Source organism: Crinia signifera, chromosome 8, assembly GCF_055691185.1.
Source record: "Crinia signifera chromosome 8, ASM5569118v1, whole genome shotgun sequence".
NCBI classification, from domain to species: Eukaryota; Metazoa; Chordata; class Amphibia; order Anura; family Myobatrachidae; genus Crinia; species Crinia signifera.
Window position 1 is genome coordinate 62,566,154 of NC_139224.1, and position 72,089 is coordinate 62,638,242.

At 43.2% G+C, this 72,089-nt stretch overlaps 1 protein-coding gene across 3 annotated transcripts; it reads right to left on the minus strand.

Moving 5' to 3' along the window:
- Window positions 1–1,096: 1,096 nt before the first annotated feature.
- EMP1 (epithelial membrane protein 1) lies at window positions 1,097–39,456 on the minus strand. 3 transcript variants are annotated; one of them, XM_083156579.1, is made up of 5 exons: window positions 39,324–39,456; window positions 11,809–11,920; window positions 10,361–10,463; window positions 5,748–5,891; window positions 1,097–2,749 (listed from the first exon to the last, which is right to left on the minus strand). In XM_083156579.1, exons 2-5 carry the CDS (start codon window positions 11,884–11,886, stop codon window positions 2,595–2,597), a joined length of 480 nt encoding a protein of 159 aa, XP_083012705.1. In that variant the 5' UTR covers window positions 11,887–11,920; window positions 39,324–39,456; the 3' UTR covers window positions 1,097–2,594. The 3 variants fall into 3 exon arrangements, with proteins under 3 accessions (XP_083012705.1, XP_083012704.1, XP_083012706.1); XM_083156578.1 differs by lacking the exon at window positions 39,324–39,456 and adding an exon at window positions 36,603–36,658; XM_083156580.1 differs by lacking the exon at window positions 39,324–39,456 and adding an exon at window positions 35,959–36,544.
- Window positions 39,457–72,089: the final 32,633 nt, after the last annotated feature.

The following is a 72,089-nucleotide window of genomic DNA, read 5'->3' on the forward strand; positions in this document are numbered from 1 at the left end:
AAAGCTTAAGCTGGCGGCGGTGGGGGGTCCCTTCAGTGAATAAGAAATCACTAGCACTATGCGGCGGCGCGGGAAGCGCTTCTGTTTTGAAAACACTTAGATTCAGCCAATCAGCGTGCGCCGTGCGGCCAGTGTTTTCTAAACAGAAGCGCTTCCCGCGCCGCCGCATAGCGCTAGTGATTTCTTATTCACTGAAGGGACCCCCCACCGCCGCCAGTTTTATACTCAGCGCCGCAGGAGGTACCCGCGTGGCAAGGACACCACTGCAGGGCTGGCTCCTGTCAGACGCTATCCTGGACCCCCCTGGCGGCTACGCAGATGGTTGCAACAGGTACCCTGGCACCGGGGCGCCCCCACCCCGACTCGCCTGGGGTGCTCCGGTGCCTTGCACCGGCCCTGGTCCTTACTTACTGCATTTCTGCCCCCATTTCTGCCTCTCTAAGCATGAGAAGTCAGAAGATGCTGCTAAATGTTACAAAACAAAAAATGTGATGTGATCCTCGTAGCGCTCAAAAATGTATAAACAGAGAAGGATGGTAAAAAATAGTTATGTGCTTCTATGCTCTGTATGTCCCAGGTGTGGAATATGTACCATCAGATTTTCAAGGGTGCTGAATATGTGTATGTGTGGCTGAAAGCATTTTTCTGTGAACGTGCGTGCAAGTGCAAAAATATTTTCTACAAAAAAGAGAGGCATCTGTCCAACTCTGCTCCAGGCCATTGGGGATGGTAGAAAATCCAGCTAAGAGGTACAAAACTGACAATGGACAAGGCATGTTGTGACATAAGGGGTACAAATCAAATGTATTTGCTTGTTAGTAAGACGCTGCTTGTGTTATCATGTAGCACACATATTGGGGCAGCTGTAGTTGCAAATTGTAATTTAGAGTTTAGAATGGCAAATCTGAAGCTGGGTACACACCAGGCGATACGTCCGGCTGATCAGACTGACATACTGGGTGAAATTTAATATGATGAGCTATTCAGAAAGTGCGAGATTTGGTAAGAAATCTCCATTATGTTTTTTAAAGCGGCAATCATTTACACTGCAATATCTAACTGGTTTTGCAGTGTAAATGATTGCCGATTTAAAAAAACTGGAGATTTCTTACCAAATCTAACACTTTCTGAATCTCTCAACCTATTAAATTTCACCCAGTGTATCAGAAACATCATAGTGTGTACCGGCAATAAAGGATTTCCATGGGTCATTTGAAAGGTGGTCTCATCAGGCTTGCTGCACACCTGATGGGAAAATGCTGGGAATGACCAGATGCCGAGGAATGCACCGTAAACTATATATCATTTGGTGTTTACGGCGCGGTCTATATGTTGTAAGATTGGTCGTGCTGACGGTAGACACATCGTTTATGCCTGTCTTCACATTTATGCCTTGTAACAGAAATGGTTTTGCCACTGTACATGATTGTACCTGATGTAGTTGGATTTCCACTTATATAAATGTAACACTACTTCCTTGTAATACCTTAGGATTTGTTTACTAAGCCATCTTGTTGTAAAACCCAGTGCTTCAGTTTGTGTTCATGCTAAAATTTAGAAGGGCGAGGCTTTTTACTAACAAAACACTTCAAGTAAAAAAATTACCACTTTAAAATCCATCCATAAACACGATCAGAAGAGCTTAATAAATAAGAAAAACTTGATTAATAAACCCCCTGTGACACGAGTTATCACTTCTTCTTGAGATAAAGACTCACATGGAAGAAAGATTTAATTTAATCTAAATTTAAATACATTTTAGTTTTAACTGACACCGTGCTGTGTAAGCTGTATGCAAAAACATTATGTTCTCCTTACTGCTTTTGTATACTATACAGCAGCAACACTTATCTCTTAGTGACTAAATATAATATCAGATAATTGTATAGTATTCCCTACTTTTAAACTAAATACAGGTTTTACCTGTATAAATGGGTTATTTCATATGGTAGCTAAGGAGACTTATTTCTGTACATTTTAACAATATTATCTAAATTTTCCAGATGCTGTTATCACTGTATTATTTTTCATGATTTTATGTATGATATTGATAGTACAACGGATATTTATCCAAAATACAATAAAACATTTTTGTTCAAAGAACTATACAGATCCATTGACAATGATGTGGTGTTGTATTCTGAGCATACAGTACTTAGAACATGCCACTTGGTGTCCCTAAAACACAACCTGACAAAAAACTGTTGCACCTAAAATACCTTTTGAACTACAATTCAAATAAATTAAAACAATAAAAGACTACTTATTTTAACAAGTCACAAGCAAATCCCAATTTTTATCTTTTCAGATGATTTTAGTCATGGATAAAATTCTTTGAAGACAAGGAAATTTGTTTAGATTTTTCTTTCCTTGACTGCTATGCCTTTCCCACTGCCCAATTTTATTTCACATGGGGGCAGCCATGTTAAAAGCACTGCAACTTTTTCTGTGACTTTCATAAAACCTTTCCACAGTGTTTGCCTTGGGTCTGTGACATCACAATGGGACAGTTCTCGTTTGTGTCGGCAAACTGGGAACTTCTGTTGAAATTAAGGTTCACAGGCTGTGGGGTTGGGTACATAAGTGTAGCATGGTTACTTCTTCCGCAGGATCATGTAGAGGATTCCAAGTATCAAACTGAGGCAAAAACAGATCCATGCCAGTATAAAGCAGTAGGCATGATAATATGCGCTGTTGCTATTGGCAAATCTGGCTGTGTAGATTGAAACTCCAATAAGAATACAGAGCCCTGTGAAGGAGAAATAATTGATAATCACTCTCAGATAAGTACATATTGTAGCTCACAAATGCAATCTGTTATCACATTTACGTAAAGCTTCTTTTAAAAATGTTACTAGTAATTACTAGTAATAGATAATTGAGTAACTCATGAGACTTGAAATAGGACTATATCATGGTCCTTTGTCTCCAAAAGACTATTGCTGGGATTTTACAGATGTTGAGTGATTATTTCTGTTATTATAGTTCTTGCTAAGAAAAGTCAATTATTGACAACATAGCTGTAACATAGCAACAGCAGAGTTGTTCTGAGGTTTCAACATGCAATTTCCTGCAGAAATCTAATTTCATGTTTTAAGACATATTGCAGACAATTGTAGTACCCAACAAGGAAGCAAAGTCATTGTAGGCTATAGACAGTTTATATACTTTGCTGACAATTGTAGTACCCAACAAGGAAGCAAAGTCATTGTAGGCTATAGACCAGTGGTAGCCAACCCTAGCCCTCCAGAGCTACCAACAGTGCACATTTTCCAGACAACCTAGCTGCTGCACTCATTAATCACTGGCACATTTTAAAAGATACACAGATGGAGCTAATTAGCTCACTTGTGATTCTGTGAGGAGACCTGCAAAACATGCACTGTTGGTAGCTCTCGAGGACTAGGGTTGGCTACCCCAGCTATAGACAGTTTATATACTTTGCTAACTGCCCTAATGCATTTATAATGTTAGAAAGTTTAAAGGTGCCCATACCGGGTGTGATGAGATGCGCGCTCCCGGGCACATCCCATTGCACAGCACATAAATTATGCACTGCCTGTACTTTTTTTTAACTAGATTGCATTGCATCTAGATCAAAACGCACAGTGCTTTAGCACATTGCATGAGTTTTGAACTAGATGCAATGTGATCTAATTTAAAATGCATGGTGCACATAGCACCATGTATAGGCACCTTAAGACCTTTGACATCCTAAATATATATATCTAAGAAACTTCTCTACTCAAGAAAACACCTGTACCACTCAGATTGCGCTGCAGCAAGCAATGGTACACCCGCCACTGCTGCTTGACTGTGACACACACACACACACACCATATTTATATTATCTTTTTTCTTTAATGGAGGGTGGGATTAGGGGGACGAGGGTACCAAACTCCAACTTGCCTCCGGGCAACTAGGATAAACATACATCACTGAGTGGAGTTAGCATAAAGTGTTAGAGTAGACACAAGTGCAGGAAAAGACACAAGGACAGCTGCAACTGGATCCCACCCCTTCAACAGACCACACCCTCAAAAGACCCCATCTCCATGATTGCTGCTTACAAAAATTTCCCAGGCTGGTTTTCGATCTCAATCCACCCATGCCTGGCAATATGGTGGTTACAGAACAAAACTATTGTTATTACATGGTAAATGATTTAGTAACCAAAAGTCAGTTATGAATACCACTGCTACTGCTACTACTACTACTACCACTACTGCTACTTCTACTACTACTACTACTAATGTTACTACTGCTACTACAGCTGCTGCTGCTGCTGTTACTGCAACTGCTGCTGCTGCCACTACTGCTACTGCAACTACTGCTACTGCAACTACTACTGCTGCTACTACTGCTGCTTCTGCAACTACTACTACTACTGCTGCCGTTGCTGCTACTGCTGCTGCCACCTGCTGCTGCTGCCACTGCTACTACTGTTACTATTGCTGCCACCACTTGTCAGCCTTAGGCATTTGCCTAGGGTGCCAGCCACTGGAGGGCGGCAGTTTGGAGCAGGCCCCCCCTGGATGGAGGTCGGCGGAGTGAGCAGCCCCCCCCCAGCATCACCTCCAGTGGAGTGACTTGGCGGCCTTGGAACAGCAGAGGACCTCAATCCCAGGGTAAGTTTACCGCAGCTCTCTGCGGGTAGAGCAGGGGAATCCCCAGGTCCCTCCCGCGCTGCATCCCCCTGCACCCTGGCACCCCTGCCCCATCGGGTGACACGGCCAACCCAGGTCCCTCCCACCCTGCATCACCCGGCACCCCCCCCCCCCACGTCAAGTCACACCGCATCACCGCATCGCAGGCAGGCAAGCTCCACACCCCCCTCCCTCCGTGTATCAGGTGAGCGCCGGGGCACCCCGCCTGGGGTGCTCCAGTGCCTAGCATCGTCGGCCCTGACTGCTGCTGTTACTACTACTGCTACTGCTGCTCCTACTGTTACTAATACTACTGCTACTACTACTGCTGATGCTACTGCTACTACTTCTACTGCTACTACCACTGCTATTACTACTGTTACTAATACTACTACTACTACTACTGCTCCTACTGCTGCTATTACTACTACTGCAGCTGCTACTGTTACTACTACTACCACTGCTACTGCTGATACTCCTACTACTCCTACTGCTGCTGCTGCTACTACTGTTACTCCTACTACTGCTGCTACTACTACAGTATTACTACTGCTACTACCACTGCTATTACTACTGTTACTAATACTACTACTACTACTGCTCCTACTGCTTCTACTACTACTACTGCAGCTGCTACTGTTACTACTACTACCACTGCTAATGCTACTATTGATGCTACTACTGCTACTGCTGCTACTCCTACTGCTACTACTCCTACTACTACTACTACTGCAGCTGCTGCTACTGTTACTACTACCACTGCTACTACTACTGATACTGCTACTGCTGCTACTACTGTTACTCCTACTACTGCTGCTACTACTACTACTACTACTACTACTATTACTACTGCTACTACTACCACTACTATTTTTTTTTTTTTTTTAAAGAAACAGGATAATCTTTATAATTCAGAACAATAACAGCCCTTACTTTATTTTATTGCTAATATTGAAATAACACTTTAAGGCTAAAAATAAACACTCAATTTTCTGGGCTAAAGCTTTTGTTTAAGCCAATTGCTTAATAATACTATTTTCATTATCATGAGCTTTGGATGTATGCATTATTACATTGTGTGCATAGTCACAGCATACTCACAGCAGAAAAGCATCATAGCTCCCGTGATGTAAAAGCGACATCCTTTCTCCAGCATAAAGAGCTGCCCAATGAATGAAAACAGGGCAAAGCAGCAGAAGATAATGGACAGGATCATGAAAGCTTCCACTGCCCTCATAGCAGAGTCTGAAAGAGAGCATTTATACAAGTGGCAGATTATTATAGGATCACCTGGGGCTATAGACGCTGAGGCATTATACTAACATAACTACCAAACCCACTATACTGCACATGCTAGACACATGCTTGATACCCAGTATACTGTACACATGCTAGACACATGCTTGATACCCAGTATAATGTACACATGCTAGACACATGCTTGATACCCAGTATACTGTACACATGCTAGACACATGCTTGATACCCAGTATACTGTACATATGCTAGACTCATGCTTGATACCCAGTATACTGTACACATGCTAGAGACATGCTTGATACCCAGTATAATGGACACATGCTTGACACATGCTTGATACCCAGTATACTCTACACATGCTAGACACATGCTTGATACCCAGTATACTGTACACATGCTAGAGACATGCTTGATACCCAGTATAATGGACACATGCTTGACACATGTTTGATACCCAGTATATTGTACACATGCTAGACACATGCTTGATACCCAGTATAGACACATGCTTGATACCCAGTATATTGTACACATGCTAGACATGGTTGATACCCAGTATACTGTACACATGTTAGACACATGCTTGATACCCAGTATACTGTACACATGCTAGACACATGCTTGATACCAAGTATACTGTACATATGCTAGACACATGCTTGATACCCAGTATACTGTACACATGCTAAACTCATGCTTGATACCAAGTATACTGTACATATGCTAGACACATGCTTGATACCCAGTATAATGTACACATGCTAGACACATGCTTGATACCCAGTATACTGTACACATGCTAGACACATGTTTGATACCCAGTATATTGCACACATGCTAGACACATGCTTGATACCCAGTATACTGTACACATGCTAGACACATGCTTGATACCCAGTATATTGTACACATGCTAGACACATGGTTGATACCCAGTGTACTGTACACATGCTAGACACATGCTTGATACCCAGTATACTGTACACATGCTAGACACATGCTTGATACCCAGTTTACTGTACATATGCTAGACACATGCTTGATACCCAGTATACTGTGCACATGCTAGACTCATGCTTGATACCCAGTATACTGTACACATGCTAGAGACATGCTTGATACCCAGTATAATGTACACATGCTAGACACATGCTTGATACCCAGTATACTGTACACATACTTGACACATGCTTGATACCCAGTATATTGTACACATGCTAGACACATGCTTGATACCCAGTATACTGTACACATGCTAGACACATGCTTTATACCCAGTATATTGTACACATGCTAGACACATGCTTGATACCCAGTATACTGTACACATGCTAGACACATGCTTGATACCCAGTATACTGTACACATGCTAGACACATGCTTGATACCCAGTATATTGTACACATGCTAGACACATGCTTGATACCCAGTATACTGTACACATGCTAGACACATGCTTTATACCCAGTATATTGTACACATGCTAGACACATGCTTGATACCCAGTATACTGTACACATGCTAGACACATGCTTGATACCCAGTATACTGTACACATGCTAGACACATGCTTGATACCCAGTATACTGTACACATGCTAGAGACATGCTTGATACCCAGTATAATGTACACATGCTAGACACATGTTTGATACCCAGTATACTGTACACATGCTAGACACATGCTTGATACCCAGTATACTGTACACATACTTGACACATGCTTGATACCCAGTATATTGTACACATGCTAGACACATGCTTGATACCCAGTATACTGTACACATGCTAGACACATGCTTTATACCCAGTATATTGTACACATGCTAGACACATGCTTGATACCCAGTATACTGTACACATGCTAGACACATGTTTGATACCCAGTATATTGCACACATGCTAGACACATGCTTGATACCCAGTATACTGTACACATGCTAGACACATGCTTGATACCCAGTATATTGTACACATGCTAGACACATGGTTGATACCCAGTGTACTGTACACATGCTAGACACATGCTTGATACCCAGTATACTGTACACATGCTAGACACATGCTTGATACCCAGTTTACTGTACATATGCTAGACACATGCTTGATACCCAGTATACTGTGCACATGCTAGACTCATGCTTGATACCCAGTATACTGTACACATGCTAGAGACATGCTTGATACCCAGTATAATGTACACATGCTAGAGACATGCTTGATACCCAGTATAATGTACACATGCTAGACACATGCTTGATACCCAGTATACTGTACACATACTTGACACATGCTTGATACCCAGTATATTGTACACATGCTAGACACATGCTTGATACCCAGTTTACTGTACACATGCTAGACACATGCTTTATACCCAGTATATTGTACACATGCTAGACACATGCTTGATACCCAGTATACTGTACACATGCTAGACACATGCTTGATACCCAGTATATTGTACACATGCTAGACACATGCTTGATACCCAGTATACTGTACACATGCTAGACACATGGTTGATACCCAGTATATTGTACACATGCTAGACACATGCTTGATACCCAGTATACTGTACACATGCTAGACACATGCTTGATACCTAGTATACTGTACACATGCAAGACACATGCTTGATACCCACTATACTGTACACATGCTAGACACATGCTTGATACCCAGTATACTGTACACATGCTAGACACATGCTTGATACCCAGTTTACTGTACATATGCTAGACACATGCTTGATACCCAGTATACTGTGCACATGCTAGACTCATGCTTGATACCCAGTATACTGTACACATGCTAGAGACATGCTTGATACCCAGTATAATGTACACATGCTAGAGACATGCTTGATACCCAGTATAATGTACACATGCTAGACACATGCTTGATACCCAGTATACTGTACACATACTTGACACATGCTTGATACCCAGTATATTGTACACATGCTAGACACATGCTTGATACCCAGTTTACTGTACACATGCTAGACACATGCTTTATACCCAGTATATTGTACACATGCTAGACACATGCTTGATACCCAGTATACTGTACACATGCTAGACACATGCTTGATACCCAGTATACTGTACACATGCTAGACACATGCTTGATACCCAGTATATTGTACACATGCTAGACACATGCTTGATACCCAGTATACTGTACACATGCTAGACACATGCTTTATACCCAGTATATTGTACACATGCTAGACACATGCTTGATACCCAGTATACTGTACACATGCTAGACACATGCTTGATACCCAGTATACTGTGCACATGCTAGACTCATGCTTGATACCCAGTATACTGTACACATGCTAGAGACATGCTTGATACCCAGTATAATGTACACATGCTAGACACATGCTTGATACCCAGTATACTGTACACATGCTAGACACATGCTTGATACCCAGTATACTGTACACATGCTAGACACATGCTTGATACCCAGTATACTGTACACATGCTAGACACATGCTTGATACCCAGTATACTGTACACATGCTAGACACATGCTTGATACCCAGTATACTGTACACATGCTAGACACATGCTTGATACCCAGTATACTGTACACATGCTAGACACATGCTTGATACCCAGTATACTGTACACATGCTAGACACATGCTTGATACCCAGTATACTGTACACATGCTAGACACATGCTTGATACCCAGTATATTGTACACATGCTAGACACATGCTTGATACCCAGTATACTGTACACATGCTAGACACATGGTTGATACCCAGTATATTGTACACATGCTAGACACATGCTTGATACCCAGTATACTGTACACATGCTAGACACATGCTTGATACCTAGTATACTGTACACATGCAAGACACATGCTTGATACCCACTATACTGTACACATGCTAGACACATGCTTGATACCCAGTATACTGTACACATGCTAGACACATGCTTTATACCAAGATACTGGTCAGCTACGTTCTCTAGTAAACTACTAAAATCCTAATGTTCAAACTTATGAAAGTAAATATTAGTAAATTCTGAGTGTTACAGTATAATGGATAATCAATCACAGAAAACAATTAATTGCCAGGGGAATATAAGAATCTTGACCTGGATTACACAAATTGGATCATATTTACTTATATATTCTGAAAAATTATTAAAAGCAAAATGTCTCATCTTCAGTTACAAAATGTTATAGATAACAAAGAAAAAACAGCAATGTGTTATTTACTGCATCTTGGATACAATCCCCCCCCCCCGCTCCCCACCAAAATAATAATAATAATAATAATAATAATAATGTGCAGAGTGGTGAAAAGCCTCTATCTCCTTAACAGGGAAAGTCATTATGAGTTATACCATATATAAGCATAAAGGTCCTTATTGATTTGATGAGATTATTATTGCACAAATGAATACAAAAATAATAACTTACGGTCATCCCCATTTATGACATCAAATATACTGGAACATGATCCAATGGTGCACGTTAGCCAGATGCCTTGTGATGAATCCGCATTGGTCATTTTCAACCAAACCTGAAACCAAATAAATGCAATGATTTGTGTACACGTGATTTGTGCATATAATTCAACATACTGCTTATGGGACAGTTAACATTTTAGTCCATTTTGCTGTACTGAATTCTTATTGTAAAGTGATGGTAACCTTTAAATAATAAATACAGTGATATACACCTGTGGGGTGATGTAATAGGGTCTGAGTTTGCAGAGGTCCCAGATTGCCTGTCTTTTTAAAGTGGCCATCATAACCTCTCTGCTGAAATCTCGGACGTCTGCAAACTTGGTCCCTATTACATTTCTCCACTGGGGTCCGAAGCAGGCTGTAATGCATGTAGTCTGTAAATGAATGTATGTCACTAAGGGCCTGATTCAGGCCTGTTAGCAATGCTGCGATTTTAGCAGATGGACAAAACCATGCTGCACTGCAGGTGGGGCAGATGTAACATGGCAGAGAGAGTTAGATTTGGGTGTTATTATGTTTCTACGCAGAGTAAATACTGGCTTCTTTATTCTTACACTGCAGTTTGAACACATTCCGCCCAAATCTAACTCTCCCTGCACATGTTCCATCTGCCTCACCTGCAGTGCAGCATGGTTTGTCCATTTGCAAAAATTGCAGACTTGCTAACAGGTGTGAATCAGGCCCCAAATGCGTATATTCAATCATATGCAGAATTGTACGCATCACATCTGATGAATTTGCCCCATCCATGTGCTTGGTTTCGTAATCACCCTAATTTTCAGTGCATGCTTCCGCTAACCCTAGCCTGTAACATATCAGAAAGTAGGCCTTAATATGCACAATTCCACACAGCCGGCATTTCCATTATGCCCTCTTAAGGTGTCCATACATGGTGCAATAGATTGCATTGTATCTAGTACAAAAAGCATACAATGTGCTACAACAGCATGCTTTTTGTTCTAGATACAATGCAATCTAGTACTAAAAGCATGGGCTGCACCGACTTTCTGTGCTGTGCACGGGAGCGTGCATCATATTGCACCCGAAAAAACACACCGTGTATGGGCACCTTAAGAACTTTTGCCTATGTAAGAACTTCCCACTACCTCCAAGTTGACCTCTTTCAGCTCCCAGTAGCGATACAATTTAGCTACATCACCCGTAACTGCATTGCTTCGGGGCACTCACAGTACAAAGATCCATCTGCAATGCCAACCCTTTTCTGTATATGCCCCTTAATATCAGAACAAGAACAGAACATATACTAATTGTAAACATTTGTAATAATAATTACTACTAAGGTATTAAGACCTCTATTAAAAAGAATTCAATTACTTAAATTACGATATTTAATTCACACCAAAAACAGCAAAAGTAATATACCACTATAATACGTACATTGGAAATGGTTGCAACAAATAGCATTACGGTGGTGGCAATATGAACCACAAAGATGGCTGCCATGACGACCAACATGTTTGCAACTTCTTGGGGATGACTCAAAGAGATCCTAGGAAGAAAAAAGATTGTTGTGATACAAAAGAAGAATTGGAATGCCAATGATTCACAAACACAGAAAGCATGCGGTCTGAGTATATGTCACATACAGTATAGGATCATGCGGCTTGTAGTATTTTGACATAAAATGTATTTAAAAAAAAAAAAAGATTTATTCTATATGTAACAAGATAATAGACATACTGTAAGGGGGTAAATTTACTCAAGCTTCTAAAAGTGAAAAGAGGTATGTTGCCCATACCTACCAATCAGATTCTGTTTATCATTTTTATTGCACCTACAAAATGAGAGACAGAATCTGATTGGTTGTTATAAGCAACATCACCTCTTTTCATTTTTTAGAAGCTTTCCTAAATTTACCATTAGCTCTCTTAATAAGATGGATAATGCAGCAAATAATGACATTGATCACTGTTTGATACAGTCTGCACAATTTAGTCCATATTTATTAAACAGACTAGTACTGTATATGGCATAAAATTAGCGGCAAGTCTAACTGTCTCTTCTAACTCCAATAGCCAATGCTAAAACAAAACCATATTGTTGGTGGCAGTTCTGAGTACTTTAAATGATAGGATCTTTAGAACGTTTTTGCCCAGTTTCTTAATAATATAATTGAAAAGAACCTGTTACAAAGCATTTTTACACAATGTGCTACTTATGAGCGTCTAGCAGTATCCTGTTACAATCACTGTAATAAGTCTGAGGCCGCTGTTCTGCTCGTCTGCTGATTTCAGTTACAAACGCTACGGAACAACTGATTGCTTGATATAATTCAATAAAACCATTATTATTTCTATTTAATTATACATCTGCTCACTGCTCAATAAAAGCATTTAAACTTAATACATTCTTTCTGTAATAATTTGTATACATTGCAATACATATTGGAATATTATAAATGTTTATATGAACTGTACATTATTATTTATTAATCAGGGCTTAAAGCAGGGTTGCCGACTTTTTCTGTCTCCTCTCTGGGAGAAGCCCGGGGAGGAGACTTCCAGCTGCAGGTTGGGGGGCGGGGCTTGAGCTTTACATCATTAAGCCCGCCCCCAGGATGTTAAAAAAACCCCAATTCACGGATCTCCGTGGAGGGGGCGGGGCTAAAACGGCGCGATTGTGGACATTTTAGCTCCGCCCCCCTCCTCTGAGACCCGCGGATTACCTCATTAAATTCCAAAGGTATTTGCAAAGACGCCGCAATCGGGGGGTGGCGTGGGGGTCCCCCGGAATCCGGGAGGGTTGCCCACCTTGCCGGGGGGCCGGGAGGAGGAACCGATTTTCGGGATCCTCCCGGCCATTCCGGGAGGGTCGGCAACCCTGGCTTAAAGTGGTCCTGGAAAGGTTGGGAAACTCAGTTCCCTGTGCCACCTAATTACACCTCTCCCCACCCCCATTAGGCAGAGCCAGGCCTGTGGTAGGGTTTTTGGCACACCCCGGCCAACTTCAGATGGAGCCGATCCCATTAGAATGTCTCCTGTCGATCTGATCGCCATCCGCTGTCCCCTGCCAGTGTGCGCTGCCCAGGGTAGAAAGTGGTCATGCAGAGGTGGGGGAACTTATTTCTCTATGCCACCTAATAACATACCTCCCAACTTCTGTCCGAATGAAATAGGGACACTCGCGCGGCGAGCGCCCGAAAAGGGGGCGGGGCGTATGCAAATGAGGGCGCAGCTTATGCTAATTAGCCGCGACCTCATTTTCATACGAGAATAGATGCTGTGCGCATGCGCACAGCGTCTATTCTACTAGATTGGGGGTCTCCCAACTGTCACCCCCCGCAGCGGGACAATGCCTGCCGCGGGTGGGACAGCGGGACAGGACCCGAAAATCGCCCATTAGGCAGAGACAGGGCCAGTGGTAGGGTTTTTGGCATCCTCCTGCAAATTAGAATGCTTTTCTGTGAGAATTACTGTGCAGGGCCAATGTGGAGGTTGAAATGTTCCACCTCACCATTAGAGGTGGTGGAACTCTGTTCCACCCCGTTCCCCCTCACTTTCACCCCTGTCGCTGCCCACCACAATGGGGCACGCGCATGAGCTGCTCGTGCACCTCATTCTCGCCAATGGTACGCGAGAGCATGTGAGAAGCTTGCCCGTCCCCCTTCTGTCCCGTCCACTGGCCACGCCCCGCGCCAGTGCCCGTCATTGCTATGGATATGTCGTGCTGGTGGGCTGGCTGAGGCTGGCTCCATCTGTATAATGCTTTTCTGTTAAAATGACTGTGCTGGGTTAATGTGGATGTGGAACTAGTTGCACCTCATCATTATTTATTACCAGTTATTTTATAATGCGCACAGCTCTATACAGATGCTCCAAAGACAACAACATTCATCTATGTGCACATGTGCAGAACCAAACACACATTAGCCTTTATCTGCTTAGTGTAATTAGACAATAAATGCCAGTGAGGTAAAGACTAACGCCTCATTTGGGATGATAAAATGTGAAACAGGGTAAAAAACAGAGGTGGATATGAATAAATACATAAAAGCATAAAGGCTAAGGCTTTTATTGACATGCATAACATAAGATAGAGGTGGAATGTTGCTTCAGATCCAGTTTCTCATATTATAAAACTTAACACGTAATCTCAAGGAGTGCTATGGGTGAGGTGGTAGCCCTTCAGCATAGCTAAGTGTGACTTGCAGGCACACCTCCTACCACACTAACATAGATATAGGTGATGTAGATGATATCATCTGTTTTCTCTTCATGGGCGAGATGTGCTAAGCTGTGAAAAGTGGTAAAAATGGAGAGTTATAATGTACCAGCCAATCAACTCCTAACTGCCATGCTACAGGCTGTGTTTGAAAAAGTATAATTAGGGGCTGGTTATCGCCAGCACCAGTTATCATACACAACAATACATTTTAAATAGATAAAACTAATTTATAACTGTGCCCCATAATGTATAGAAACAAATTTTTGGGAATGCGACTTTGGGGATACTTCAGTAAAAGCATATGGTGCAGAGGTTGTGCCATTTTGGAACTGCTTCCACTATTCCCAGCAAGGGAAGCAGAGGGAAGACCAAATAGTATCATCAAGCCACCTGGACTGCTTAGTCTATTTGGGAAGTGGTCCAGCCTCAATGGAGGGTCTCTGGGTGACTTGACTGTTTTGAGCTTCTGAGAACCCAAGGTTCAGCACCATTTAAGAAGTTCCAGGAGGAAAGTTTGATTTGTACCAATCATTATTTAAAAATATTACTTCAATCATAGGTCTTAAGCTGGCCATATATCAGGACGACCAGCTTCAGATCCGAGTCGCCTAATGATATCCCTGTCAGATTCCCAGACACAAGATAGATCTTATGTGTGTAATTTAGCATAAGATCTATCTTTAGATCAGCAACTCCCAGCATACTGGTTGAGCATCCACCACCACCACACACCCTGCACCTCAGAGATCTGTGCAGGCAAATTCTGTATTCCGCCCTCCACAACCACCATTGCTCAGACTATTGTGCCGTTAGCTACAAATGAGGAGGACCAGACAGAGGGGTCTGGCATGGGCAGGGCCGCCAATAGGGGGGTGCTTTGTGTACAGCTGTCCCGGGCCCCGGCCTCTGGAAGGGCCTGGGCAGCTCATTTTGCCCACTGCAAACCCCCCCCCGCCCCCAGAGAGCAGGCTTATTTAACCCAGGATGCCAGCGGCCAATTGAAATGCTGCACTGGCTTTTGAGCCAATCAGAGGTTGCTTAACGGTAGACAATCAGAGCAGCTGCCGATACGTGGGCTCTGAGATTGGCTCACCAGCCGGTGCTGCACTTTAATTGGCCGCCGGCATCCTGAGTTGAAGAAGCCTGCGCTCTGCGGAAGAGGAGATGGGGGCGCAGGAGCCAGTTATTTTAAGTCAAGTGAGGAGGGGGCCCAGAATGGAAATGAGACCCGGGTCCCAAAATTCCTGATGGCAGTCCTGGGCATGGGCCTTCTCAACTGTCAATCCGCTCCTGCTCTGCCTCTGCTCTAACACATTTAGTTTCATTCTGAGATGTAACCATGACCAAGGTGGATACAGTTTAAATAAAAATATATCAGAAGGAAATCAGCCTATGGGGGAGTTATATCATGGGAAGAGATAAAATGGAGAGTGATAAAGTACCAGCCACATTCTAACTGTCATGTTTAGGTTGTGTTTAACAAATGACAGCTGAGAGTTGATTTTCCACTTTATCTCTCTCCAAGTTTTGACACTTCTCCTCCTATATGAGAATTTTGATGTCTAAATTCAGCATAATTGGACCTCATAATACCGTACCTTGCATTAGTTTACAGTATGCTGCTTCCTTTAGAATGATTTTGATCAAGCTTTATCAGCATTTGTTAATTTCCTTATCTTATCTTCCCTCTACGCCCTACCACCATTTTAACAACACTTACAGCAATGCATCTATAATTTGAGTCAATAATACCACTTTCAGACCTGCGACCTGGCAATTACCTTCCATTTTGAGTACCAGGTAATTTTGCCAGGTGCAGTCTGACCCCCTTTCACACTGAGCAGCCTGAAATTCCAAGGTAAAAAATGTCAAATATCAATTTGCTGAATTGCACAGATATTTGTTCAGTGTGAAACATTCAACCCGGGTCCCAGGTCACCGACCCTGGTAAACGGCAGGGTTTTAAGACCTGGGTTGACCCTTTCATACTGAGCAATTTACTGGGTAGAACTGCTTCACTTGGGCCCTTATTCTGATTGACGCGGACTTTACCGCGTACTTACGGATCGCGTCTTTACGGCGTCTGCGCATGCGTGGAGAACGCTACGCGCATGTGCCACGCCTTGACTCGGTACCAGTTCGGGCAAATCCCGTCCAAAACTGTTCACCGCTATCAGTCGGGAAATAGGGGCGTATTATGGGCGTCATGCGGAATGACACATGGGCGTAGTTTCAAAGTGGGCAAAACGGGGCGGAAACATGGGCGGACACGGGGGAGTACACTTATGTTGGGGGGCGTACATTCGGAAACCACTCCGAATGCACGCGATCAAAAAGGGCAGAAATGTGCGGTGTCCACAAGTGTACTATTGCTTTGCGGACACCACTCGTTCATGCGGTAGGCGAACGTACGCCTAATGACTACAAGCATTAACACCTGAACCCAATAGAATCTACTCCTTTACTCATTACTCACTAATAGGACGCTTGTCAGTGCTTTAATTGAAACCATTGCACTTGATTTGCTGTAAGGGTTAATGTGTGCAATGCATGTGTTAGGCATGCTTGTAAGGATATATTGGCATCTAATTGATTCCAATTCCAAAGAAGCATTTTTTTATGAGGATAGGTAATTGAATAAGTGGGTCATGTGATGTATTGCAGAATTGACATAATAGTGGGTTGTTTGGCGTAAATACTCCGCTTACGGGCGGTAGCACCGCTTGGCTCCCGTTCGGATGCGGTATTTCCGAGCATATACTCTGTAATACTCTGTAATACCGTGCAGAATCGGAGTGTTTCTCCCGCACACGCATGGTTTGTATGTCGTCCGTAAACACGCCCTGTTCTTAAAGAGTGAGTCCGTCCGAATGCGGAGGACACGTGGGCGTTTCTACGGACGATGGCCGCACGCGGCAAAACACCGTGGCGTGCGGACCGCACCGTAAGAATGCGGGAATATCCGCACCAACCAGAATAAGGGCCAAGGTAATTTGATGTTCAGTGTGAAAGGGGTAGTACTGTACGTACTACCTAGCCCCAGCCATAATGCTGGAATTATAGTCAGGTTCTAAATGCAATTTTTCATAGTCCATGTCCATACCTCCCAACATTGTCCAGGACCCCTCACACTTTCACAATAGCAGCTGGAGTGCCTTTAAGAATTTGACATTTCCTACATGCTAATGTAACATTATAGAGGCATTAATGATACATTTGTTTTGTGGGCTTGTATTTCCATGAGCAAAAACACTGGAGACCACACCTAAGCCTGAATCTCTTCTGGGTCCTGGCCAGTAGTGTTTGTAATAAGTCACCAGGGCTGTTCCAGAGGGTGGGGACTGGCTGGCACACAGCAAAGCTCACCATTGTTAGAGAAAACCATAGGTACAACACAAATAAAATAAGATTTACATGACTTCTATGAATACATATACTGTACAATAAATTTAGTATTTTTTTGTCTTTTTTAGTCTTATTTTCTATTTTCCCTAGGCATTGTCAGTCTCCCCAGGGCTTTTGGTGAGCGTCAGCGGCTGACTCGCAATACCCCACCCAGGGTGCACCAACAGAGCATCCCCCTGACACACATTAAACTGGGATTAGCATTGTTCCTTCCTCTATGACATACTCTATGCTTTGTGACAGTCTAGTATGTTATTTATAATCTCATTGTATGATACTGGAAGAGCATTATTGTCCCTGTGCCAAACTGTGCTCACAAACCCAAATACTTGACTATACAATGAAATGCTTTGAGAACTTGTTGCTTCACCTGTTACATCAGCCCACTTCCAACAATTATTACTCTATAGTAGGGTTGCCAATCCTGGAGCATTTTTTCAATCCCAGAATTCGGGATTGAAAAATGCCCGATCCTGGGATTCCCGGGATCCCGGATTTGGCTTCCCTAAATAAAAAACCCACCCTGGCCGCCCCGCATATTTACTTACATGTGCGGGATTACTGATGCTGGGAGGCAGGAGGGTGAGTGAGGGCCAGCACTGGATCCAGGAGCCGGGCAGGCAGGTAGGCGGATGGACGATGATGTCATGCTGCGCGCCGGGTCTGCGCAGCTGCTTGGCCTGCGCAGCGTGACCTCTGGCCTCATCACGCTGCGCAGAGCCACGCCGGGGAAGGGAGAAGCCGCAGTCTAATCTCGAAATCCCAGAATTGGAAATTGAAATCCCGGTGTTTTAGGGGCCAAATCCCGAGATCCCGTCGATCCCGATCCCGGGATTGGCCACCCTACTCTATAGCAACAGTGCTTAAATATCTACTTGACTTTGCAGTGCACTAATGCAGTATTTCACAAACCCTAGCAGTGCATGTTTTCTAGATGGAGCTGGACTAATACAACGGGGGAAATTTACTAAGATAAGGAGCTCTATTTCACATGGCATTCTGCTATGGGCAACCAATCAGATACTATCTATTAGCTTAATAAATAAGAAGTAGATTCTGATGTGAACCAGAACTCCCATCTTTCCCCAAATGAATCTTCAGGTGCCACTAATTATTCCTGAGGTTACGTTGACAACCCTCTCTGTTAGGGTTCCATAAGGACCGAGTTTGGGAAACACTGCACTAGTGTAACCTCACTGGATGGTATACTTAGATTTAAGGTGCCCATACACGGTACAATTATTGTATGCAATTTGGACTAGATCTCGTCGCATACGTTTTGCAATGAGATTCAATCTAGCACAAAAAGTATGTGCAGCACATACATTTTGAGCTGTGCGATGGGATGTGTGTGTGGGAGCAATTGTACTGTGTATGGGCACCTTTAGGTGTATTCAGTCATTCATTCATTCATACCATTTTCATTTCTTGTGCAATCTGGGATAGTTTAAATCTCCTGATCGCAAACAGAACGTGTGGTTGTGTGTAATAATATTTCCCCCTCACTTCCCCCATTAATGGGCCCATTTATCAAACAATGTTAGCCACAAATATTAGGTATCCCCTGACTGAATGAAGGAGGGAGGGTAGCAGGCCCAGCACCACAGTCAGCACATCGCAGGGGTGGGCTCTTTTTGGATCCCCTGTCCCTGCCTGTTTCCTTGGTAATACATTTACCCGCTGTGATCACATTCTGCAAAGCGATCTTGGGTGTTAATATTGAGCCCAGCACACATTGCCAGTGCAATCAGGGCAGCCATCGGGCGGGGGTGGGGTTGGGGGAACGACAACGACTGTGGGGACTCCATTCCTGGGCCCAGATAGAAAGGGGGCCCAGGACTGTTGTTTATAAGATATAATTTGTCAAATTTCCCGTCACGCAATGTAGAGGGTGAGTAGTGCACCAGGCATTCCAGGTGTCCGAGAAAGTTAAGGGGGCCCTACCTGTTTTGTCAGCCCCGTCCACACAAATTCTGATGGGAGCCATGAATGCAATTAACTATAAATGGCTCCAAAATAACAGTCACTTTATTGTGGATGTTTACTGCCCTTTGATCCTCTTAGAAATGCTAAACAATGATATGTAATGAATACATGCACTGGTGACTTACTGCACTGCTTACCATTTGCACCAGGTATGAATAAAAACTGTTTTATGCTTTGCAATGGTAAAACCTCATCCAGGTACTATCATATTCTTCTCTCAGTACAACCAATCAAGGTTTGCATTCCCTAATTCCCTTTTGCTCACAGAGCGGCAACATCAGTTCATCCCAGTTGCCTGGAGGCAAGATAAATATTGGTGCTCCCAATCCAGAAAATATTCTATGAAACTTGTTACATTGCACCACATTTATTTACATGATGATTTATTTTAAACAAATACATTGCTTAGCAGTCATAGCCAGGATTAGAACCTGTGACCTGGCTCACTGGAGGCAGACACCTTACTGATTGTTATTCTAGTGGAACAGGTCATTGGTTCTAATACTGTGACACTTACCAAAATTATGTTTAGAAAAAAATGAGTGTGACTTCTATTGTCCTGCTAGGAGCCACAGAAGCTGAATTGACAGCTTTCAATTAACTGATTCAATCTCGCAAGGGAGGAGAGGTGCCCCCTTGGGAGCAGGAGCCTGGGGCAGATGTCTCCATTGCCTCCCAGCGTTACACCTCTGGGCAACATTCCAAGCTACAAATGCACAAATGCAGCTGCATGGTGTACAAACATATCACTATCCATGTTGGAAATTACACTGGTAAAAAGCCATAAATAAATACGCAAACTACATTTGCATAAATATTTTCCCAGCAAAATAGAGTTAAGCACCAGCAGCAAATCATACGATCTATGTGCCAAACATAAATATCCCACATAAATATGTATTAATAATAAGAATGATACATGTAAATGTGCTGTCATGGATCATGCATTAGAAACTGCTCCCCACTGGCACTCCCTGCCACTGTTCTATCTTTGGATTGAGCAATCAGCTTTTGTATAGAATATTGCCAATGCTGTGTGGGAAAACACACTGGACATAGCCTCCCTTATTATTCCAAGTGGCAGGACTGGCTTATCTTCTCGTCTGTTTAACATGCTTGGGCAGGCATCTTACTTGGCGTGTGTCGTAATACAGAAACATGTTACAGCGTTATACAGTTGGCCTCAGGTTACACCTGTCACTGGGATTCACATGTACAGAACACATGTGGCATTATATAATCTACAGTCTAAACTACTGTAGGAATTTATTTTAAATTTAGGTTTGCAGATCTAACAATAAAGTTTAAACATTTTACATTTCGTTGTGAAATGAGAGGTTGGTTTGTTCACAATAGTGTTATCCAATCCCAGTAATGTCACACCAAAAGTATTTATGTAAATTACTAACTGATATTCTTGGAATAAAGTTGCAACTAGATCAAACATGAAAACAGGACAATTAACCTGCTGCCCAAATTCCTGAAGGCTTCAGTGTAGTCCTTCCTCTCTGATGCAGAGAATACATTAGGAAATTCAATGCTGAAGAACTGGATTTTTAGATAATTTGAATTAATGACAAATGACATCGATCATCGCTGAACCTACGTGGAATTGTTGAAACTCTGTGGACGCGATGCTTTAAACCAAAAATGTGGTAAAACCCTGTTATCTGTTTTCACCGCATTTTCGTATACAGTGATACACTATAGAAGCCTATGTGCTATATGGGGCTATGGTGTTATAGGGATCCATCAGGGATCTCTCCCAGCATGCTCTGTGGCCGTCGCCGTCAATCTGTGCATGCGCAGATGGACTCCCGAATCTCACACCTGTAAGTCCAGGAACGGAGCAGCATTGCAAGGACAGTTCTTATAACAAGAGCTGTCCGTTGCATTACTAATCGCATATGTTAGTGCTTACGTGATTAGTATGAAGGCAGTAGCCGGCAGAGAGGGGCAAAGAAGAGTGGCGGATGTTAGATCATCCCGCCCTGTATGTTTAAATCCCCCTCATTTGGTGATCCCAGTCCTTTTGGTCGGGATATGCAAATCGGGGAAATGTTACAGGTTGACTTTTTCCTGATTACCCGATACAGTCATCGAGGGATTGGAGAATTGCAGTTACGGTAGGTTAGAATTGAATCTGAAATAGTATTTTTTTAACTGCTTTGACCACATTAAAGTCACATTCTACATGTTTTATTTAAACAGTGCATATGAAATGGTTTTGTTATCTATGTTTTTTATAGGTAATGTTGCACAGATGAGTTGTTTGAGTTAATAATTACAGCAAGCTCAATTACTACACAAATAGCTATTGCTTTTTGACCCTTTACCTATGCAAACTGACACCAGCGAAGTATGGGGCTCGTACAAATTGTCTCCAGCTTTTGACATATTTGTTCTAAATGGTTATGAATGATGAATCGTGAAGTGAGGTTAAAAAAACCTATGAAGTGGCTGTGAGTCCTTATCCCTACTGATTGCCTCATGCTCTTGACTTTAAGGTCACATGACCACGTATGAGGGAATCAGTAAGCAGGCTTTTAATAATTTACAATATATATACAGTATATTGTCAGCATTACTCCAGTCATCATGAAGCATACAGATGTATAAAACATACTGTTCTTTTTGATGCATTGGATGGTAAGATCAGGCCGGTTCCCTGCCCCCTGCATATGGAATGAGCGGGACCAGCTCATTACATATGCAGGGGGCGGGGACCTGCTCATTAAATATTCACTGCACAGAGCGGGTCCCGCTCATTCCATATGCAGGGGGTGGAGACCCGCTCATTAAATATTCACTGCGCTGGGTCCCGCTCATAAGATATGCACAGATCATATAGAGGGACCAGTGGCATGCAATGTAAATACCGGCTTATAGTGCGGTCTGAAAGGAGCTTGAAAGGGGTATCACCTGCTTTGACCCGTTTTGAGAAATGTTCCAAAAACCGGGTCAAAGCAGGTTTTGAGGTGTTAAAGCAGCATAAGTGAGTTAAAAAGTTGTATATTCATAGTGTGCTCTGTATTATATAATTATTAATATTATAATTGTTATTCCATCTACCAAAACCATAGAAAAGAAGCATTTACATGTTTTAACAAGTAACATTTTTCTAATCTTATTCCCCCCAAAAAAACTGGGGGGGGGATCTTTACCAAGGCCCAGATTGTTTGTTAAATATTTTCCTAGCAGCCTCTCTCTCCATCCCAGCATATGCTGCTCAGTGCTATGTGCTGAGCGGTAGAGAAAGGCAGCTGCAGCGGCAGCCTTCTTAAACACTGCGTGGTGCGTACAAACTATGTCTTCTTTTTTGAGCAGCAGATCTGGCCACACTTCCTCCTATTGGCCACACCCCCTAATTTTACTAGGACCTGTCTGAACTGTTGGCGTCCCCATAGGTGGGTATGGTACCGTAGCCCTAATTCATATGCAGGAGGATTTTTGGACAAAAACTATTAAAAGTGAAACATAAGAGGCCACTAATAGGTCATGCGATCAGCTAGTGTATATACACTAAGGGTTGCTTTACTAAAACTTTTAAAAAATGCTGTGGTGGTGTTGCCTATAGCAACCAAACAGATTTGAATGATTTTTTTTTAGGATTTAATACAGAAATAATAGCTAGGATCTTTTCATTTTTAGTGCATGGACATAAACGACAAGTTTCTGTATACAGGGCGTTCGAAATGCTCATTCTATTGTGAGATTTCCGCCGAACTTGGCCATATCCATACGTTGCAATTGTCCCAAATTTGGGGGACAGTCCCGTTCTTCTTTCCAGCTGGAACAAGTTGGGACTCGGGTAGGCGTATCTGTCTGTCTGTGAAATTGGGCGTTTCAGGGTGAGAACGGAGGGCCGATAATGTAATTGCATGTAACTGGCCTGATTTGTGGGGGTGTCATGGGGTGTTGTGTGCATGTATCTAATGCTCTGTGTGATTCTCAGTCATGTGAAGGGGGAAGAGCAGCTTGTTTCTGTATGATGTGTTGCATTTAATATGGAGCTGGTGTAAGCACTGGCACTCATGATGGCAGTTAGCGGAAAATGTGTGGGCAGCCTGACACCCAAATTATAGTAGTTGGACGGAACCTCACATTATTAAATCTGTCTTCTGCCAATGCTGGCAATTACAGCCACTTTACATCATGATCAGCCCTCAAATCATTGTTACCCCATGTTACAATTACCCCATGGTTGCTGACTTCCTAGCTGTCCTCTCAAAGGAGGGCAGCCAGGTTGGCAGAGCAGACGGAGGTGCAATGCATCAGAGGGGGTGGGGGTGGGGGGGGTGGCACTGCAACGGAGGCGGTACAGTGGCATTGTGGTCGCGATCACATGATTGTGGCCATGCTTTGCTACACAATACTGAGATTACCAGCATTATACAGCATGGTACACGGCTACGTAGGCACCATTCATTTAAAATCTGTCATTGGTGGCTCATACCCATTCATTCCCTAAGTCACTGTTGCATGATTCAGAAGAAATCAGGAGAGTTGCGTATTCTTCCAGGGGGCGGAAGGCCACCAGATTTTGGGTATTCTCCAAGCCGTTACAACAGAGTTGGCAAGTATGAGTTCCCCCGCGTGTCTTCAGTTGTATAGCCCTTAATAAGGTAATTTATTAAAACAGTACTACATACGACCTATCATAAAGTGTCTCAAAAGAGAATAAACTTAAAACATGACTTTCACTTCCTTTCAGCCATCACTCTGAAAATGGCCATTTTGTCATCTGTCCTGATTCAGCTCCGCAGTGGGAGCCTGTAACATTCCCTGTACAGTGGCCTCCGGCATGTAAACCTTCATCTCTGAAATGACAGAAACGCACCTGGGGCTATTGAAGTGAAAGACTAATTTTAGCTAACACCCATATTTAATGCTTATACTGATTTTTGTAAAATAGGCTTTATTTCGGCAGGTATAGGTGCTTGAGGCATGACTTTCATCTCAGTGGTTCCTTGCTGATTTCCACAACTCAACTTGTCGCAGTCATTTGAATTTTATTTTAGGGAAGGGCAGAAAATGACACAGTAACTCGGGAATGGACAATCTCATGGAACATGGATTACTTACAATTAGTCCTCAGGCCAAACTTCAGATTCTGTACAATGGTTGTATAGATACATACAGTACACCATGTTATTAATAACCCCATATTTATGATGTTTCTGTGACCCATAAGGGAGATTCCTGAGTGGGGAGCTCCATGTAGGTTACAAGAAATAGGGGGACATTTATTCAAGTTGAGAGATAAAAAAGAAAGATAAAGTACCAACTAAACAATTCTGTTATTTTATAGACTGTGTTTGAAATATGCCAGTTACAAGCTGATTGGTTGGTACTTTATCGCTTTGATAAATATTTTGCCCAGTATCATTGTGGTAACATCTCCTGATGTGTAAAACCACTTTTTCTGCAATGTGCTGCAGAGGGCAGAAACATGATTACTCAAATGTCTGCAAATTACATAATTCAGGGGGGCGTGGTCCCATGTCCCACCCACGGGCAGTAGTGTCCCACGTTAGGGGAGGGTGCAGTGGCAGTCCGCCTGTCACTTGCTGCTCTTCTTAGCATAGCAGCGGTGAATAGATGCAATTTGCATGCATACAGCATCTATTCACAGGAAAGAGACAGGGACAGGGAGCATGGCCAGCAGCTCTCAGAACACTGGCCATGCCCCCAACAGTTATGGAAAATGGGGACATGGATGGAACATTCCCACAAGGCTACACTAAAAGGATCTACCATTAGTGCATCAGAGGGTAACCTATCTTTTTAGGCCAATCCATACAACAGTCTGCAGTGTGAAATGGCTGTTGGACTCAAATTATCAATAGGCATCTATTATATGTAGGTTTCCCCAATATCAGGCCAGTTTCTGAATAGCCAAAACCTGTGCCAGAATACCTGATATGCATTTACTAGCACAATATCCGTATGTTCTGCAATCCCCATTTTCTCCCCATTACCTAATAACAGCTGACAATGCCTAGCTAAAATGACCTTACAAGAGTACATGTGGCTCAGTAAGCCGTTCTGCTGTAGGCAAGAGAGCTTAGAACAAGTGTGCTATTCTACATATCTGAGTTCTACTGTTCCTTTTACAGAAAATGGCAGTGTGTGTAGGGGCACTACCAGAACTGTGGACCCCATAGCAACATATTAAGCTCCTGTCCCAATTATTCTTGAGAGATACCTCTCTGCACCAGTTACTAATTGTATGCACCCTTATAGTACCCTAGTTCAGTTTCTGAACCAAAGTAGTGCCCTAGTTAACATAATGCTCCATAGTAGTTCCAGAGTTAATATTATACTCCATAGTAGTACCATAATTAATGTTATTCTCCATAGTAGTGCTCTATTTTATTTTAAGAACCGTCATATTTCCTTTGTTTACATGAATCACATTGTAGGGCTAACATTATGCAACACAGTACTCCCAATTCACCTTATAACCTACAATGTTCCCAGTTCATATTATGAAACATTACAGTGCCCCTTGTTCATAATGTGCCATATTAAATTGCCCTCCGGTACATGTTCTGCCACTTTACAGTGCCACAGTTCATATTATGTCCCACTATAGTGCCCCCATTTCATATTGTGCTACATTAAAATGCTATTATAATGAGAAGATCAGATTATGGTAACTTTCAGACAATATTGTGCCACATTACATTGCCCCTTACCATTATAACGTCCAATACACACTCCTCTTACTGAAAATATAATGTCACATGCTTCACTGGGCAATGAATTAGATCCAATTGCTTGGCAGGCAAATTTGGGAAACTGGAATGCAAATGTATAATCTGTGCTCCATAGTAATGGCACTCCTAGCACCCACTATAGTTACACCCATGCAGTGGGTACAGTAGGTGCCAGGTCTGTTGCTTACACAGTTAAAACTCACAATAAAAATTAGTAAAAATAGTGAGATGTGAGGGACAAAATGAAGTAACTGGTTGCTAGTGAACTGAGTTTACTATTACATTATACTAATATATTAATACTAACAAAATGGCCGCTTCTGCTATATGTTTGGTAAATCATGGCACTATTATCTTACTAGTTTTGTTTGTTTGTGTATGGATTCCTAAGGTTTATACATTAGCCAATGCAATATTATTAGATTCCTATGCCAAGCACGCTAACAGGATTATCACATCTCTGTGGTAAAGTCTCTGCAGGTAGACAAAACAAGACAATGTATTACAGTGGAAATGATACACTATAACACAAATACTGTGTAATTATAAATAGACAAGTTGTATTGACTTGCAAAGCAGCAGTGTAATAAAGGGAAGTCGTCATTTTGTTATATAAGCAATGTAATGCAATCTGTAAGAGAATTAATTAATTAATTTATTTATTTACAGTTTCTTATATAGCGCAGCAGATTCCGTTGCGCTTTACAATAGTAGACAGTGATAAGACAAACTGGGTAACAACAGACAGACTGAATTAATGAATATTATTTTTAAAATAAGAGCGTGGGGTTCCTTTAAGCATGGGAGCAAACACTGTAATGCTCTGTTTGAATGGATAAAACACTGGATTGGATATCTCTACAATTAGACTGTAAGGCATGTCTCCCTATTTGATTTTGCTTCTCTAAGGCTAGTTGTTCTCTGTGAATCCAAACGGAAGCATGGCGAGGACGCATAACAATGTATTCTTTCATATTGAAATGTTTGGAATATTTTATTGTTTATTATTCACAGGCAGTTGATATGTTCAGTTTGTCATGGAATTTATCCTTAACTACATCCCATTCAGGACAATTCAGTGTCTGTACTGCTGAAAAGCTCATAGTGCTTAATAAACATAATAGAAAAGAGCGGTCCCCAAGCAATAGTGTAACCCATGTAATACAGCAGTGTGTCTAATGCACACATGATATGAATCTGATGGGCACCTAGAGAGGAATAAGCATGCCCACAAGTATGCACTGCATTGTCTCCAATGGGCACCCTATGGGGTGTGGCTGTACCTCCACATCTGCTCACACCCCCAGTTCTTGGGCCCAATCTCTTTATAGTATTAGTTTATTAGAATCATATTACTAAAATGCTTATTTGGTCTCACATGCCTTACATTGTAGACATAGAGTTGATTACTATCTATAGAGTGCACCAGAGGCAGAACTCTTAGAGGCAATGGAGTCACCTGCCGCCGGGCTTCTGCTACCAAGGGGGCACCTCTCCTACCCTGCATGTTTGAATCAGTCAATTGAAAGCTGTTGATTATGATTCTGTTGCTGACTCCCCCTCCTAGCAGAATCATCAACATATATATATATATGTTTATTTTAAAAATAATATACATAACATACACACATGCATATATATATATATATATATATATATATATATATATATTTATATAAGGTGGTGTGTGTGTGTGTGTGTGTGGAGGGGGGGCGCACCAATATTTATCTTGACTCCAGGCAACAGGGATGAACTGACGCCACTGGAGTGCACCTCTTACCCACTAAACAATACACCTTTGTTGGTGTCTATAAATGTGCCTAAATGTAGTATCATCCGAGTTGCTAGAGGTTCGGGATTATGTGTGATTATCAATGTTTTTTTTTTTTAAAGCATCATTCTGCTTTTAGGATGCACATGGCTGTCCTAGATCATCAATAGCTTTTTCTGTTCCAGCGTAGAAATGTGGACTCTTCTGTTTCAGGTCTAGCTACCTTGTATATGCTGACACTACCTTTTAGAGACAGTAACATTAATATTTAATGTTACGTTTGACAGATACTTTTTTTATCTTTAAATTGACCATCTTCTTAAAAACAGAATTTTTTTTCTATGGCTGCCGTTTATACCTTTTAGTAATAGCATTGCAACTTTTTTATTAATGTTAATATTCTATGGATAATGCTGACATTACCCAACAACGAGCATTTCTTTTTGTAGAGCCTTCTTATCTATGATGCACTATATTAATCTTGAAAGTCTCTTCTATCGCTGCACATAAAATTCAATAGATTTTCCAGTTTTTTCTCGCTTATCTTCTTGCCATCAACAGCAAAACTAGTAATATACTGTAAAATCTATTGGTGCTTGTGTTCAGCCAGTAAAAGTCTTATGGGTCATACACACGGGGCGATTTCTGACTAGAATTGGAGCACTGACCACTTCCTGTGTATACCCTGCAGCGATGGCGATGCACCTCTATTACCAATAGGGAAAGCCAGTGCTTGCCATACTGCCACCATCCCCCCCCCCCCATTTTTTTTATCACACATCTCACAGGGGGTAGGGGTTGCTGCTTGTGCAGTGCATGTGCAGGGTCCTTGCAGCAAATACAGTGGCCTGCTTTATAATGAATGGAGGGCTCTAGGGGCAAGCATGAATATCTTTGTCTAACAGCAAACTGTGATATTTGGTGGGCTCCAGGGGCGCTGTATTAAATTTACAGTGAGTGACAAACCTTGCTACAGTATGTCACCGGTTGTAAACACCCTTCTGTGCTGTTACTGGTACATTAGTAACTGTAAGTGATTGTGTGCGCTCCAGCTATAGGCAGCATTTCCTAGAGCACCCTGCAGCCCCATCATTCATTTGTAAGGCATCTTACTGCGACCCACCACTGCTGAATATGACATTCTTTACACTGCGACAGAATATGTCAACCTGCTACTGAAAACATCACATTGCGGGCAGACACAGATATACGTAATGCAACTAGTATTTCCTACCCCATACTGACACTACATAGGCTACACATCTGTAGTTATACAAGCGCAGGAGTAATACATGTAATATAGGTTTTAGAAAATAAATTATAGGGAAGTATCACCTGCCCAGAGTTTTTCTAATGTTTAATACAGAACCAATCTCCCTGCAAAAGTGTAAGCTGCGTCATCTACTGCTAAGCAGATGGAACTGCTAAACTGACCTCACCTGTGTGTTTTAAAAACAGATTCTCCCGGCACCTTGAGTGACATCTGTCATCTGTCAGTTATGCACGCTGCAGTGCTCAGAATTTGGAAAGTGCGCCAATCACCAACAGTCCAGGTGATGCTTGCTGTTGCAGTGTTACCGCCCGCATCCCTGGAGCAGGAGGGGAAGGGCACATAACATACAGCTCCCTGTGCTGTCCCTCCTCTTTCTCCCAGCGCACCGCGGTGGCTGGCTGAGGCGGAGAGGCTGACAGGCTGTTAGCGAATCAGAGCCTGCGGGTGGCTCATGTGGGGGTCCACGCCGGTAAGGGTGACATTTGTGCTTGGGCTGCACGGCCAGTCAGTTCAGGGTACATACTGTAGGAGTCCGTACACAAGTAAAGCTGCAGTGCCACCCCTAGGCATAGGCCGACGCCCTAGGCAATTGCCTAGTATGCCTATGCCTAGGGCCGGCTCTGTCTGTGAACAAGGCACTAGTGGTATATCATTCATTGGTTGTATGAGTGCTATATTGCATAGTGTGTGCTAAATTCAAGATGGCAGTCACTGTGCTGGGAGAATAAAGATTCACTGGGGCCTTACTTACATGTGCTGAGGTTTACTTGGAAACCTAAAAGTTTATAGATAATGATTTCAAATATTTGTCTGTTTCTATGGGATGAATAATGTTGAAGCAAATTGGAGTCACCACATGGAAAACTGACAGAAATGTCTAGGATACATGTACTGGCAGATATCCACTCTGTACAGTATCTCAACGCCCTTAATGTGTTCCACAGAACACTTCCTAATATTTATAGGTCTCAACCAACACCCGTCTGCAAAGGGTGTGGTAACACGTCTTCCAAATTCTCTGCTTCTCTTACATAGAGTTCCTTCAAATGCTGCAATGCATTCCACTTTTATTAAATTCACTAACTAAATTCAGTATGTAATAAATTCAGTATGAAAACTGCATATTTGTTGATTAGCTAGATAGAATGATAGACAGACAGATGGGTCTTTCAGAAATATGCTATGGCCGGTATTCAATTACCCTTGAAGAAACATGGGCTGTGAAAAAAAGAAGTTTTTGTGATTTATCCCAATGTTTCTCTGATATTTTTGGGGGGATATCTAATTTGGTTGCCTGAAAAACACACAAGTTCAGTGAAACCTCTGTGGTTTTGCTAGAAACAGCCCTGTTTTCAGACAAAAATGGGTCTGTTTTGGGGGATTCTGCTTGCCTGAGGCATGTGAACTAAATCCCCCATAAACCGCAGCTCATGCTGGTTTACAGGATACAATTATCAATGATCGCAAGTATTTGAAGACGGGCCTATATGAGGATGTGGTCCATATATCAGCAGTCAGGATCCCACAAGTTAGAACATAGAGGGTTACCAGCAGCCAGAATCTCGACACATCGCAGTTAAGTACTCGGATTAGGCACAGGGATCCCACTGTCAGTCTTCTGACTGTTGGGATCACAACCATAGGTGCCGATTTATGTGTTTGCTGGTGGGTGCTCAAGCCAAAAATATAGAGGAGTGGCTTCATGGGGAAGGGGTGTGGCCACAAAATAATGCTGATTTATATTATGGAGCACAGTTGTCTCCAATAATCAAATTACGGCAACAGAGTTCCACATACATAAATGCCCCCACAGTGCAGGTACATAAATGCCCCCACAGTGCAGGTACATAAATGCCCTCACAGTGCAGGTACTCCGCGGACAGAATACACTCTTCCCGGCATACTGTTTCTCAGGTGGCGGGTCCGGCAATGTTGATATGGCAGTCCAGCAGCAGGACTGGGGCCCGTGGGTGCTCATCAATTTCCGTGGGTGTTCGGGCCCTTGGACCCACAGAATCGGCACCTATGATCACAAGTGCCGGTATTTTATACCCAACACAATATATGTTATATATGTTAAACTGCTTTATCATTATAAATTACAATGTTAACCCCCGCCCATTTATGGACTCTGGATAATGTATAATTTACAGACATATATATCTACTCTTCTCCTACCTAATAAACCAGTCTGCTCTTCAATATAACGGATTGTCATAGCTTCAGATCATTGATAATCTGAATACAAGCCATTACACTAATTTCTCCGACATCGGAATCCTGACTACTAAATCAGGGACGTAACTAACTATTTTGCACCCCCCCGTCGCACGTTTTTTTGGCGCCCGCCCCACCCCCGCACACACCTAACCTGCCCCCCCCCCCCTTCTTACCCGTACCTGCACCCGCGGTCTGCGTCTCGCCCGGCTCTCTGCTGGGACCTGCCTGACCATCACGGCCCCGGCCGGCTCCTGCTGCTACAATGAAAACTGACTCTTAGAAAATGGCTGCCCCCATACTGCAGACAGAAAACTGTCTGCAGTATGGGGGCAGCCATTTTCTAATTGTCAGTTTTCATTGCAGCAGGAGCCGGCCGGGACCGTGACGGCAGGTCCCGGCAGAGAGCCGGGCGAGACGCAGACCGCGGGTAACTATAGCCCCGCAGACCCCCGGCGGCACCCCCAATTTCTCTGCGCCCCCCGCCACTTCGGGGGCTGCGGAGCTATAGTTACACCACTGTACTAAATGTCCGACAGTCGGGATACCGACTGACAGAGGCTATTTTCCCTCGTGGGGGTCCACTACCCCCATAGAGGGAAAATTGAACCTGTGGCAAGTATAGCGAGCCACCAAGCCCGCAAAGGGCTCTGATGCGCTCGACCCTCGCCGGACTACTGGCAGTTGAGATTCCGATGATGGAAAAATGACCATTGGAATCGCAACAGTCGGGGTGCACACCACACCCATACTGGGTCACTGAGAGCTTATCATATTCCGGAACCTCCACATAACCTCCAGCAGTATTCATATCTTCTTGCATCCTATCAGGACTGTCTTGCAATCTGGTGGGACTGCCATACTATAGATTCCAATCCTTATGTATCCCTCCTATTATACCTATGGATTGTAAACCTGCAAGCAGGGCCCTCTATGTCTGTGTGTTATTACCCAGTTTGTTTTATCACTGTTTCCATTTGTAAAGCGCAACGGAATCTGCTGCGCTATATAAGAAACTGTAAATAATAATGTACGTCTCCTAAATTGCCTTGTACAGTAATTCGTTATTTTCTATGTTTTGCTCATTTTTGTATTGTTAGGCGCTGCGGAACCCTTGTTGCGCCATATAAATAAACAATAATAATAATAGTTACACTTACTAATGTGACCAATAATGCTGATACTGTACAGATTTTGTTAAATCATTATCACATTAGTTCAGTGTGTGTGCGGTCAGGATAGCAGATGCATGACTAATTTTGCTGCATAGTACAGATTTAAGACAATAAAAGACTATAAGTATATAAAAGTGTTTAGCACTGAAATAGTGCATATGTCATACTGCGAAGGTCTTTCCCAAACCCATGAATGAGCTTTCCGTGTGCATGATACTTGCTTGGGAAAAGATGAAGCACCATGACCCATAATTAATGGAAAGTATACATCTCACCTTCTAAACTGTAAACTCTGCAATTTTCCCCACTGGAATAATTTGCTGTCAGCAAAATAGCACAGCGGACACTTGATCTCCTAATACACCAGCCTAGTAGTGTATCTGATAACAATCTCGCTCACCGCAGTTGTCATATTTAAGTCCACTCCTTTGTTTCCTGGTGCTTGTCAAAGCATGGTTCATGATTATAATGAATAGATACTATAAATCTGAGCAAGGAGCGTGATATAAACATATACAGTAGAGGTGTCTTCCTCTAGCCAGAGTCTTTCATTTTAAGTTTTGTAACCACAAAATCAATAAAACAAAGAACTTCCCTGCACTGAATAATGTTCCTTGATGAACAGCTATAGGGAACGAAATAGGAAAAAAATTGTCATTGTATTTATCATGCAACGACTATGTAAGTTATTGCCAAAAATAGTCTTCATAGGGCGTTGGGACCTGTGAGTCACAAATGCAGCTACAATGTTATACAGTACCTTAGCAACTATACTACAAGCATATGGACGCATCAGACATTGCTCCGCAGTTTCACATACCTAATGAGTGACTGGAATGGTCATAGTATCTGCTGTACATTGTGTTCATGTTAATTAAAGTTTTGAACTAGATTGCATCGCATGCGATCAAATCGAAGCAATCCGAAGCTAGTTCAAAAAGCATGGGCTGCACAGACTTTGGGGGTTATTCTAATCCATTCGGTCCTCTGTGCATTCGCAAGGTGGACCGATGGTGCGCGTCTGCGCATGCGTGTTTCAGCGCATGAACAGATGTAGGGTGTGTGCACCCACGGCAAACTTTCGGTTCCCCGGGTGCACGCACCCATGACGGCGTGCGGAGGCCGGAGATGGGCGGGAGGCACCGGGCTGCCCCATTATCATATGGGAACGCCCAGCGTCCCATTGGCGTTCCCATGAGAATGCTGGGCGTTCTAATGGTAATGAGACAGTAACGCGGGTGGCGGGCAGCTGACATCACCGGATGTCAGCTGCCCGCCCATATCTGTGCCAGTGTGCACGCATATGTAAGTGCCTTAAAAGTCACTTTTATATGCATGCACGCACCACATCTTACGATGGTTGGCGACCATCGAAAGATGTGGGCGGTTACCCGAGGCATACGAATGGATTATATGCAAAACATCCATTAATAGCCTGTGCGGGCGAACCCGAACTTCAAGGGGGGGGGGGGTCGTTCACCGGGCGGGGTTTGGTGGACTCGCAAGGCTGCGAATTCGCAGCCTTGCGAATGAACCAGAATAACCCCCATTATGTGCTGTACAATGGGATGCCCACGGGAGCGCACATCGCATCGCATGGCACCCTCACACCTTCAGTCAAGCTATTCAGTGTCTACTGTATAATCCCCTTTATATACATGTATTGTCATTGTGTCCGTTTTACAATATCTCCCTATATTAGGTTGATTTTAATATGTAAATGACTGCTGCTTTTAAAAAAAAAAAGGAAAAAACTCTCCCAAAATCTATATCATTCTGATTCTCACACCCTATTACATTTGGCCTATTGATTAAACACACATCATATTGCAGTTATTTTTGTATTTTAGTTTTTTATAATAGTTCTTTGTTTCATTTATTAATTGTAACTACTTTAAAAGCAGCAATCACATAACAATTTCTTTCTTAACAATAATCACTGTAGCAGGCTGTAAGAAGAATCTTTGTCATTCTGATTGTTTATTTTTATAGTTCGGCATAGCAACAACTGTGACATGGCATTTGACTAGGGAGCAGGGAAGCTTTGGGAAACCTCTCTGAGCTCTGCCTGTCCTATAGAATACTCTCGTCTTAGTAAAATTCCCCCTATATGTTTTAGAACTGTTAATGGTTGCAATTTAAGTGAAACAAATGTCACTTAAATTGCAACCATTAACAGTTCTAAAACATATAGGGGGAATTTTACTAAGACGAGAGTATTCTATAGGACAGACAGAGCTCAGAGAGTATGGCGTAAATGTCAATGTTCATATTGTTCTAAACCGATGTCGGATTCGAAAAAAAAAAATCTTGTCATGCAAACATCTTGTTGCTATTGTGTGATGGAAAATGTCAAATATCACACCAGCAACCTGCCCCACCCAGCTGGAAGATTCTCTTATTACTCATTCTGCATTGCAAAACAAAATCTTACACTGCCCAACCTATTTTGTGGGACATTTACCGCCAGACACTGGCAGACAGAAACCATATATGACTGTACTGTACATACTTAGTGTTTAAAAGGCATTGTCACAACCACTGGAAAACATTTCCCATACATGACCTTGTATGGATTACTAGGATTTTCTTTTTACAGAAAAATGAAACAGGTGACAGATAGAACATATGCTAAAATGGAAGTTGTTCTGCATTAAGGGCTGCATATGAATCTCCCTATAAATCCTTATAAACTAATAAACCACTCAGCTGCCTGTTCTTGCCTGCTGGTATAATACAGGTATATACACAATGAGATCTCCATAGCACTACAGTTATCAGGAATCACTGCACATGTAAATCTTTTTCACATACCTACTTAATGCCTGTGCATGTATAGCTAATAAGGAAAGTGTGTATTATGCATGTAAGCAAGGACAGTGGGCCCGATTCAGGTTAGTCCTCAGGTTTGCGAATTCGCAGCCCTGCCAATTATCGAATGACTGTGCATGCGCATGCTACGGAGTGCTGGGACCCTGCATGGCTAGCCATCGCAGGCTGCCTGCTGGTAATTGAAACCCTGCGGGGGTTTGGGGGCGGTAGAGCTGCATTTTCCGGGAGTGTCTTGGAAAATGCAGGCATTCCCCAGTCGTTGGGAGGGAGGGCGGCTGACGCCATCTTCCCACGGCCATCACGTGTGTAAGTTAAGAATTACTTGGCAATGTAGGCAGGGAGAAAATCACTCGGTGGTGAGTGATTGTCCCCCTGTATGCACGGCTGAACGCGGAATCCTCTCTCCCAGGGCGAGATGTACTAAAGGGAAAATGCGGTAAAACCCCCGTTTTACCGCATTTTCCTATGTACTAAAACCCGTTCGTCACGTCACCGCAGGGCAGGGTATCGCCACCTTTGGGTGGCGATACCCTATAGAAGCCTATGGGCTTCTTTTCGCCACCCGCCGCGTCGCCGCAACCCCGCCGCCTCGCCGACCCCCCCTCTCCCCCCTCCCTTGGGCTTACCTTCTTGCAGGTCCTCCTGGACCCCGGAAGGTAAGCCCTTCCTCCCCCTAGCAACGCAGCCGGACGTCCTTCCGGCTGCAGGGGGAGGAGGAAGCGCCGGGGACAGCTTGCTTAGCTGTCCCCGGCGTGAAAGCAACAAAAGCCGGCTGGGAGGTGACGGAGCCCCCCCGCAGACCACAGTACAGGTATCGCGGGGGGGCTCCGTCACCGCATCGCGATGCCAGCCGCATATGTTAGTACATATGCGGCGGCATCGCGGCGGGGGGGGCGCGAAGGGCGGCGATGTATTTTAATACATCCCGCCCCCAGGGTTATACTAATAATGCTGCTCTCTGAGTGCACAGTGTATGTCTAGCAGGACTGGAGTCCCTGCAGTCCCCCTTTGAGGACTGCTCTGCTGTACTCTGAGGTTTGAGCCACACCAATTCTAATGTCTGTACTTATTGCAATCATCATGCTGCTCTCTGAGTGCACAGTGTATGTCTCAGGACTGGAGTCACCACAGTCCTCCTCTGATGGCTGCACTGCTGTACTCTGAGCCACACCATTTCTAATGTCTGTACTTATTGCAATCATCATGCTGCTCTCTGAGTGCACAGTGTATGTCTAGCAGGACTGCAGTCCCCGCAGTCCTCCTCTGATAGCTGCACTGCTGTACTCTGAGCCACACCATTTCTAATGTCTGTACTTATTGCGCTCTGAGTGCATAGTGCATGTCTAGCAGAACTGGTATACAGTATATTGAGCAGATGCAAATCTTGTTAAACGTTATGTACAATATATCCAATATTAAGGCTGCTAGTAATCAAGTGTTTTGCGGCGTATGGGTGAAAACCGGAACTGGACAGGACCCCGGAACTCCAGACCAGATAGGCTCCATTCACCAATTTCTGTCTTTCCAGAGCTTGTAGTGTCCGGTTCGGGGAGTGCCTGTCCGTGGGGGCTGTCTGGGGAGAGGAGGAGGGAGAGAGTAAAGCCTCCCTGTATGGTCCGGGCATAAAGCAAATACCGTAATGGTCCGGACCACACAGGGAGGCTGTAATCTTCTCTTCCCCATGTCCCTGTTGAAAGCTATCACAGGTATCCCTCCGGACAAGACACCCCCCGGACAGGACACCCCCTGAACCGGACACTCCAAGCTCCGAAATAAGTTTGATGTCCGGTCTGGTGTTGTGGGGTCTTGTCCGTGTCTGGTTTTTACGTAGTCTCTGTTTTGCGCACTTTAAATGATCTAATAGTAAACAGATGCATATATATCTGTATCTATATATCTGCTGGTGCCAGCTGTGAGCCATGTCTGCCTCGTGCTTCTTTAAGCATCATGAATACTGCATGGCAGCACGGAGCATTCTCACCTGGCATTAACAATCTGCCCAAGGAAAATACAGTAAAATACACTTGAAGTAATGGAAAATATGTTTCCTGGCGTTGACGGTGATGGAATACAAATGGCTTCAATGTGTGGTCCTGTACTAACTATCAGTAGTACATTTAAGATAGGTCAAACATTTTGCCTCTTTGCAGTCCTGTAATATATATCCATCACAATGACCAGAACCATCATTAGCACAACATTCTTCTTGGTTCTGCATTTTGAGAGACCACAACCCAGAAGGTCTGACTCATCATTTTCTGAAATCAGCTTAGAAAATGTCATAGATGTACATGAGAATGCTCTACTCCATTCCCTGTTGTGTGTGATGGCGCATATAAAAGATGATTGCAAACTCTACTACATTGTTTTAATTAGCATAGAATTATACTATTGGAGAATGTACTGAAGGAGTTGCATTAGGTTACATGAATGTCACCTGCAAAACTATCTAATGTCCAAGAATCATAGTTACGGCAACATTAGGAATGTGTATAGCTACATTAAGGCCCTTATTCTGGATCGCACGCAAAGGCAAATTCTTTCTGAAATGGACAAAACCATGTGCACTGCAGAGAGAATTAGATTTGGGTGAGGTATTTTGTTTCTGTGCAGGGTAAATACTGACTGCTTTATTTTACACTGCAATATAGGTCTCACTTTGAAGTAAAACCCCACCCAAATCTAATTCTCTCTGCACATGTTACATCTGCCCCACCTGCAGTGAACATGGTTTTGTCCATTTGAGAGGAATTTGCCTTTGGGAGTAAACCAGAACAAGGGCCAATGTTATGTGTCACGTGTTTTAGCTATCCCCATATTTAACTGCAAATAAAAAGCATTCCCATGAAAAAATATAATTAATAATTTTAGATTATACAGTCACAACATTTGCATAATATCACTGCTATACCATAAGCTGCTAGTTCCCGAACAAATGAATCAATAAAATCATTGTAACAGGATATTTTATATTATGCCATTGTAATAAATTGATATTTTTCTATTACTAATTAAATTCCCTGTATAAACTTGTATTGCCTGTCATAAAACAATGCAGAATCAAATGATATGTAACATTTCTTGTCTCCGCAAGATCTATTCTACAACAGGTCCTGCAGAATTCCTTTGCCACCAGGGGGCCTAGAATATATTGTACCACAAGTTGATTTAAGATGTGATGAACTGATTTGGATTTTTAATATGTAGCTCCTATAAAATGTAAAAACTCCCATTATAATGAATATACAGCACTGTTAGCTGTACATTCAACCATACATCTGCCCTGCGCCAACATTCACAAAGTTTTGTAAGCTGTAATGTGTTTCTCCATATCCTGCAGAACTCACCTTGTATAACCAGCTCAGAGTCTGGACGTCCTCTCTCACTTGCAGTGTGAATGGCAATACTTGTGTAGTGATATTTCACAGTTATAAGTTTTCTGTGATGCAATTAGGGAGGTGCCTGTTTTATAGGAACCTATTTGCAAAGAAATAGCAGGGAAAAAATGCAGCTACACCCTTATTTTTGGCAGCTGTACAGTTGCAAGAAGTGGGAGGAGGCTGAGAGCTATCCCAGGTTCTGTACAGCCTGAGTCACTTTTTTTTTTTTTTTTTGGTGGTGGTGGTTAAAACATGAATGACTAAACCATGCGTGATGAGGCACAGGGAAACGGATTTGTTTTCAACAACACAGATTTACAACCAGAAAAAAATAAGGTGTAGACAGTCTTGTGGTTGTGGATTGAGAAATGGGTCGGGGAATCCTTACAAGAACCATCCCATTTCTTTAAATAGAATGTATAAAAAAATGATTTCATATGACCGATTTTCTAGCATGAGAATAGAAGACGCTTTTCCTCCAATATATGCATTAACATCTCACAAAACAACATCTCCCTATTCTGCAGTCTGCAAGCTTTTGATTTAATGACATTATCATGGAGATCAAAATGTAATAAAAAGAAACCAAAAGATTTGGATATTCACTTGCATTTACAACATTGTGACTAGCTTTAATACATATTGGGGGAAATTTACTAAGATGGGATTTGTATTTCACATGGGATGTTGTGTTGCTATGGGCAAACAATCAGAAACTACTTCTCTTTTTTTTAGCACCTTCTAAAAGATAATAGATAGTATCTGTTTGGTTGCCCATAGCAACAACCCATGTGAAATACAACTCCCATCTTCGTAAATTTCCCCCACTGAACATGGTGTTGTATGTTGTAGCTGTCTGGGCCCCTTTTGCTATCAGAGTAGTATTTAATAACGGTACTTATGTAATATCTGGGCTCCCGTTTTTCTTATGAGACCGCGTCCCCTCGCCACACTTCGGGCACGGTGGCTCGCTGTGCTCGCCACACTATATAAAATCAACTCCATGCGTAGTTGGATAGTAGGGGTATGAAAAAATGGGGTGCATTTAACATGGGAGCCCAGATAATACATAAGTACCTTAATAACATACAAAAGCAAGGGGTGTGAAACCGCGCTAAGACTGTGAACATGCAACAGGTGTAAAAATTATTTTCAAACCAATTTAATAAAAATACATAAAGCACATAAAATATTATGCTCGTTGCGCCTGGGATTTATATGGAGGTGCTTTGTTGAAATATAATAGTTATGGGGGTATGGATACAAAGCGCTGATAATAAGGATGGGAGGGAGGGTAAGACAAACGAGGGAGAATGAGGAAGAGTTTGGGTAAAAGGTAAAATTAAAGGTAAAAAAATAATAATAATAAATAAAAATGAATAAAATTAAAATAAAAATTAGTAAAAATGAAAATAAACAAAAAATATATGGAAAATAAATAAAAATAGAAAAATGAATAAAATACAATGAGCAAGTGCCTAGGAGCCGGAAGCCGGGCAGGAGACACTGCTGCAGAAGCTGCCTGTGTCGGGAACAGCCGCAGCGAGGCGTGAGCTAAGCAGGAGGCAAAAGGCAGAACTGTGAGTACAGTGACTCAACCATGGCAAGAATAGCACCTTCCTTGCCACCTTGAAATTTCTATAGGGGGTGAGGCCCGGGGTTGACACTTTGGGGACATGAATATATACTGTATACCTCCATAGTGGATAACAGAAAAGGAATCACAGGGATTTTTTTTAAACAATAATAATGTTTTTTTCTACAATGTTTTGGGGAGCGCCATCCGCATCATCAGCTCCCCCTGCCCCTGTGCATGGCTGTGGATGCGCTCGGTGGAAATTGTCACACCATCAAATGATTTTCCTCCTGCTAGCATGCGCAGAGTAAGTCTAGAGTTACTCAGCGTTCTAAAGGCCACGGGGATAAGGAGGCTGATTATGATGTCAGCGGACCTCCCACCCATCGCCGGGGAATGCCTGTGTTTTATGGGGCACTCCCCGAAAATGGTGGATTACTGCCCCGAAACGCCCGCAGGGTGTCAATCACATTATTTGCTGGCTGCCTTCTTTCAGATTTCTCATGCATGTGCACAGCGTACCATGCTCTTGCGCGGTTGTCTGATAGTGCTTGTGCAGTGAATTTGCAGCACAGCAAACAGGTCTGAATCAGGCCCCGATTGCGATTAAGTAAATAAAATAAGGACAACAACGCTTGGAGTGGTCCTTGGTAATTGTATTGCTTAACTTAAATAGGTGGAAACATGATCTGAAAGGTTTCTTTGGCCTTCTTGCGTTCATTTCATATTCAGGGCCGGTGCAAGGCACCGGAGCGCCCCAGGCGAGTCGGGGCGGGGGCGCCCCGGTGCCGGGGGGAGGGAGGGGGTGGTACCTGTGTAAAAAAATTGCTGCCCCGGCGTCCCTGCAGTGCTGGGGCGGTCAGGGGTGTCCGTGCCGTAGGGGTACCTACTGCCCCAGCACTGCAGGGACGCCGGGGCAGCAATTTTTTTACACAGATCGCTGGGGGTGAGGGGCGAACTGCCGTCCTCCAGGTGCCGGCGCCCTAGGCAAATGCCTAGAGCTGCCTAGTGGTGGCGCCGGCCCTGCTCGTTTTGGTAATCACCCTTTCTATATATCTAAAAATAAGAGTAAAATGCTCCTCATAATGTTTCAAAGTTTCACAATTTATTCACAGGAGACAATACATTTACGGTAATTAAAACTCCCACATAAATCACTTGACCAGAAATGAATAATACTCAAAAACATGGGTCTTCAAACTGTGGCCCTCCAGATGTTGTGAAACTACAAATCCCAGCATGCCTTGCCAGAGATTTAACATTCCCTTATAGCAAAACTGTGGCAAGGCATGCTGGGATTTGTAGTTTCACAACATCTGGAAGGCCACAGTTTGAAGACCCGTGCTCAAAAAGTTTATTATTATAGTGGATTATACTCACTCTGGACGGCCAGATCCATTTAATGAATAAAACATCTAGAGTTTTTTGAGAATGATACACCCTGTCACTCGTTTTTCTTAATAAAGCATTATAATTTGTTAGCTATTTATAATTTTACGTATTTTATTGTGTGATGAATATCTAAGTGACATATAGGACTGATTTAATCTAAGGTTTATATAGTTTAAATTAGAGATGTGCGGGCTCGGATTCCCCAGATCCGAGCCAGCACGGACGTCATCAATCCGGGCCCGGATACGAGCAGTGCTCGGCGCTTCCCGCCTGACTGGAATCCGGGCGCACGGGCAAAACGTCATCGCCCGGCGTCGGATTCTTGCGAGATCACGGAACCCTTAAATTCTGCAACCTCGCGCCGCCATCTTCACTCCAATCTCGGAGAAGGGTAGGGAAGGGTGTGCTGCTGCTGTGTGTGGTCTCTGCTGGGGCCCGTGCTGCTGTGTACTGCTCAGTGATCAAGACATCACCATTGCAAGGATGACTGGTGCTGTGTTCTGTCTCTCCTTTGTGCTGGGGCCTGCCTCTGCTGAGTCTGCTCCTGTATAGTCAGTCACAGTGTGATAGTCCACTGGTGCTGCTAGTGCCACTGCCTGCCCTGCACTGCCTAGTGTCTGCTGCAGTCTGCTCTCTGCTGTTGCCACTGGCTAGTGCCTACCAGTACCTATTGCAGTATATAATTCCAGTGTGCTGTTGCCCTTGGCTACCAGTACCTATCACAGTATATAATTCCAGTTTGCTGTTGCCACTGGCAGTGGCTACCAGTATTTTATTTATTGCAGTATATAATTCTAGTCTGCTGTTGCCACTGGCTACCAGTATTTATCGCAGTATATAATTCCAGTCTGCTGTTGCCGCTGGCTACCAGTATTATTTATCACAGTATATAAATCCAGTCTGCTGTTTCCACTGGCTACCAGTATTTATCGCAGTATATAATTCCAGTCTGCTGTTGCCGCTGGCTACCAGTATTATTTATCACAGTATATAAAAATCCAGTCTGCTGTTTCCACTGGCTACCAGTATTTATTGCAGTATATAATTCCAGTCTGTTGCCACTGGCTACCAGTATTTATCGCAGTATATAATTCCAGTCTGCTGTTGCCGCTGGCTACCAGTATTATTTATCACAGTATATAAAAATCCAGTCTGCTGTTTCCACTGGCTACCAGTATTTATCGCAGTATATAATTCCAGTCTGCTGTTGCCGCTGGCTACCAGTATTATTTATCACAGTATATAAAAATCCAGTCTGCTGTTTCCACTGGCTACCAGTATTTATCGCAGTATATAATTCCAGTCTGTTGCCACTGGCTACCAGTATTTATTGCAGTATATAATTCCAATCTGCTGTTTCCACTGGCTACCAGTACTATCAGTCCAGGGGTGCCCACATGTGTGCTGTATCCATCCAGGGGTGCCCACATGTGTGCTGTATTTGTCCAGGGGTGCCCCCATGTGTCCTGTATCAGTCCTGGGGTGCCCGCATGTGTGCCGTATAATTCCAGGGGTGCCCCATGTGTCCCATATCAGACCAGGGGAGCTGCCCTTTTTTTAATGAAAATAAAATTAAGGTGTTTTTTTTTTTTTACTGCAAGGGCTGTTAAATGCGCTGTAGTTCAGGGGTGAGCCAAGAGTGCTGTATAATTCATGGGGTGTTGCTAAGGGCGGGATGTATCAATATTCGTGGGTGTTACCTGTTTTTTTTCGTGCCTGTATCGCATCCGTTTTGCGGGACTTTCCGCTTTATGTATTATTTTTTTCTGGGCTGCGTATACTGTGCCCTCCTCCGATATTTTTTCGAGTTTTTTTTTTTTGTGTCTGTTCTCCCTCGGAGGGGGGAGGAGTGCAGGACTGCTGCCGGGAGCCTGAACGGGTAGTGAGGCGGCATGTTGCGAGTGGTAGGGAGTGTGGGACCGGCGCCGGGTGACAAGACAAGGGTCAGAGCAATCTCCTGCCGGCTGGAGGGAGGGAGGAGTGCAGGAGATTGCTCCGACCCCTGTCTTGTCACCCGGCGCCGGTCCCACACTCCCTACCTCTCGCAGCATGCCGCCTCACTACCCGCTCAGGCTCCCAGCAGCAGAGGTCTTTCATCCTGACCTCCTGCCCCTGGTCAGACACCCACATGTCAAAGAAGCTGTCCCTTGGCTCAGGCACCCGGGGGATGTGTTTTCCCCTCCACACCTCCAACTTACACCCAGGTCACGCCTCCTCTCCAGACCAATACCGCCAGTCAAACTTGGCGAAACAACAAAGGGCATCACGAATATTAATACATATCACAGGACGTCAACTTACTGTACATTCAGACCAATGTAAGTATACTTCGCTGCAGGAACACTGCGAGACTTTCAAAATGCGGAAATGAAAAATGTGAAACATTATTGATACATCAGGAGGAAGGACAAAAGCCTCGAAAACGGGATGTCAGCGCAGCGGTAAGCGTTGATACATCCCGGCCTAAGTAAGGTGTGCTGCTCTTTTTTATAATTAAAAGAATACACATTTTTATTTTTACTGCAGGAATTTGTCTGCCGTATAATTCCATGCCTGCCGCCATGTGTGCCGTAACAGTCCAGGGGTGCCGCCATCTGTGCCGTATAATTCCATGTGTGCCATATCAGGTCAGGGGTGCCACCATCTGTGCCGTATAATTCCTGGGGTAAGCCAAGTCTGCCGTATAATTCATGGGGTGCTGCCAAGTGTGCTGTATTAGTCCAGGGGGGATGCTAAGCGTGCCATATCAGTCCAGGGGAGATGCTAGGCGTGCCGTATCAGTCCAGGGGTGATGCTAAGCGTGCCATATCAGTCCAGGGGTGATGCTAGGTGTGCCGTATCAGACTAGGGGGGATGCGAAGTGTGCCATATCAGTCCTGGGGTGATGCTAAATGTGCCGTATCAGTCCAGGGGTGATGCTACCTGTGCCATATCAGTCCAGGGGGGATGCTAAGTGTGCCATATCAGTCCAGGGGTGATGCTAAATGTGCTGTATCAGTCCAGGGGTGATGCTACCTGTGCCATATCAGTCCAGGGGTGATGCTAGGTGTGCCGTATCAGACTAGGGGGGATGCTAAGTGTGCCATATCAGTCCAGGGGTGATGCTAAATGTGCCGTATCAGTCCAGGGGTGATGCTACCTGTGCCATATCAGTCCAGGGGTAATTCTAGGTGTGCAGTATCAGCCTAGAGGGTATGCTAAGTGTGCCATATCAGTCTAGTGTTTGTGCCGCACACTTGTGTGGCTTATCATAGTTATCCAGCTACCTCGGTGCAACCTTTTGCCCTAAAAACAATATTGTAAGGTGTGAGCTGTTCAGAATAGACTGTAAATGAGTGGAAATGAATGTTATTGAGGTTAATATAGCGTAGGAGCAAAACAAATAAAAAATTCTGGGATTTTAGCAGTTTTTATGCTTTTTTAACAAAAAAATCAGAACCCAAAACCCAAGAAATCCAAACACAAAACACTTAGGACGTGTTTTGGCAAAACCCATTAGAACCCAAAACCTCAAGGTAATCAGAACCCAAAATCCAAAACCCGAAAAGTGGCCGGTGCACATCGTTTAAATGATGGTTCTCTTATACCATAGATAGGTACTGTAAATCTACACACAGATGTAATTCTTACCTAATTAGATATATATAGGGCTACAATATTACCATTTTTATAATTGCTCCCGATTAAACTCTAATTAATCCAGACAAATGCATTGATCCTTTTATTTGACCACTGGGACATTTGGAATACAATATTATTGGACAAGTCCATTGAAGATTGCCTTGGAATTTGACTAGTATACCATTCATCCATACTGTATATTGGCTTCACCTGAATAAATCTGCTGTGCAACTTGCCTGGGACTACAGCCCTGTTCCTAAAAGTGCCAAAGGTTGGAACAAGCCGAGTAATCCAAAGGACTGGTAACATCACAATTGCATCACCATTCTATTTATACTCTGGCCCCATTCACGGAAACCTTCTCATGCCAATCATCATGACTACAGCTCTGTTCCTAAAAGGCACTGCAGAGACGGATTGTCACCCATCGCCAGGAACTGGTAATATCTGAGCTGCAGATACATTTATTGAAAAAGTTAGCTTGCTCTCGGACAGTTATTCACCAAATGACCAGTGGTTATTTTAACCCTTGATATTTTTATTGTTTTTATTTTATTTAGTATAATATATATATATATATATATATATATATATATATATATATATATATATATATATATATATATATATCTATAACAAAAAGAATGGGCGCTCCATAGTGTAATTATCATAAGTTAAAAAGAAGTTTTTATTATTAAGAACAATCAACCACAATGGTCAAGGTGACGTACAGTACCACAAGTGGCGGTCTACAAACACCGCAAAGAATAAAGCATAAAACAAAGATTACCACCATAACAATTTTGGATTTTGCTGGGCTTAACCAAATCTTTTGGAAAAAAAAAATGTCCTGATAATTTTGGTTCTAGCCAGCACTGGAGAGGTAGAATGAATGAAATGAAATGAGTAATTACATTTTATGCATTCTGTAGGATTCCCTTAGAAAGTGTTACATTAATGTGGGGAGACTGTTGCTGTCACAATTAGTGCATTTAGGGGCAGATTTATCAAGCTCGGTGAAGTGATAAGGTGTCTGTTTTTTATCACCAGCTCCTAACTGTGAAGTTACAGGCTTGGGTTGAAAAATGACAGGTAGGAGCTGATTGGCCGGTGATAAAAACCAGACACTTTATCACTTCACGAGCTTGATAAATCTGCCCCTTAGTTACCTGAAACATAGAAGAACAAGAGAAGGATTTGGGTGCACAGATTTCTCAATACAACTTAACCGAATTAATGAGTCACAGGGATTTAGCAGGTAAGAGGACTGGCCCTGTATTGTATATTTTATCTCAGTCATGAATAATATTGGGTGGGGTGAGAGCAGAGATGAGCTTAACTACAAGTAGTCAAACAAGGATTACATAACCTTTTTAGGAGGATAGGACGAAGACAGGGTAGGCCTTGTGGTGCATTATACGAATCACAATTGTGCAACATTTACATCATGCTGAGGAATTAGTATTGTTTAAATGGATTCTATTATTTTCTGGTCCTATTTACTTAACACCATATTCATTTATTATTCTGTGCATAGATAAAATGGAAATGAAAGTGCAGAAAATAAATTGTAACCAGGGAAATAGAGCCCGAAAATTACCAACCAATTAGCTCTTAACTATCATTTTCAAACACAGCCTGTAAAATGACAGGAGCTGATTTAAGTAAGGAAAGATAAAGGCCCTTATTCAGATCAGATCACAGTACAAATTTGTTCTCAAAATGGGAAAAACCATGTGCTCTGCAGGTGGGGCAGATGTAACATGTGTAGAGAGAGTTAGATTTCTGGGAGTTATTTTGTTTCTGTGCAGGGTAAATACTGGCTGCATTATTTTTACACTACAATTTAGATTTCAGTTTCAACACACCCTGCCCCAAATTTAACTCTCTCTGCACATGTTGGGTGACATTTAATAGGATGCAAATTTGGATTTTTTGGAAAATTAGGCAACAAAATGTCGTTATCGCATTTTTTCCTGAAATCGCCAATTTAATAGGGTGCGCTAAGTCCTTTGTGCGATAACTCGCACTTTCTCACTTGCCAGTAAAAATGTGCATTTTTATCGCATCCAGATGTTTACCCATTCTAAAGTATACAAATCGCATATATTTAATGGTATGCGCAAACAGAATTCGCATTTTTGATGTGTCTAAAAATCTCATTGTGCATTGTTCTGGTGTAATAAAAAAAATGAAAAAAAAAATAAATAAAAAAAAATGACATGGGGGTCCCTCCTCCTGAGCATAACCAGCCCCGGGCTCAAAGAGCCGGTCCTGGTTTCATAAAATCACAGGGAAAAGAAATAGGGGTCCCCAGGATTTTATAAAACCAGCACCAGGCTCAAGGGCCATTACTGGTTCCCAAAATACAGGGAACAAAATGAGTAGGGGTCCCCCGTATTTCAAGAACCAGCACCGGGCCCAACCAGCCAGCAGGGTAATGCCACAACTGGGGGGGGGACGACGACTATTTATACAAGTCCCCCCGGCCAAAGCATTTTGCCACCTGACCTGTCAGCATGGGCAGGGGTCCTGGGGAAGTGGGGACCCCCCAAAGAAGGCCCCCCCTCCAGAACTTACCTGCCCATGCTGAAGCCCGGGGCTGTCCTCGATGCCCCTGGGCGGTGGGCATTGAGCTGATAATTGGGTAAAAAAAATAGAAAAACTATTGGGTACTTGTGTATTATCACGGCGCCTATCACATTGCATACCATAAGGCTTAATATGGTATGCAATGAGATGAGATGCGATGCGATGGGACCCGATCTTATACAATTTAAAATTGTATACTATTGTATATGGCATACAATGAGATGAGATGAGATACGATTTTAAATTGTATAAGCACACTAATGGGTGCTTTCAATGTTAATTGGCCCCCCTATAAGATTTTTAAATGTATAAGCACCCTAATGGGTGCTTACAATGTTAAATGCACCCCCACGCCACCCCCACTATCAACGCCAACCCGAAGCGTGGCGAGCACAGCGAGCCCGCGTGGGGCAGCGGTACGCGTCCTCCGACCTTTTCATACCCCCACTATCCATGTCAGCGCGGAGTTGATTTTATATAGTGTGGCGAGCGCAGCGAGCCACCGAGCCCGAAGCGCTCTAGGCACTCCCAAAGATGGATACAGCTGCATACAGGGCTATATTAACAATGGGCCTGATGGAGCTTCAGCTCCAGACCCACTCTCTAAATAGGCCCATTTCGTAGCTGAGGGCCAGGGCTTTCCAACGAGCCTGGCCCCGCTTTGCTAGCCTCCCGGGAACCGGAGATACCGCCAGGCAAACCTGGAACGTTTTCCCCATAGGATAACATGGAACCCGCTAATTCCAACCCCACCCGGTTCCAATGGCTGCCAGTTCCCCATCCGGCATCACAGAAGCTTGAGGTTGATCTCAAATCGCTTGGCCTTCAATCTGATATAAGGCTGGTCCATATGGGTTCATTGGTTCTAGAGATATTGCGGGTAAACCGATTTTTTTCATTTCTGAAATGTAATTTCACGGCTGTTCATGTTGTTTGAGGGCAGATTTCTCTGGAACCAAATGGCCCAGATTCACGGGACCAAAATCATTTGAATCCCGCATGAAAATGGGTCAGTTGGTTCCGAAGATATAGCTGGTTGTTTAAAGGGGGGGGGGGTTATCTCCCCCTCACACTAGAAAATGCAGGGACTAGGCTGGCTGGTATAAAAGGGACCAGCCTGGGAATGACCCTGCATGATCGTGGGACCATATTACTGGGTAAGTCCCTGCTTTTTATGGTGTGAAAGGGGTATTATTTCAAATAGCCGGGACCTGCAGTGCTCTGAATACAGCCGGGCAGCCCCCTGTTCTCTGCCCAGCTGTCCTTTCTGCCCAGCGACCGCTGTCCCCCAGTTACCGCGAACATGTATTCCCCTTTGGTAATGAGCATGTAATCCCACATGGCAATGAGCATGGAACCCCTGGCAATGTGCATGGAACCCCTGGCAATGAGCATGTAGGTAAGCAGCACTTATGTAGCATAATTTGTAATAGGCATTATGGTGTTTGGCATAATACGTAATGGACATTATGGTGTGTGGCTTTAACATGTAATGGGCATTATGGTGTAAATTTTTAATGCGTGCCTTCGGCGCGCAATGCCCCTGTGCATTATTGCTCAATCTCTTTGGTATAGTGTTTATTTTGGGTCTTTGCCTTAATCTGTGTGACATAACGTGAATTATGACTCAATCCATGTGCCATAGTGTGAATTTTGGCTCAGTCCGTGTGATTTTTGGCTCATTCCATGTGGCATATTGTGTAAGAGGCAAGTACAGTATAAGGGGGTTACTATTGTGCTGCATGATTTGTATAAGGGGTATATGGTGTGGTAAACAGAGGTGACCACATAAAAGGTGCTGAAATGTTGTCTACCAAGTTTCGGCTTTCAGTATTTTTTTTATGACTGGAGTGCCGCCTCACCCCGCAAGTATTTTAGGACATTGGCATCCTGCGGGTGCACCTGTGGAGGGCACTCCCCAATATATCTCCCTGCATTTTTCCTATGCCAGCCCCCTGCCTTTTCCAGGCATATATAATTAGTTGAAAGTATTTAGACAAATACAGACACACCCATGAGCAGACCACCCAACCAGAACACTGGTCACGCCCCCTACATTATTAGGTGCTGGCCACAACCCCTATCATTGCGCATAATAGGCCCTTGATCATTTTCAGCTCCAGGTCCATTTAGACCTTAATCTGGCTCTGGCTGCATATATATATATCTATTTCTCTATTAGTCTTTCCTTACTTTCAAACATCCATAGACCAGTATTTTCAATTATAAAACATTTATTAAAAAATTTTTTTTTTCACTTTATAAAACAAATTTATACTGTTGTTCCTTGTCACAGGATTTTCTTACAGAGTGGATGTGAATAAAAGCCCGGCGCGTTTCGTCTCACAACGAGACTTCATCAGGGGTGCTTTACAAAAAATCTACAAAAGTAGAACAAATTGGTAAACATTCCATATGATAATAGGAAAGACATAACAATATTGACAATTATGATTTAACAGGTTATTCTTAAAGGACAGAAAAAAATTATTTTCGAACGAATTCTTTTGGTAAATTGAGGATTAAGTAGTTATTTATTCCACCACAAGATTGAAGGAACAGATTTGTCTTTATTACCAAATTAGGAGTGAATGAGGGGGGGGGGGGGGGAGGAGGAGAGAAGAAACCCCCACCAAGAGAGCTAAATTTGATACAATTGTATATCTAATCAATGAAACATACCTTCTTAGGTTTTTATAGGATTTAAACTATTTCCTGATTGGTTTAATTTCAATTTTTAATGTAGAGTAATTTCTTCACCAGGTATACTTCCACTATTATTATAAAAACTATGCTATTAGATATCTACCCTGTAAGAGGGGAGAAGTATCCATCTATAAGAGGATCCAGAACCACTGATATAAAAAGTAAAAGTGAAAGTCGAAGCAGATATATGGCTTAATAAGAGCACCATATTTTAAAGGTAATATGAATTGAAATCACTTATATGTGTGTGTAAACATACAAGACCGTAATACCATGAGTCTCATACATGTTCATTTATAATAGTGGAAGTATACCTGGTGAAGAAATTACTCTACATTAAAAATTGAAATTAAACCAATCAGGAAATAGTTTAAATCCTATAAAAACCTAAGAAGGTATGTTTTATTCTAAGAATAAAAAGAGGATAAATATATTCAAGGTGGAAAAAATAAAATAAAAGTGCTTATCTTAAGATGAGGCAGGAGGGCTAGATTGGACCAACGCGTTTCGTCCTTCTGACTTTATCAAGGGATGCAAGTAGACTGAGGCCAGACCTGTATTTATACCTGTATAGCTCCTGCTTCAATTATGACATCACTTCCTGTCATTAATTACTAATTTATATCTATAAAGGTTTAGGACCATATGAATAAAGATACAAGCAGCCTGTGCTGTTAATCGCTAGAGTAGCTTATCAAAAATAGTTACAACTTATCAAAAAACATTATAGAAGTCCACAAACGATAATACATATTATGTGTGCGGTACTTCCGCCACACATCCGGTGTCCGTTTAGCGCTACTGCGCATGCGTCCGCTTCTTTCGGTGTATAGCCGTCCAGGTTCTCTAGCACTCTGACGGAGGTCTTATGTCAGGGAATAGCACTGTCTTTCCCAACTGCTTTCACATTGCGGTGGCCATTTTAACGGAGACTGTAGGTCCATTACAGGTTTAGAAGTAGCGGTGGCCATATTTTATGAGATTTTTCTTATGGCAACATAAAACACAAAAAACAACACGTAAATGAACTTATAAGGCTCATTGTATTATAGTTAACATTATAACAGATAGCGCTGTCATATTTAATATATAATACATCCCATTTATATGAATACATGATTAAATGATTACACGCAAATCTCAGGATGAGAGATATCCTTATAGTTGCTGGATTGACCACAAAAAAGTGACAAGTGCAGTAAGGTGACAAGTGCAGTAATAGCGGTAGTGTTTAATTAGTGCTATATTAATAGTTTTATATTAACAATGGCTAGTGTTAATGACGTGCATTTAAGAATGAAGAGATGATACACATTAATTACATCATATTGCTTTATTAGTGACGTATTATTCTTATCATTTATATTAATTAATAAATGAGCTAAACCTCTCTTAGAGACCACAATTAAATAAAGTTTATGAAAATACATTGACCAACATTTCACAAGCATATGCTACAGCACTGATTTTACCTCCAGTGAGTTCATTGCATGGGCAGCTCCCTAATGGAATGATAAGTACATCATGTTACCTGCTTTATTTACATTGATGTTTACCAGTTGGATATAAGCTTTTCTTCAATACATGGCAAGATGCTTTAAATGGTGGAGTGCTGGTCTTTTTATCCTGGACACATGAGTGGATAGGAGTTGGTATATATATATATATATATATATATATATATATATATATATATATATATATATATATATATATATATATATATATATATATATATATATATATATATATATATATATATATACACACACACACACACACTGGAAAAAAAGATGCAATACGTTTATACAGTACGTTACAGTAAACCCCTTCGTCGCCCGTGAAAAAAAGCACCCCAACAAATTCAGGTGTGCCGTTAATAGTGGTCTCCAACCACTATGTTATGAGCTTGATCATATAAAGACCTCGGCTTTCAGGAATACTTGCTTCCCTCTAGATCATCCAGAGTATTTCTCAACAGAGTCACCAGCATATAAAGGGAAATACAGGAATATACTAGTGTGATATTGTTATAACATTTATTCTTACAGCAAAAAAAAGACAAAAGTTGCCTGAACAATGTATTAAAAAAACAATTGCTTATCTGGTGAGTCTTGATACAGTCCGTCATATATCACCATGGTGTAGCATAGAGTCCCCTCAACGCGTTTCGTCCGTGGCCCCTTGGCAGGACTTCCTCAGGAGTGTGACTCTCCACAGGCCCTGTGTCCTGTATTTATACCCTGACTGATTAAACACTTACCGGAGTGGGAATCCCGCCATCGCGGCTTCCCACTTCCGATTTAGTGGAACGCAAACAGCATTCAGGAGGTTCGCGTGACCCGCATGTAACTTCCGGTTCCGGTTACAAGAGCCGCAAATTGTCATTTCCGGAAGTGCGGCGGTATCGGCGGACTCCGGAATCCATTGATTCCCTAGCTATCTTCAAAGTCTCCAGTCTGATTTGTCCTTCCTGTTTGTACCCCGGTTGCCTTGGTGACCACTCTCACTAGTCATCCCAGGTACCGGGATAACTTCTATTAACCCTGTATTTTCCATACTCGAATGGGCAAATACACTTCTTTGCTCTAGAGAGGACACTCCTCTTTTATTTGATGACTTTATAACTGGAACAAATGTCCCCAAGAAAAGGTCAATCGGTTCTCACTCCCGCTGGGGTTTTTTAGGTCACAGTGCCCTGCCAAAGGTTGTTTGAACTCCTTGGCCATTTTGACATATCGCTGCACTTAGAACCAAACCACAAAAGGACATTTAGCTAAAATAATCTGGATGCTAATAAGCATTGAACTCCAGTATTAGTAAAAAGCATATAAAAATTATATAAAAATATACAGAGACACACATGAACCGATATAGTAAATAAAACAGCAGATTGCAATATGATCCCCCCTATATAGAGATATATATATATATAGATATATATATATATATCTATATATATAGATAATGGGGGTAGTGCGCCGGCACTCGAATCCTTGTCTATTCTTAGACGCCCGGTGCCTTCGAGACTGGAGCCGCCGCGGCAAGTCCAGATAACCTAGTATGGAGGAGCGCGCCACTCGGGACTAGGATAAATAAATACACGTAGCTGAAATCCTCGGTTAACGTTTCAGCCCTTTAATGGGCTTTTCTCAAAACAGCTTACATAATGAAACTGCAAACACTCACCTCAATAAATAAGGCTGTATCACCAATCTGTGTAGGGACAGCGGCCATTCGTAGACGCCCACTCTGGGCGAATTCTGATGATCTCACTGTCGGAGCCATGGTTGCCTAGGCAACTTGTCAACTGTGTTTCTGCATATGTGTAGTCAATAAAGTTTGACTTTAAGAAAAAAATACAAGAATAACGTGAATTGCTATGTTGTTCAAAAATGTACATTATAAAAAAGGAAAAAAGAAGAAGGTTTGTGCCGCTGTCTCTACAAGACAAGTGATAAAACTACATTTAAAGCAATACCAAATACAACAAAATACAGTGCTATAATCAAACTGACAGCGGATTAAACTTGTGTAATATGCTTCTAAATCAAATATACTAATTATACTGTGCTCTTGGCGGATAGTGCCTATGCTCTCTCTATTTAATCTACATATGTTACATCTTTGCAGTATGGTTTATTATGTTATTATAATTAATTTTAGGATGTCTCCTGTTCTATCGTCTTCATTATTTAAGTACAAATACCCAGGGGAATGTAACCAGCTTTTGTTGCTTGCTTTATCTGGTCCATTGATTGAATTTATTTTTAAAGGAAACAGTGGAGGCCTAGCTGTTCGTTTAACCCTTTTGGAGCTAGGGTGTCCAATTTAAAAATCCACCTCGTTTCCAGTTGTAAAAGTTTTTTGCCCCGGTCACCCCCTCTGGTAAGAGGGGGACCTGGTCGATCACCATGTATCTGACAGAGGCTAGGGGGTGTTTGGCTTTCGTGAAATGTCGGGCTAGGGGCTGTTCGCTCGTGCCTTTTTTGATGGCAGCCCGTATTGCGGAGCGGTGGTTCGCCATCCTCTCCTTAAACTGTGTTTCCGTTTTTCCCACATATACTAACGAGCATGGGCAGTAAATGACGTATACTATGAATTGTGAGGTACACGTGAGGTGGAACTTAATGGGGAACCTGCGACCTGTATGGGGATAAGGAATGGATGAACCCACTTGCATATAACTGCAAGCGGTGCAGCTGGGGCATCGGTAACATCCTTTCTTTGCTTTGCCCAGGAACGTAGTCACTCCTGGTCTACCCATTCCTGAGATGTCTCTTTTAACCAAATGGTCATTAAGGTTTCTCCCCCTCTTGTATGCTGGCATTAATGACATGTTCTGTAGGTTTAGGTCAGGGTCGGACCTTACTAATGGCCAGTATTTTTTTACCTTTTTAATTCTGATGTTTGCTTCATTGGTGTATTTGTTGACCCAGATTAGTTTATTTTTCTGATCTTCGGGTCTATGGGTGGGCCGTAGGAGTTCTTCTCTCCTTTTTAGAGTGGCCTTGGCACACTGTTTTTGTAAGTCTACCCTGTCATAACCTCTCTCCAAAAATGTATTGGTCATGGCCTCTAGTTCTTTTTTTACTTCCAAGGGGTCACTGACTATTCGGATCACACGGAGGAATTGGCTATATGGTAGGGATGCTTTACTGTGTGCTGGATGAGCACTACTTGCCAATACCATATTATTGCAATCCGTTGGTTTTCTAAATAAACTGGTATGTATTTTATCTGGATGTTTGGTGATTTTAACGTCAAGGAAGTTGATTGTTTCAGGGTCAATCAAATAGGTAAATTTAACTGGGCTTTCTGTGCCATTATGAGTGTCAATTAGCTCTCTAAATGCCATCTCTGTTCCCATCCAAAAAATCAAAACATTGTCAATAAATCTAAAATATCGTAATACATTCTGCTCGGTATTTTTATCTGTGAAAAAAAGATCTCTTTCTACCTCCAACATGAAGGCGTTGGCTAGCATTCGACCCCATCGCCACACCCTCTGTTTGGAGGTAGTAAGCCCCATCACAATAAAAGTAATTCTTGCTGAGGACTAACTCCAAGAGTTCTAGGAAGAACCCCAAATCGGGGCCATTGTAGTTTAAGTTGTTAGTTAATAGTCTTCTCACTGATTGCAGTCCTGCTTGATGGGGAATGCAGGTTTATAAACTGCAGACGTCTACTGTAATTAGTACACATGATGCTGGTAATTGACCCAATTCTTCCAAGGCGACCAGTAGGGCCGTAGTATCTTTCAGCACTGTGGGTGCTGCCTGAATTATTGGTTGTAAAAAGCCATCCAGGTAGACCGATATCGGCTGAAATATCGAACCTCTTGCCGATATTATCGGTCTACCTGGTGGTCATGTTGCGTGTTTATGCACCTTTGGAATTGTGTATAGTAAGGGTCTTATGGGGAAGTCCACTGTGAGAAGACACTTACATGCTTCTGAGATTAGTCCTTCCTGTACTCCACGTGTTAAAGTTTTGTCAAGTTGTTTTTTGAAAGGGGTACTGGGGTCTCTGGACAGTTTTAAATATTTCTTTGTGTCCGACAATTGCCGTTGTATTTCCTCCCTGTAATCTGTCAGGTTCTGTATCACTATAGATCCTCCTTTGTCCGATTGACGTATCGTAATGTCCTCATAGGAGGCCAGGTTTTTCAATGCTTGTCGCTCACTTTGGGACATATTCCACCGAACCTTGGTGGGCTGTAATTTTAAATCTCTGAGGTCTTTGTCAATGATGCGTGAAAAGGTTTTTAGGGATGCATTTGAGCTGGGGGGATCAAACAGTGAACGGGGTTTGAATCTGGCAAGATGTGCAGGCACTGTGGGCACACTGGGATCCTGTTTGTTGTCTTTAAAATGTTCTCTTAACCGCAATTTGCGGTTTAATTGAAAAAGCTCCACTGCGTTCTGTAGGGGATCTGCTGTGGATGTAGGAATGAAGACTAAGCCTCTCTGTAGAACTTCTGTCTCCTCCTTCGTCAGTGTACGGTTTGAGAGATTGAAAACTAAGTTCTCGGACGTCTCGGGGGTCTTTTTGAGCTTTGCCTTGCTCTCCTGGACGTTTTGTTTACCCCTCCTCGTCCGTGAGGATTTTCGCCAGAGATTTGAGCCCGGGTGCGAACCCCTAAAGGTAATGAACCCGGGTCATCACTTCTCCCACCAACGTCGCTTTCGTTGCCTGTGGTGGCTGAATCATTATTGGCCCTCTGTCTGCGTCTGTATGGTCTTCGTCTCACGGTGCTGTATGACTCCTCAATTTGCTGGGATCCTGTAAGCCAGACGTAGACTCTTTGACACTCATAGTCTTGGTCTACTTTAGACCGTTTGTTCTTTTTAAATTGGATGAGGTCCTCTATATATTTGTCTACGTCTTTATTGAGTTTATTCAACCAATCGCAAGTCAGTTCTGCTGTCATGATGGGCATATGAGAAGCTTCATAGGCCTTATAGTTAGTTTTAGCTTTGTCATACTCCTTCTTTGATTCTGAATATTACTAGTAATAGTAAATCAAACGAACACTTGTTCAGTATCGATGTCCATTTGATACAAAACTCTGTATTATAACGGCCTATGGTGGGCGTGTTTATAATTCTAAAACCCCTGGGGATTTTTTTGTCCCTATAATAATTGGATAGCGTCAGCCCATGATAAAAAAAGTCTAGTTCACGTTTCTTTAATTTAAATAGGTTTTGCTGGATATCCTTGGGGTTCTCCTTGCCCTCTAGCAGGTTGGTCTCATCAGTAAATAGGATACCTTCAACCTCTGAGTCAGAGAAGGTGAACATAGATCCCGGTGTTAGAGTAACGCGCTGGTGGATTGTTTCTCCAGTAGCCATGTTTGTCTTGATACTGGAGAACTACAGGTCCCAGATATAAAGTGCTTGTGCTTCAATCCTCTGTGCAATGGACGCTGTGCAATAAACGCTGGGTTCAATCCAATAGATGGATGAAGTGACTAAATGCTGTGCAAAAATTGGCAGTCTCCGCAAAGTGCTCTGTGCAACATAAAGTGTCAGTGCTCCCATGCAAAACAGACGATGTCACTGTACTTGCTGAGATGGTCCAATAAAATAGTCGGACGGTGCCTTGCCGTGGAGTCAGGGATCACACTTTGCAGTTTCGTTATGTAAGCTGTTTTGAGAAAAGCCCATTGAAGGGCTGAAACGTTAACCGAGGATTTCGGCTACGTGTATTTATTTATCCTAGTCCCGAGTGCCGCGCTCCTCCATATTATATATATATAGATATATATATAATATATATCTATATATGGAAAAAAGGGGGAGATTCAGGGTGCGCTAAACCTTAACTTATTTACCAGAATCATACAAGTCGTAGTAAAATTAATTTTTAAGATTTAATAAATCTGCCCACAGGGCATAGCAGTATACAACAAAGGTAGGTGTGATTTAGCTTACAGTGAATCGCTAAACACAACGTGTCCACTGGTACAGTATATAGTCAAGCTGGATATTACAGTAAGCCCATAGACCCAACGCATTTAGTCATCAACATGACTTTATCAGGGGTACGCGTTTCGTCATCAACATGACTTCATCAGGGGATTTGGGTAAATAAGTTAAGGTTTAGCGCACTCTGAATATCCCTCTTTTTTCCATCTCTCAAACCGGGTCCCTTCTAACAGGGGACCCAATCAGGGTAGCAGCTTTTCCATCCACTTTATTGTGCGCAGTGTGTGTTTTCTCGATATATATATATATATATATATATATATATATATATATATAATCCAGATATAGAGTAGCACTCCTCACAATAAATAACGGTCCGGTGCGCTAAGCAAGTAAAGATACTGACAGCGTGGAGGTGGCACACGATCAACAGAAATGACACTCACAGACCCCCAAGGTCAGGTCAACGTTTCGAAGCTTTATTCGCGCTTCTTCCTCAGGACCAACATTTAAAAAAACCACAGTCAATATATATATATACATAGAGAGGAGTCCGGTCAATATGCGCAAATAATCCCTTATAATGGAGAACTGTCCATATGTAGGTTGATCATGCAGTGCAGCTGTATTCTGGCGAGAGGTAACACCAAATCCTCAATAAGGAGTACATGCAGAAGAAAAAACCAGAGAGCACACAATGTGATTATAAATGTAAAGAGTACTTTTACTGTAATAATATAGTCACATACATGTAAAGTTTAAAACGGCAGGCATGCAAAGGTATATTAACCCGGAGAAGCAGGTCAGGCATCCACACGCTCACACGGATAGCGCGGTAGCAGCTGAGAACTCCAAGCAGGGACCAAGAAAGATCAGTAGACGATCACAGCGTCAACACGTCATCAAGGACCGCACCAATGCGTTTCGTCATTAGATGACTATCTATATATAGATAGAAAACATCTCTACTTCTAAAAACAGTAAATTTTTGTAAATTTTAAATAGTATATTGGACCACTAAAGTTATATCCTTGAATGGTTTCATTAAATGCTGTTCAGTTACTAGAAATGCTTGCTTTGAACAGGTGCATCATAGAGCAGATCCGGAACCAATGGACAGGATGAAGTCATGGTTTTGGAGAATTGGAGAATTATGTATAGAAATTTTGGGAGTGGTTGAGTAAAGTTGAACATCACATGCACAGATGGCATAGTTGATAGCTGAATACATAAGCTCATAGATTAATTCGTAGAACTAATGAATTCATACAAAGAGAACATATGGAAATCGGAACAATTACTGGAACTCAAACTGAACCTTGTAGTTTAATTCACCTTCATTGCATGTGAATCACAAGCTGATATAATATTAAAGGAAGCAGCATAATCAATTTTGCAATATGGTGATAATGGGAATTATGTGGGGGGCTGGACCGGAGGCTGGGAGACTGGAAAAGCCTCCGGAAGGGTTGCCACCAAAAACAGGAGATTCACGGAAATCCGGGAAAGGTGGCAACCCTAGGTACAGTATGCATTACCAGATTTTTATTCCCACCACCAGCTTAAGTCAAGAGACTGGCTCAGGGTCATGCTGAATAAAATGCCTAATGTGCACAATAGATATTTCACTGCCGTCTGACAGTTGAGCAGTGCACTGCTTTGACCTAAAGAGGAATGATCACAATGAGACTTCATTAGTTACACAATGTAATTAAAGGAGATCTCATTACAGGAACCAGGTGGCATTTATCTTTTATTGTCTTAAGGGCCCTACATACGCAGAGATTTGTGCCAGAGATTCATAACGGGAGATTCAGCATGCGAGATTTCCCTTAAACTGAATCGCTCAGATAATGGGCCACACACAGAGAGACTTGTGCCAGAGATTCATAATAAAAGATTCAACATGAGAGATTTCCCTCAATTTAAATAATGGGTTGTAATAAAGCCGGGGGGAGGGGGTCATGTAACACATGTCACTGTCATTGTAAATATTGGTGCAATAGTGTCGTCGTTCTCTCCCCCCCCAAATCAATAAAAGTTGGTCAAATAGTGTGGTCCCCCCCCCCAAACCTTGAAAAGTGATAAAGTTGGGATTGATAAACGATCAACCCATCAGCTGCCAACTGCCATTTTTCAAATCTAGTCTGTAACTTGGTAGTTAGGAACTGATTGGCTGTTCCTTTATTACTCTTGACTATATCACTTTTCAAGGTTTAGTACATCTGGTCTACTATTTGGATGTCCCCTGTCACCCAGCATAATTGACCCTTTTTCACCTGTGTATATCCTCCTGTCTCTCCGCATCTATGACCTTCTTTCACCGCCGCATCTATGACCCTCAGTCACCCCATGCATATGTGCCACTGTCACCCTGTGCATGTTCCTCTGTCACCCTGCATGTTCCTCTGTCACCCTGTCACCTCTGTCACCCTGTCACCTCTGTCATGTGTGTATATCCCATTGTCATCTCTTGTGTATGTCCCACTATCACCCATGTGTATGTCCTATTGTCACCCCACGTGTGTTTTCCCCAATGTCCCCTCATGTGTATGTTCCTCTGTCACTCTGCTTTCCCATCAGCACTTTTCACACAGCTCCTATGTTCTTGAGACATTAAAAAAAACTTGTGATACTTGTCCTATGGTAGCACACCCCCATGGAGCTCATATAAATACCCAAGCTCTATCCAACTTCTCTCCAAATAATTAAATACACACTATTGTCCTGTGCGACTGACCTACCAGAACCCCATTTGACATAAAAAAAAGCCACAAAATCATTATTTTAATGATGGACTATGTAACGTATGCCTTAGCCAAGGTGCACAGATTGTGGAGAGGAGTCAGGCATCATGTGGAACAACCACCAGTTCCAAATGAGGATGAGACCCACTGCATGGAAAACAGGTAAGCTAGTAGTATTTACTTTACATGTACCAAGCATCCTAATGAAATCGGGGAAAGTATCCTGTGAGTCCATGTGCCCTAGTAGTCAGGCCATGCCCCCCTTTTTCCCTGGTACCGCTACCCTCCTTCCTTTACCTTTCAGGGTGCCCCTCCCAGTCTTTTTCTTCTGGACCCACCTCTGTGCTTTATAAACTACAACACTCACTCTGGGGTAGATGTATGAAAGGACGATCAGGGTATATGTGCTATCCCCACACAATTTCAGGGGATAGCACTTCCCCATATGTGTTACTCCTGCCATGCCAGAACCTCGGGAAGGGCGATACGGGCATACGTCACATGAGTGCAGGTATTACCTCTAATGCAGGGATCCTCAAACTATTTTGCTCTGGTACTCCATCAGACAATAAAAATAATAATTACAGGAGCAAGTGACTGCAGAAGGTCATCACGTCACATGTGTAGTCAGCAGACAGCACATACATGGCAGCATTATGGAGGCACAACATGACTGGAGGAGTCTAAAATAACAGACATTTCAACAGATTTTTCAGACTCCTTGAATCACTGACTGAGATTAGAATAGTCATCAGCCTGATGGTCAGCAACATGGAGTCGCGACCCCATGCTAAGCAGGTCGGGAAGCACTTTGGGGTCCGGACCCACAGTTTGAGAACCGCTTCTCTAATGAATGAACCGCTAATGTGCACGCCAGTATCGCTGTTGTCTTCGCAATCTTGATGTGGAGCTGTGGGACTCCGGCCTCCTAATGCTCTGCGGCACTTGCTGGTCTTCAGCGTCTTGAAATTAATACAGCAGATTGTGCCCGGTATACAGCACCATCCATTTCCCAGCATCTCATGCAAACATTACCCAGTGCATGCGCTGTTTTAATTTGAATACGCCGATAACCAGCAAGCACCACAGAGCATTAGAAGGCTGGAGACACAGCACACATCCGGTATGGGAGGGCGCATATCCCCGTTGGGGAAGGATAACGCACTCCCATAACGAATGCCGCTGTAATAATACATGCAGCTGATGTCAGCACCCGCTTCACCATGATAACATGGTGAAGCAGGCCTGGTCACTTAAAGAATGATAAATTACTTTTAATACATCTACCCCTATGTTCCTGCCGGCTGATGTCTGACACAGCCCCTTCAATAAGTAGCAGTAGCAGCATGTGAGCCACATATGCTGCATCTAAAACTGGGCCACTTGTGAATGTGGTCATTGGGGCCTAATCGCATTACAAATGTGTTCTCAAAATGGGCAAACCCATGTGCACTGCAGGTCAGGGAAATGTAACATGTGCAGAGCTATTTATATTTGGATTATGTTTTTTCAGTGCAGGGCAAATACTGGCTGCTTTAATTTTACACTGCAATTTAAATTTCAACACCCCCCTCCACTCAAATCAAAAGATGCTTTACACAGAATGATTTGAAGGACAATGGGCATTCCTGATCGATCAGAACGACCAATCGTTTAAATCGTTCAGTGCATCGTTAATTATAAGCATACCCGCCGATCGTTAACGATGGTCTATGATCTTCCTTGCATGCAGGAAGATCATAGACCAATCTTTTGCGACGTGTATCAAAACATTCCCTGTGTATGCACAATGAATGATTTTATACACTCGTGAACTATGTCGGATCGCTTCCGGCATTGTTCTGTGTGTATGCACCTCAATTCTCTCTGCACAATACATTTGCCCTACCTGCAGTCCACATTGTTTTGCCCATTTTGAGAACAAATTCATCCTGCAAACAGGTCTGAATCAGGCCCTTAGACTATAGACAGGCACTATGGGGTAATTTAAGGCTAAAAATAAAAGAGGTGATGTTGCCCTTGACAACCAATCAGATTCTGTCTTTTCATTTTCGAGGCTGAAATAGAGAAATTATAGACATAATCAGATTGGTTGCTATGGGCAACATCACCTTTTCATTTTTAGATGCTTTGGTAAATTTATCCCTCAGAGACCTGCTTGCTGAAAGCTAGCCCTTCTGAGTTAATTGTGGTCACCTGCTGTCTGTTTCATCTATAAGTTTCCTACCACTCAGAAGCCCCAGGACCCGAAATGCCCTTGCTGCCAGCTATGTGGCTCCTGTGGATATCTGCATGTAGTAGAGGGAGCCAGGGGTGTAGCCTACTTGTGGCAGCAACAGTAGCAGCAGCATGAGACATGAGAAGTAGAGCATTGGGGTGGGGGCGGTGCTGCCTGGTGACTCCTCAGCCAGTGATCTGAGGAATGTGAAGTAACATACAATTCAACTGATTTTGCAGACGGGTTGAGATCATTGGGTCGACCACAGGACATGCTTGCCTACCTGACCCTCTCCTTCAGGGAGAAAATGCTCTGTTCCTGGACTTCCCTGGTAATGTAGGATTGCCAGCACCTGTTGTGAAACACCTTTCTTATTAATTACCTAGCTCCCCACAGGTGATGACAATCATACATTACCAGGGAAGTCCAGGAACATAGCATTTTCTCCCTGAAGGAGAGGGTCAGGTAGGCAAGTATGCCACAGGAAGGTTAACATTCATTAGGCCAGGCACTGAAGGTAGACAGGCCTTAGGTCAACACTCTTAAAAACTTAGGGTCATTAGGTCAACACAAGCATTAGGTCGACAGTCATGGGGAAGGTAAACAATCAAATGGTTGACCTACCTTTGCAGACTCCTTGGATCACTGTTTGAGAGATCAGAGAAGTCATCAGCCTGATGGTCAGCACCATGAAGATGTGACCCATACTGGGGTCATGACCCACAGTTTGAGAACTGCTGTATTAGAATATTAACAACTACATCATTCAGTGCATGGCCTGCCCGGTCAGCTGTTATTACACAGCTATGTGACATTTACTCAGTGAGCTGCTCACATGAGCTCTGGAGGCTAGTACACAATACACAGTACAGTTCTTCGTCATAGCAACCAACTTGTGCATCTTGGTAATTGGGACTTGCTGCACCGAAGGTATGGCCTAGTGCTGCAACCCTTGCTTTTTGTCAGTATGGGGGCATGCACTGCGCTCCCAGAGCAGCTGGGCAGCCCCATCTAAAGAGATTCTTCTACATCTACAGTATACTATAGGCCAATCACCGGCCACATTGCAGAGCAGATCAGCTGTGATCTCCGGCTTCCCCCAACTGCCCCTACCCCCCACAATTGGGACTCACAGGAGGGACAGTCTCCAATTAGCGCGGACTGTCCTGCTGTAATTGGGACAGTTGGGAGATATGCCGCTTCAGTGGTTTTGGTAGATGGGTTTAAAGGGGATGCGGTCAAAATACCGACAACCATTGACCGAGGATAAAAATCCTGACAAGGTCAAAATACCGACATTTAAAATCCCGACAAGGTCAAAATACCGATATATAGAATGTAGACAGGTGAAAAAGTCAACATGACTTTCGGTCGACAGGTCATGAGGTCGACATGGTTTTTTTCACAGTTTTTTTGACCCGACAAGTGCTGACAGGCGGTATTTCATGCCCTACCATCCACTAGTGCGTGGTGGGAGAATAAAATAGTGTGCCAGGTGCAGCAAGGCACCGTGACCGAAGCATCGCGGGTGAAGCGAGAGATGCGAGGGGCTGCAGTTGACGTCCAACGGTGTCCATGTCGACGGTGACGACATTTGGGTAAAAAAACAGTGAAAAAACCCATGTCGACCTGTCGTCCGAAAGTCATGTTGACTTTTTCACCTGTCTACATTCTATGTGTCAGTATTTTGACCTTGTCGGGATTTTAAATGTCGGTATTTTGACCTTATCTGGATTTTGACCTTGTTGGGATTTTAAATGTCGGTATTTTGACCTTTTCGGGATTTTGACCTTGTCGGGATTTTAACCGTCGGTCAATTGTTGTCGGTATTTGACCGTCTGGAATTTGACTGTCTGGATTTTGGCGTCGGTATTTCATGCCGAAAGTAGTAGTTTTGTATATTACATACAGAAGACACTGCAGCTTTGAAAGCATTGTATATTAAAATTTTGCCTTTAGTATTTATGGAAAAAACATGTAGCCCTCCAGCTGCTATGGAACTACACACCATAAATTTACTGTTGGAGCATACTACAGTATCATACTAAAACTAGAGATGTGCGGGCTCGGATATCAGAGATCCGAGCCCCCACGGACGTCATCATTCCGAGCCCGATTCCGAGCAGCGCTCGGAGATTCCCGCCTGACTCGGTCCGTCCGCGTGATTAGAACGTCATCTCCCGGCGTCGGATTTCGCGAGGCTTTATAAGCAGCTGCCGCGCCCCCGCCATCTTCACTCCAGTTAAGTAGTGGGTTGGGAGAGGGTGTGTTGGTGCTGCTGCTGGGGCTTAAACTTGAGCTTGTCCTTGAGCTTTTGCAATCGCTGGTGCTGTCTCTCAGTGCTGCTGTGTAGTAGTCTAACTGTGTACTTGTAGTACTACTGTCTCCTCTGTGCGGTCTACCTCTGGTGTGCTGTGCTGCCTGTAATTGATTATTTTATTTGCTGGGGCTGTCTCCCTCAGTGCTGCTGTGTACTCTGTTCTCAGCTTAGGACAACAGTCTAACTGTGTACTTGTAGTACTACTGTCTCCTCTGTGCGGTCTACCTCTGGTGAACTGTGCTGTAATTAATTATTTTATTTGCTAGGGCTGTCTCCCTCAGTGCTGCTGTGTACTATGTTCTCCTCTGCTTAGGAGAACAGTCTAACTGTGTACCTGCCTGTAGTACTGTCTCCTCTGTGCTGGGGCATACCTCTGGTGCTGTGCTGTGCCATTTATTATATATATAATTATTAATTAATTATATTAAATATAAATATATATATAGTCCACTGGTGCTGCACTGCTGCCTGCACTGAATCTGCCAGTCTGGCGGTCTGTGGTCTGGGGCTCACTGGCTAATAAATAATTAAATACTGCCTGCCTAATAAATAATTAAATACTGCCGTATATCTCTACCTTTGTGGTCTGGGGCTCACTGCCTATACTGCCGTATGTACCGTCTGGTCTGGGGCTCACTGGCTAATAAATAATTAAATACTGCTGTATATCTCTACCTTTGTGGTCTGGGGCTCACTGGCTATACTGCCGTATGTACCGTCTGGTCTGGGGCTCACTGGCTAATAAATAATTAAATACTGCCTGCCTAATAAATAATTAAATACTGCCGTATATCTCTACCTTTGTGGTCTGGGGGTCACTGGCTATACTGCCGTATGTACCGTCTGGTCTGGGGCTCACTGGTTAATAAATAATTAAATACTGCCTGCCTAATAAATAATTAAATACTGCCGTATATCTCTACCTTTGTGGTCTGGGGCTCACTGCCTATACTGCCGTATGTACCGTCTGGTCTGGGGCTCACTGGCTAATAAATAATTAAATACTGCCGTATATCTCTACCTTTGTGGTCTGGGGCTCACTGGCTATACTGCCGTATGTACCGTCTGGTCTGGGGCTCACTGGCTAATAAATAATTAAATACTGCCTGCCTAATAAATAATTAAATACTGCCGTATATCTCTACCTTTGTGGTCTGGGGGTCACTGGCTATACTGCCGTATGTACCGTCTGGTCTGGGGCTCACTGGTTAATAAATAATTAAATACTGCCTGCCTAATAAATAATTAAATACTGCCGTATATCTCTACCTTTGTGGTCTGGGGCTCACTGCCTATACTGCCGTATGTACCGTCTGGTCTGGGGCTCACTGGCTAATAAATAATTAAATACTGCCGTATATCTCTACCTTTGTGGTCTGGGGCTCACTGGCTATACTGCCGTATGTACCGTCTGGTCTGGGGCTCACTGGCTAATAAATAATTAAATACTACCGTATATCTCTACCTTTGTGGTCTGGGGCTCACTGGCTATACTGCCGTATGTACCGTCTGGTCTGTGGCTCACCGGCTAATAAATAATTAAATACTGCCTGCCTAATAAATAATTAAATACTGCCGTATATCTCTACCTTTGTGGTCTGGGGCTCACTGGCTATACTGCCGTATGTACCGTCTGGTCTGGGGCTCACTGGCTAATAAATAATTAAATACTGCCATATATCTCTACCTTTGTGGTCTGGGGCTCACTGGCTATACTGCCGTATGTACCGTCTGGTCTGGGGCTCGCCGGCTAAAAAATAATTAAATACTGCCTGCCTAATAAATAATTAAATACTGCCATATATCTCTACCTTTGTGGTCTGGGGCTGACTGGCTATACTGCCGTATGTACCGTCTGGTCTGGGGCTCACTGGCTAATAAATAATTAAATACTGCCGTATATCTCTACCTTTGTGGTCTGGGGCTCACTGGCTATACTGCCGTATGTACCGTCTGGTCTGGGGCTCACCGGCTAATAAATAATTAAATACTGCCTGCCTAATAAATAATTAAATACTGCCGTATATCTCTACCTTTGTGGTCTGGGGCTCACTGGCTATACTGCCGTATGTACCGTCTGGTCTGGGGCTCACTGGCTAATAAATAATTAAATACTGCCATATATCTCTACCTTTGTGGTCTGGGGCTCACTGGCTATACTGCCGTATGTACCGTCTGGTCTGGGGCTCACCGGCTAAAAAATAATTAAATACTGCCTGCCTAATAAATAATTAAATACTGCCATATATCTCTACCTTTGTGGTCTGGGGCTGACTGGCTATACTGCCGTATGTACCGTCTGGTCTGGGGCTCACTGGCTAATAAATAATTAAATACTGCCGTATATCTCTACCTTTGTGGTCTGGGGCTCACTGGCTATACTGCCGTATGTACCGTCTGGTCTGGGGCTCACCGGCTAATAAATAATTAAATACTGCCTGCCTAATAAATAATTAAATACTGCCGTATATCTCTACCTTTGTGGTCTGGGGCTCACTGCCTAAATACTGCCGTATATCATTATCTACCTGTCTGGTCTGGGGCTCTCTGCCTAATACTGACGTACCTGTCTGGTGTGTGGCTCACTGCCTAATACTGCTGTATCTGTATAACTGCCTGCTGGTGCATACTCACTGACATATATAATTGCACACCAGTGGCGCTGTTCTGTGACATAACTCCACAATAATAATGGAGATCCAAAATATGGAGGTTAACAAACAAAGGAAAGATGAAGATGCACTTCCTCATAGTTCTGAAGCTGCTGCCACTAGTCATGACATAGGCGATGAAATGCCAACAACGTCGTCTGCCACGGCCGATGCCCAGTGTGAAGGCAGAGGGCATGTACAATTGAAACCAAACTTCCGTAAAAGGAATAAAACTATGAAATGTAAATCGTTGGAAGAGAAACTTAAACTTGGCAATATGCCATTTACGACACGGAGTGGCAAGGAACGTCTAAGGCCATGGCCTAACTTCATGACTAGTGGTGCAGCTTCAGATGACGAGGAAAGTCCTCCTCCTCCTCTCTCCCCGCCCAATAGGAAATCAAAGAGAGTTAGGCTGACACCGACTCAAAAAAGTCTGACAAAATTTCTGAAAAAGAAACAGAAAAAAATTCAGAAAATAAATCTGGAAATAACTCATCCTTCTAAAGACATATCCCAAATCCCCACAGAGAGTCCGAGGGTGGCGGTGGTTGTGATGCCGGACCTTCCTATCACTGTACGTGAAGAGGTGGCTCCTTCCACCATTTGCAGTATGCCCTCTGCATATGCTGGAAGGATGACCCACAGTCTAGTTCCAGATTTTATTAGTGAAGATGATGTTGTACACCAGGAGGAGGATATTGATGTAGCTGTCACTGAGGAGGAAGTTGTCGAGGAGGATGGAGACTTGGTTTGCTTAAATGACGCACCAGGGGGGAATGAGGCACCTGTGGTGGAAAAAGTTGTTGTCCATGGGATGAAAAAGCCCATCGTCATGCCTGGACAAAGGACCAATAAATCCACCTCTGCGGTCTGGAATTTTTTTTATCCGCATCCGGACAACAAAAGTATTGCCATTTGTAGCTTATGTAAAACTCCAATAAGCAGGGGTAAGGATCTTGCCCACCTAGGGACAACCTCCCTTCAACGTCACCTAAAGAAGCGTCATGGTTCAGTGTTTAGTCCAGAAAGTGCGGCTAGCAGTCCAGCGACACCTAAATCACTTGGTCCTCCTTTTGGAGCCAAATGCCTGAAAAGCACACCACCAACTCCCTCCTCGACAAATTCCTCCTCGATCCGGATAGGGGGGAGTCCTGCAGTCCATCTCACCTGCATGAATGACTCCATAGATTCCTCCGGAGGATCCTGCAGCACTACGCCTACTACTACTACTACTGCCGCTGCTGCTGCTGCTCCTGGAAGTCAGAGGGGAAGTCAGTCATCATCCCAGAGGGGAAGTCGTAAGACCGCTACGTCTTTCACTAAGCAATTGACCGTCCAACAGTCATTTTCCATGAGGATGAAATACGACAGCAGTCATCCTATGGCAAAGCGGATAACTGCGGCCTTGACAGCTATGTTGGTGTTAGACGTACGTCCGGTGTCCGCCATCAATGGAGTGGGATTTAAACGGTTGATGCAGGTATTGTGTCCCCGGTACCAAATCCCGTCTAGATTCCACTTCACTAGGCAGGCGATACCCGCGATGTACAGGGAGGTCAGAAAAAGTGTCCTCAGTGCCCTGAAAAATGCGGCTGTACCCACTGTACACTTAACTACAGACATGTGGACAAGTGGATCAGGGCAAACTAAGGACTATATGACTGTGACAGCCCACTGGGTAGATGCATCGCCTTCCGCAGCAGCAGCATCTCCTGCATGTCAGCTCCTTCTTAGGCAGGCTACACTGTGTATCACCGGTTTCAAGAAGAGGCACAACGCCGACAACCTCTTAGAGAAACTGAGGGAAATCATCTCCCTGTGGCTTACCCCCCTTAGACTCTCCTGGGGATTTGTGGTGTCGGACAACGCCAGTAACATTGTGCGGGCATTAAACATGGGCAATTTCCAGCACGTGCCATGTTTTGCCCACACAATAAATTTGGTGGTGCAGCATTTCATAAAAAATGACAGGAGTGTGCAGGAGATGCTTGCGGTGGCACGCAAAATTTGCGGACACTTTCGGCATTCTGCCACAGCCTGCCGAAGGCTGGAGCGGGAGCAAAAACTCCGCAACCTGCCCTGCCATCAGCTGAAACAAGAGGTGGTGACGCGCTGGAACTCCACCCTCTATATGCTGCAGAGGATGGAGGAGCAGCAAAAGGCCATTCAAGCCTACACAGCCACCTACGACATAGGCAGAGGAGCGGGGCTGCACCTGACTCAAGCGCAGTGGAGGCTGATTTCCGTGTTGTGCAAGGTTCTACAGCCGTTTGAAGTAGCCACACGTGAAGTCAGTTCCGACACTGCCTGCATTAGTCAGGTGATTCCCCTGATCAGGCTGTTACAAAAGCAGCTGGAGAAAGTGAAGGAGGAGCTAAAGCGGAGCGATTCCGCAAAGCATGTCGCTATTGTGGATGAAGCCCTCCATACGCTTTGCCAGGATACGAGGGTGGTCAGTCTGTTAAAGTCAGAGGAATACATTTTGGCCACAGTGCTCGATCCTCGGTTTAAAGCGTATGTTGTGTCTCTGTTTCCGGCGGACACAAGTCTACAAAGGTGCAAAGACCTGCTGGTCAGGAGATTGTCATCTGAAGGGGACCGTGACATGGCCCCAGCTCCTCCTTCATTTTCTCCCCCACCTGTGCCTGTGAGGAAACAGCTGCGATTTCCCACACAACCCGCTGGCGGGGATGCAGGGCAGGCAGGAGGGAGTTTGGACATCTGGTCTGGACTCAAGGACCTGCCAACGATTGCTGACATGTCTACTGTCGGTGCATTGGATGCTGTCAACATTGAAAAAATGGTGGATGATTACTTTGGTGACAGCATCCAAGTAGACATGTCAGACAGTCCTTACCTGTACTGGCAGGAAAAAAAGGCAGTTTGGAAACCCCTGTACAAACTGGCTCTATTTTACCTGAGTTGTCCCCCCTCCAGTGTGTACTCCGAAAGAGTATTCAGTGCAGCGGGGAACCTGGTCAGTGAGCGGCGAAGGAGGTTGCTCCCGAAAAATGTTGAGAAAATGATGTTTATAAAAATGAATTATCACTTATTCAATGAAGAGCAGGAATTGCCTCCAGAGATTATAACGGGACCTGTGATTGTGGAGTCCAGTGGGGACGAATTGATAATCTCTGAGAATGAGGAAGTACACACTGAAGGGGGCGAGGAATCAGAGGAGGAGGAGGAGGAGGAGGATGATGATGATGATGATGAGTGACGATGACATCTTGTTACTGTAGAGCCAGTTTATACAGGGAGATATTATGAATTGTTTTATTTTTTTGTGGGGGCCCAAACAAACCAATCATTTCAGCCACAGTTTTGTAGGCCCTGTCGCTGAAATGTTTGGTTTGTTAAAGTGTGCATGTCCTATTTTCGCAACATAAGGGTGGGTGGGAGGGCCCAAGGACAATTCCATCTTGCATCACCATTCATTATTCCTACTGCTGAGAGTCATTCATATGTGGGACTTGT

What these genes read in the sequence shown, in the direction of transcription:
- EMP1 (XM_083156579.1), bottom strand. Translation starts at nt 11,886, where the DNA reads ATGTTGGTCGTCATGGCAGCCATCTTTGTGGTTCATATTGCCACCACC. An exon ending in TGTCATAAATGGGGATGACC is followed by an intron (nt 5,892 to 10,360) that starts GTAAGTTATTAT and finishes GCTCTCTTTCAG; the next exon opens with ACTCTGCTATGAGGGCAGTG. An exon ending in AGCTATGATGCTTTTCTGCT is followed by an intron (nt 2,750 to 5,747) that starts GTGAGTATGCTG and finishes TCTCCTTCACAG; the next exon opens with GGCTCTGTATTCTTATTGGA.